The 69,997-nt window shown below is 41.7% G+C and overlaps 5 protein-coding genes across 11 annotated transcripts in view; 4 read left to right on the top strand and 1 right to left on the bottom strand.

Annotated features, from left to right (window-relative positions):
- Positions 1-4,324, top strand: part of SALL2 (spalt like transcription factor 2) — a 15,705-nt gene extending 11,381 nt beyond the window's left edge. For 2 of the 3 annotated variants that reach the window (XM_060619172.3, XM_060619173.3), the window contains exons 2-3: positions 1-2,540; positions 2,989-4,324. The exon at positions 1-2,540 is cut by the window's left edge and continues 288 nt beyond it. In XM_060619172.3, coding sequence (XP_060475155.3) covers positions 1-2,540; positions 2,989-3,396 — 2,948 coding nt within the window. In that variant the 3' untranslated portion in view covers positions 3,397-4,324. The remainder of the gene's footprint in view (positions 2,541-2,988) is intronic. The other variant, XM_060619174.3, reaches the window with a different exon arrangement.
- An 8,709-nt stretch (positions 4,325-13,033) lies between these two features.
- On the top strand, positions 13,034-27,457 carry METTL3 (methyltransferase 3, N6-adenosine-methyltransferase complex catalytic subunit). The gene is made up of 11 exons (XM_060619169.3): positions 13,034-13,303; positions 21,561-21,778; positions 21,873-22,277; positions 23,407-23,582; positions 24,576-24,792; positions 25,018-25,205; positions 25,579-25,617; positions 25,799-25,907; positions 26,031-26,096; positions 26,236-26,348; positions 27,227-27,457. The coding sequence occupies exons 1-11, from the start codon at positions 13,204-13,206 to the stop codon at positions 27,336-27,338; spliced, it is 1,743 nt and encodes a 580-aa protein (XP_060475152.1). The 5' UTR covers positions 13,034-13,203; the 3' UTR covers positions 27,339-27,457.
- A 340-nt stretch (positions 27,458-27,797) lies between these two features.
- On the bottom strand, positions 27,798-41,389 carry TOX4 (TOX high mobility group box family member 4). The gene is made up of 9 exons (XM_060619168.3): positions 41,281-41,389; positions 41,001-41,069; positions 35,013-35,255; positions 33,912-34,172; positions 33,328-33,558; positions 31,716-31,796; positions 30,577-31,320; positions 29,430-29,593; positions 27,798-28,690 (listed from the first exon to the last, which is right to left on the bottom strand). The coding sequence occupies exons 1-9, from the start codon at positions 41,284-41,286 to the stop codon at positions 28,630-28,632; spliced, it is 1,860 nt and encodes a 619-aa protein (XP_060475151.1). The 5' UTR covers positions 41,287-41,389; the 3' UTR covers positions 27,798-28,629.
- Positions 41,390-41,580: 191 nt separating this feature from the next.
- RAB2B (RAB2B, member RAS oncogene family) lies at positions 41,581-57,534 on the top strand. Of its 2 annotated transcripts, none has more exons than XM_078448412.2 (8): positions 41,581-41,736; positions 41,963-42,034; positions 44,817-44,884; positions 50,028-50,110; positions 50,321-50,413; positions 54,298-54,409; positions 54,971-55,039; positions 55,891-57,534. In XM_078448412.2, the coding sequence occupies exons 1-8, from the start codon at positions 41,691-41,693 to the stop codon at positions 55,996-55,998; spliced, it is 651 nt and encodes a 216-aa protein (XP_078304538.1). In that variant the 5' UTR covers positions 41,581-41,690; the 3' UTR covers positions 55,999-57,534. The 2 variants fall into 2 exon arrangements, with proteins under 2 accessions (XP_078304538.1, XP_078304539.1); XM_078448413.2 differs by lacking the exon at positions 41,581-41,736 and adding an exon at positions 42,388-42,467 and having other exon boundaries at positions 41,957-42,034.
- Positions 57,535-60,958: 3,424 nt separating this feature from the next.
- Positions 60,959-69,997, top strand: part of CHD8 (chromodomain helicase DNA binding protein 8) — a 61,518-nt gene continuing 52,479 nt past the window's right edge. For 2 of the 4 annotated variants that reach the window (XM_060619163.3, XM_060619160.3), the window contains exon 1: positions 60,960-61,081. The gene's annotated coding sequence lies outside the window, so the exon portion shown is untranslated. Of the gene's footprint in view, positions 61,082-69,997 lie in introns of all 4 variants that reach the window. The other 2 variants (XM_060619164.3, XM_060619165.3) reach the window with 2 other exon arrangements.

The raw sequence follows: 69,997 nt of genomic DNA, 5'->3' as shown, positions 1-69,997 counted from the left end.
CTGCCGGGCACTTCCTGGTCGCTGCCACAGGTACGGCAGCGGGGGGAGGCGGGGGCCTGATCTTGGCTAGTCCCAAGCTGGGAGCGACCCCATTACCTCCAGAGTCCACCCCCGCACCCCCCCCTCCTCCTCCTCCACCTCCACCCCCAGGTGCAGGCAGCGGCCACTTGAACATCCCTCTGATCTTGGAAGAGCTGCGGGTGCTGCAGCAGCGGCAGATCCATCAGATGCAGATGACTGAGCAAATCTGCCGCCAGGTGCTGCTGCTTGGCTCCTTAGGCCAGACAGTGGGCACCCCTGCCAGTCCCTCCGAGTTACCTGGGGCAGGGACTGCCTCCTCCACCAAGCCCCTGCTTCCCCTCTTCAGCCCCATCAAGCCTGTCCAGACCACCAAGACCCTGGCACCTTCCTCCTCCTCTTCCTCCTCCTCCTCCTCCTCGGGGGCAGAAACGCCCAAGCAGGCTTTCTTCCATCTTTACCATCCACTGGGGTCACAGCACCCTTTTTCTGCCGGAGGGGTTGGGCGCAGCCACAAACCCGCCCCTGCCCCCTCCCCAGCCCTGCCAGGCAGCACAGATCAGCTGATTGCCTCGCCTCACCTGGCGTTCCCAGGCACCACGGGACTCTTGGCAGCACAGTGTCTTGGGGCAGCTCGAGGCCTCGAGGCTGCTGCCTCCCCAGGGCTCCTGAAGCCAAAGAATGGAAGTGGTGAGCTGGGCTACGGGGAAGTGATGGGTCCCTTGGAGAAGCCTGGCGGACGGCACAAGTGCCGCTTCTGTGCCAAAGTATTTGGCAGTGACAGTGCCCTGCAGATCCACCTGCGCTCCCACACGGGTGAGAGGCCCTATAAGTGTAACGTCTGTGGCAACCGCTTCACCACCCGCGGCAACCTCAAAGTGCATTTTCACCGGCATCGGGAGAAGTACCCGCACGTGCAGATGAACCCTCACCCGGTGCCCGAGCACCTAGACTACGTCATCACCAGCAGCGGCCTGCCCTATGGTATGTCCGTGCCGCCGGAGAAGGCCGAGGAAGAGGTGGCGGTGCCAGGCGGGGGCGTGGAACGCAAGCCCCTGGTGGCCTCCACTACAGCACTTAGTGCCACCGAGAGCCTGACGCTGCTCTCCACCGGTGCGGGCACAGCCACGGCTCCCGCGCTCCCTGCTTTCAATAAGTTTGTGCTCATGAAGGCAGTAGAGCCAAAGAGTAAAGCCGATGAAAATACCCCTCCGGGGAGCGAGGGCTCAGCCATCGCCGGCGTGGCAGAAAGTGGCACGGCGACCCGAATGCAGCTGAGTAAGCTGGTGACTTCGCTACCCAGCTGGGCGCTGCTCACCAACCACTTTAAGTCCACAGGTAGCTTCCCCTTCCCCTATGTGCTAGAGCCCTTGGGGGCCTCCCCCTCTGAGACCTCAAAGCTGCAGCAACTGGTAGAAAAGATTGATCGGCAGGGAGCCGTGGCAGTGGCGTCTACTGCCTCGGGCGCCCCCACCACCTCCGCGCCCGCGACCTCAACCGCTACGTCATCTGGGCCTAACCAGTGTGTCATCTGCCTCCGGGTGCTGAGCTGTCCTCGGGCCCTGCGCCTGCATTACGGCCAACACGGAGGTGAGCGGCCCTTCAAATGCAAAGTGTGTGGCAGAGCTTTCTCCACGCGGGGCAATCTGCGTGCACATTTCGTGGGCCACAAGGCCAGTCCGGCAGCCCGGGCCCAGAACTCCTGCCCCATCTGCCAGAAGAAGTTCACTAACGCCGTGACTCTGCAGCAGCATGTTCGGATGCACCTGGGGGGCCAGATCCCCAACGGTGGCACCACACTCTCGGAAGGCGGGGGAGCTGCCCAGGAGAATGGCTCCGAGCAGTCCACAGTCTCCGGGGTGGGGACCTTCCCCCAGCAGCCGTCCCAGCAGCCATCCCCAGAAGAGGAGCTGTCTGAAGAGGAGGAAGAGGACGAGGAAGAGGAAGAAGACGTGACTGATGAAGATTCCCTGGCAGGGAGGGGCTCAGAGAGCGGAGGTGAGAAGGCGATATCAGTGCGAGGTGATTCGGAAGAGGCGTCTGGGGCAGAGGAGGAAGTGGGGACAGCGGCGGCAGCGGCCACGTCTGGGAAGGAGATGGATAGCAGTGAGAAGGTGATTCAGCAGCCTTCCCTGCCGCCCCCGCCACCACCACCCGACAGCCTGGATCAAACACGGCCCATGGAGCAGGGAGGCAGCGATGCCGCAGGAGGCATGGAAGAGGGGGGCAAACCAGAGAGGAGCTCGAGCCCACCGTCAGCACACACCCGGGAAGGGGAAGGCGGCGGCGGCACCTCGGCGGAGGAGCTGGGTACGCAGGAGGCGATGAGAAAGGAGCCGGGAGAGAGCAGCAGCAGAAAGGCCTGTGAGGTGTGTGGGCAGACCTTTCCCGCCCAGGCAGCCCTGGAGGAGCATCAGAAGACCCACCCCAAGGAGGGGCCGCTCTTCACTTGTGTGTTCTGCAGGCAGAGCTTTCTCGAGCGGGCTGTCCTCAAGAAGCATATGCTGCTGGCTCACCACCAGGTACAACCCTTTGCTCCCCACGGCCCTCAGAATATTGCTGCTCTTTCCTTGGTCCCAGGCTGCTCACCGTCCATCACATCCCCGGGGCTCTCCCCCTTTCCCCGAAAAGATGACCCCACCATCCCATGAGCCTGTTTTCCTGCTCATGACCCAGGAAGCAGAAACCGAGAGCTCTGTAGAAGCACCTCCACAGGATTTACGAGCCCTTATTTGTCTTTTTTCTCTGAGTCCTTCCCCCGTGGCTTCTCTCTAGTCCCTGAGCTTGGAAATGGCTGTGCTTGCCAGGGGGATGGCCCCCTGATGATTTTTTTCTTCCCTCTTCACTCACTGTACCTGAGGAAAATAGTTTCTCTGCAGCTTTCACATTCCCAAGGGGATCCCCCTCCAGCTTTCCTGGGGTGACCCCTCTCCCCCCTCTCCTTTCTTCCTCTCCCTTTCCCTTTGACAGGTGCACCTGAGCACCCACATTTGGAACTGCAGCCCAGCCCGAAGGGGCCGGCAGCTGTCCCTGGAGGGCCCAGTGCCACTCCTCTCTGGTGACCAGGTCAACCTGCAGGACTTCCTGTCCCAGGATGTTCCTGCCCAACTGGTGAGGGTAGGTCCCCTGTCTTTCTGGAACCAGTACACAGCTTTCCTGTCAAGGGACCTGCCCACCAAGCCCCGGAGTTCCGGCTCCACCTCCACTACCAGTTTAGGTCTGGCACCACCAGTGCTGTTTGGCCCAGGAACTATGGCTGGGAACGTGCCTCCAGCAATGGGATCCAGAGAGGCCAAGGAGAAGAGAGCCCCCCTCTTCCTATTTCGGTCTCCTGCATCCAAGGCAGTGCCTGAGAAGCCCATCAGAGAAGAAAAGTAGCAAACTGTACATTTCTTCTTTTCCCTGCTCTGGAAGGTGCCAGCAATGAAGATACAACAATATCTGTATCTGGCGGCTCAGCCCTAAGGGGTAGGGAGAAACGAAGAGCATATAGGACATTCTTCCCAGTAAACTCCCATTCAGGCAAAGGTGTTGGCTGGTCAGTTTGCCAAGACACCTCCAGCTTCTCCTTTTCCTTCATCATGGCCTGTCAAAGTTAGGAAACGAGCAGATGTCTTAGCAGCAGGTCTCTCGTGGGATCTTTTGGGAAATGTGAAGTTCATGTCTTTAACAAGCATTATTGGTGAGGGTCATTGAAGGAGGAATGATGGAGAGTTGAAGAGCGTTGCTAAAGCATAGGGCTTGCTGGGAACACGTGAGGTTAAGAAAGGGGCATGATGTGAGGGAGGGGACCTCGAATTCTTGATTGGATGGGTCTCACGAATGTTCTTTTGGACTGTTAGTGACTTAGTGTGCAGCAATGCACCTCAGGTCATAGGGGATTTCCTAGCACTAGTGTGCTTCTAGTTTTAGATAACTCCCTACTTTGTACCCTGGCCCCTTGTATTTTCCTTGTCTTCCTTTCTCAAGGCCTGTTTCCTCCCCATTTTGCCTGTCTATGGACCAGGGCTTATGTCTTTGCCACCGTCTGGTTCTTAGAGTCCCAGACCTTGGGAGATGAGCTCTAGGTGGTTTTCTCCCTGCCTCTCTGTCTTGTAATGAGATGTAGTATTTACTCTTAACATAGGATCATTTGGAACAGGAGTCCTGAGGGGGAGAGAGTGAGGGTTCTGCTATTGATTGACTTGAATGATGGTTTCTCCTCCAAAGGTATAGGCTCCAGAGCTTCCTAACATAGTAAAATGTGAAGAGCAGACAAGGGAGATATTAGTGTCTTTCCCTTTTCATTAAAAGTGTTTTAACCAAATATTTGTGTGTTTTTCCTTATTTCATAACTAAATAGCCAGCTGGGGTGTGATACGGGCATTCCCTAACATTGAGATTCCCTTCCCACCTACATCTCCTGCCAAAGCTGAACATATGGTGTTGAAATATTTAATTTATTCAGTCTTGTCCTAAAACAACCTCCAGTGAATGTAATTTCCCTGTGGAAATGGAGTTTATGTTCTCAAAAAGTAAAGGATTTGTCCGTTGTGTGCAGTCATTGTCTAGATTCTTTTCTTTGCCTAGAACTTTCCACCACCAGGCTTTGTGGGGTTTTTGTTTTGTTTTGTTTTGTTTTGTTTTGTTTTGTTTGGAGGTTGGAAGCTGTTTCTTTATTGGTCCTTCCTGAGCCCCAGGGTAGCCTAGCTGACATCATTTAATCTGCAGAACCAAGATGAATTAATCTTTATGATCCTTGAGATCTGATGTTATAAACAGAAATAAAAAATGATTCAACACTAATAATTTTTACCGACGGGATAATTTAAAGCAGGATTCTCAGCAAAGGAAGTACATGGGGGGTGGGAGTGTGAAATGAAACATATATACATTCTTTACCTTATCTCTCCACAATGTGGTAGGGTTTAGATTTGACCCTAAGACCTTGGGTTTTGAAAGAGAACAGTCTCCAGACTTTTTTTGTGTTTGTAAGATTATAATATCACTGTATCTTAGTGCTAAGGGGATGGGGCTGGTAAAATGATTTGTCCAAAGTCACTCAGCCAATTAATGGCAGTGTTAGTGCTACTACCAGTGATCAGGGATGGTGCCTGTTTCTTGCTACATCATTTTAGACTCCCGATGTGAGGCTGGCTGGAAGACAGAAAGGAGGAGGTGAGTAAAACTTTTCTTGGCTCGATTCAAGGTAAAGAACCAACATTTGATTCCTCTTGCCCCCACCAGGGCAGTAATGGTCCTCTTTAAAAGGTCCTGGAATCTTGTGAAGTCAACTGGGGAAGAAACAGCTTCTGCCTCTTTAATTCCTAGCAAAGCTTTGTTAAGTCTTTGTCTCCTTTCAGCCTATGGAAGGAGGTAGGTCACCAATCGTATTCCATGTACCTCCCCTACCCCCATCAGACATAAGATAATGCCATTTAACTAATTAAACTAGACTTGCCCTCTCTTCACATGCCAGTTCCCATTATGGTAGCACCTGTCAGTAAGGCTTCTACTCATGGATACTTCCTCAGGCAGGTCAGCCCTGCACCTGACTGCCCACACCCCTCCTTCATCGCTCTCCTTTATTTTCCCTTCTGTCTCCTTTTTATTCTTCTTTTTACTCTCCTCTCCTGCTTTTTCTTCATTGACCTCTCTTACCTGCCAGCTTTTCTTTTTCCTTTTCTTTTTTCACCTTTAATTCATTCTGTCTCTTCTTAGAGCCTTTAGTTTCTTCATTCTTGTAGCCGCCTCCAACCCCCACCCTCAGAGGCCTCACCATTTCTCACTCTCAGTTGCTTTTCATTTGATCATCTTTTTGGAAGGTGAATTAACTCTAACCTGCTGGATTGAGAATGTAAATAAATGCAGCTTGAGAAAACACTTTATATGAAATAAACAATAGTAAGTCCAGTTCCAACTGGATGGATGAAAAGCATCACTATGAGAAGACCTAAGATGCAGCTTTGCTCCTCCATTCAGTTAATTTCTGAGGATTTATTTTGTTTCAGAGATCAAGTGTCCTAAAGTAAATAAGACACTTCTGCCCCTGTGGGAGCTCAGTCTAGGATAAAGAAAAATATGAACATATTTTTATACGGTGGTGGTAAATAGATGCAAACAATGGCCTACAGGTTCCCAGACAGGGAAATAACTCATGATGCAAAGATGGAGAAGGGGGAGGGGGTGTATAATTCTTTTGAATTCAGCTTTCATAATAGCCACTCTCAAATATATAAACAACCCATACAACAACCTAAGGACAAATGCAGTTACGTTTAAGAACCTATATAAAATACCCCAAGTCCCCTTTGGCTGATCCAGAGATGTGCTGCTTCAGAGGGTCCCCTCCAGGAAAGAACTGGCTAGCTACCTAGCTGCAGGAAGCCTGACTCATTGACACTCTTCAACCTCCCACCAAAGACTGAGCAAGATGGTGAATGATACAGGAGCTTAGCCATTTCCATGGAACATGGGACTCCAATGAACATTTTCAGTCTGATACTCCCCATTGGGCTGGCAGAGACTGTCAGGTCTGCTCCATAGTCTGACAGTTCTTCCTCCCCAATCCTGCTCTCCTCCCAACCCTCCCCAGCTTTTCCTTTTACAGGTATTACTCATTAAAGCTTTTGGAATCCTAATTCTGCCTCCGCATCTGCTTCTCAGAGATTCAACCTGTATTATCCATGAAAAAGGCCTAGATGCTATTGGCACATTTTCATCTTCCACAAACTGCTACTCCTGAGACTCTGGTTACCATCCCTGGAACTTAGTAAACCATGGAACATCTGTCTCCTGACCCTTAAGACAGACTTCACTAATATTACTCTCAAGTTGGCCCAACTCTGACTTTCCTTTTACTTGTTTTTTTATAACTGTTTAATATCTTATTTTTTAAAAATTTTTAATGCTTATTTTTGAGAGAGAGAGAGAGAGAGAGAGCAGGGGAGGGACAGAGAGAGAGAGGGAGACACAGAATACTAAGTGGGCTCCAGGCTCTGAGGTGTCAGCACAGAGCCTGATGCAGGGCTCAAACCTACCAACCATGAGATCATGACCTGAGCCGAAGTCGGATGCTCAACCAACTGAGCCACCCAAGAGAGCCTCAAAACTTAGTGTCTTAAACAATAATTATATATTTGCCTGTAATTCCATGGATTGTCTGGGAAGACCTCAGATAGGTTGACTTGTCTATGTTCCATGTAGTGAGCGCTGAGCTCACTCAAGCAGCTTTGATTTGGGCTGGAGGGTCCAAGATGGCTTTATTCATTTCTGGCCCTTCAGCTGAGTGACGTGAGTGTTGGAACCTCTTTCCTTATTGTATTTTCATCCTCCAGGGTCCCTTTCCCTTTAGTCTTCTGATCTCTAGGATCTCTCTCTCTCTCTCTCTCTCAATAAATGGACTTTCATGATATGCCCAGGTCTTCAAGAGGGTAAAAGCAGAAACTGTGAGCTTCAAGGCCTTTTTAGGCTTAGACTCCTAGACTCAAAGCATATCACTTCTGCCACATTCTGTGGCCAAAACTAGTCAGAAGTCTTTCTCGGATTCAAGAGGAGGGGCAATAGGCTTTACCTCTTAAAAGGGAGAGTGGCCAAGTCACTCTGCATAAGGGCAAGAGATGCGAGGCATTATGACTACCTCTGGAAGCAGGCTACCACAGTGAATATGAAGAAAAGTTAAGAAAGGTAGTGCATGCGGCACTCACCTGCTCACAACGAGGCTTATACTCTGTCTTGACAAGAAGAGTTCTGGGTGAGGTTCCTTCCACTGTGCACTGCTCAGGATGGTAGGCAGACTGGCTACGAGTGGGCAGAAAACTGGTCATGAGGAGTCTAGAAAGAATCCCTCTATAAGCATATCATGCTGAGTGGCCCTCATATGTTCCTAAAATTTGCCTGATTTACTACTATAATAGTTTATCCAAAATGAATGTGAAAGCAAAGACTTCTGGAAGCCTCCCCTGATTTGGTTGACTTTCAGGAATACCTGTGCTACTTCTTTGGCTTCCTCTGTAAGAAGAGACAATCCAGGCCTTAGATATTGCGAATTCTACCAGGGATGGAATCTCTTCCACTAGAAAATCCTCCTTTTCTTAGACAAAAATGCTCATACTGTTTAGGGGTGAACCTGTGGAATCCCATCTTTGAGATGAATCAACTCCTTTTATCTTCTACAAGGCCATGTCCAGTACTCTCCCCCCACCAAGACTATTTAACTTCACAGCTATATAATTTCTGTATATTTTATTTCTGTGTGGTAAAGACCTTGAAAGAAAGTGATCTCATACCAAGTGAGGAATTAAGATTTGTGAACATGAAATCTTTTTTTTTTTAGTTTAATTTTTTTTTAATTTACATCCAAACTAGTTAGCATATTGCAACAATGATTTCAGGAGTAGATTCCTTAATGCCCCTTACCCATTTAGCCTATCCCCCCTCCCACGTCGCCTCCAGTAACCCTCTGTTTGTTCTCCATATTTATGAGTCTCTTATGTTTTGTCCCCCTCCCTGTTTTTATTTTTTTTATTTTTTTATGTTTATTTATTTTTGAGATAGAGAGAGACAGAGCATGAATGGGGGAGGGTCAAAGAGAGAGGGAGACACAAAATCCACAGCAGTCTCCAGGCTCTGAGCTGTCAGCACAGAGCCTCCCTGTTTTTACATTATTATTGCTTCCCTTCCCTTATGTTCATCCATTTTGTCTCTTAAAGTCCTCACATGAGTGAAGTCATATGATATTTGTCTTTCTCTGACTGACAAATTTCACTTAGCATAATACCCTCCAGTTCCATTCACGTAGTTGCAAATGGCAAGATTTCATTCTTTTTTATTGCCTAGTAATACTCCATTATGTATGTATACCACATCTTTATCCATTCATCCATCAATGGACATTTGGGCTCTTTCCATACTTTGGCTATTGTTGATAGTGCTGCTATAAACATGGGGGTGCACGTGTCCCTTTGAAACAGCACGCCTGTATCCCGTGGATAAATGCCTAGTAGTGCAATTGCTGGGTCATAGGGTAGTTCTATTTTAGCTTTTTGAGGAATCTCCATACTGTTTTCCAGAGTGGCTGCACCAGCTTGCAATCCCAGTGAGCAATTAACTCTTAACCAATTCTGTAATGTAGTGATAATGGTATTATCTTACTTTAGTAATGATACATGCATCTAAACATAGGGCCACACAGGATACATCCCAAATGCAAGTACAGAAGCATATCTTGTCAAATTTTTAAAAATATTTTTAATGTTTATTTATTTATTATTATTTTTAAAAATATTTATTTATTTTTGAAAGAGAGACAGATCATGAATGAGGGAGGAGCAGACAAAGAGAGAGGGAGACACAGAATCCGAAGCAGGCTCCAGGCTCTGAGCTGTCAGCACAGAGCCGGACGTGAGACTCGAACCCACCAGCCATGAGATCATGACCTGAGCTGAAAGTCGGACGCTTAACCCACTAAGCCACCCAGGCACCCCTAATGTTTATTTATTTATTTATTTATGAGAGAGAGAGAGAGAGAGAGAGAGAGAGAGAGAGAGAGAGATCGTGGGGAGGGGCAGAAAGAGAGGGTCACAAAGGATCCAAAGTGAGCTCTGTGCTGACAGCAGACAGCCTGATGTGGGGCTGGAGCTCATGAACTGTGAGATCATGACCTGAACCAACGTCAGACACTCAACCCTCTGAGCTACTTAGGCACCCCCCCCCCCCATCAACATTCTGGAGGGCAGTTGTTAGACCCAGGTCACTAAAGGAAGCAAAAACCCTTAGGTAGAGCAGTCAGTCCCCTTGAATAGTCTTTCATGATCTCACATTAGACAACTTTCTAAGAGTATTTCACCTAAGGAAGATTGCATTTTTGCTTTTAATTAACTGTAATCATGTGAATTAAATGTCCAGGCATGCTCATGTGAGCCCATATTCATTTCTGCGTCCTCTACTTCAAGGTTCACATACAAAGTTACTCAGCTCAAAAGATGGTGTACATTGCCTACCAAGTAAGTTAAATTGAGAAAATGAGATGGAAATGAATATTTTGATCATTACTAAATCACCACAGTACCTAGCACATAGTACTCAGTCAATAAATATTTGTTGAGTAAATGGATGAAAATGCCACATACCAATACACATACATCTTTCTTCTCAATAGCCCGCCTTCATATCCACCCCTTCCTTTCCATTACTATCCATAACCACCTTCTGAGTTAATTAAAGTCCCTACCATCAAACACTAGTTAAAACAGGCTACTAACTGTGGTGCCTGGCTGGCTCCATTGATTGAGCATGTGACTTTTTATCTAGGGTTTGTGAGTTCAAGCCCCATGTTGGGCATAGAGCCTACTTTATTTTTATTTTTATTTTTTTAACATTTTATTTATTTTTGACACAGAGAGAGACAGAGCATGAACGGGGGAGGGGCAGAGAGAGAGGGAGACACAGAATTGGAAGCAGGCTCCAGGCTCTGAGCCATCAGCCCAGAGCCCGATGTGAGGCTTGAACTCACGGACCGCGAGATCGTGACCTGAGCCGAAGTCGGATGCTTAACCGACTGAGCCACCCAGGTGCCCCGAGCCTACTTTAAAAAAAAAAAAAAAAAAAAAAAGACTACTATTTTCCCTGTCTCTAAACTTTTCCTCCTTCCCATCTCAATCCAACTAGAACACTAGATGAATCTTTAAAGAGCTGCCTATTCACAAACCGTAAAATGTTCCCTGCTGTATTCTGAATAAATTGTATCTTCTTTACTAAGGTAACGTGTACATTTAACCATCTGACCTCAAATTTGGAAACATAAATATCCTCCCAAGTTCTCTAACGTAATTATGTTCTAACAAATTAATCTGGAATATCAAGACATACATCATGCTTTCCTAACTCTAGACCTTTGCTTTTTATCATGCTCTCAGGCTGGAATTCTCTCCTATAGCTTCACCTGTTGAAGCACTAGCTAGCAGTTATTCAAGCCTGAGCCTTTTTTATTTTTAAATTTTTTTTTTAAATTTTAAGTTGGCTCCACACCCAACATGGGACTTCAACTCGTGACTCCAAGATCAAGAGTCACATGCTTTACTGACTGAGCCAGCCAGGTGCCCCTCAAGCCTAAGCCCTGACACCACCTTCTTTCCAATGCCTCTCCCAGGTCACCTGGGCTTGGTGTCCTCCTCTTCTCTGCAATCACATTTATTTTTAGAGTTTATGCTCATACTGCCTTATGCTGTAAAGATGGTTCAATATTAATAAGCTGGATCTTAGCTCCTTCACCAGACTAGGAACTCTTTGAAAACAGGAGCCATGCCTTTTCAAGCTATTCTTTCTGACACAGTGTTTGGCATCATGTATAGTTGATCCTTGAACAATGCAGGTGTTAGGGGAGACAACCTCTTCCCTGCCCTGTGCAATTGGTTGAAAATTTGTGTATAACTTTTGACTCCTCCAAAACTGAACTACTAATAGCATGCTGTTGACCAGAAGCCTTACTGATGAGAAATAGTTGGTTAACACGTATTTTGTATGTTACATGTATTATATACCAAATTCTTACAATAAAGTAAGCTAGAGAAAAGAAAATGTTATTAAAATCACGAGGAAGAGAAAACATAATTACAGTACTGTAGTATATATATATATAATTTATATATATATATATATAAAATTCCACATATAAGTGGGCCCATGCAGTTCATGGGTCAACTGTAGACACTTGACAAATCAGTGGTTCCCAAATGCTTCCATTCACAAGACCCCCATTAGAAACAAACAAACAACAGGGTGCCTGGGTGGCTCAGTAGGTTAAGGGTCAGACTTAGGCTTAGGTCATGATCTCACTTGCTCCTGAGTTAGATCCCCACTTTGAGCTTTGTACTGACAGTGTGGAGCCTGCTTCGGATCCTCCGTCCCTCTCTCTCTCTGCCCCTCCCCTGCTCCTGCTCTTTCTCTCTCTCAAAAATAAACAAACAAACAACAAGGGCACCGGGATGGCTCAGTAGGTGGAGGGTGAGACTCTTGATCTCGGGGCTGTAAGTTCAAGCTCCATTTTTGGTGTAGAGATTGCTTAAAAGTAAAATCTTAAAAAAAAAAAAATTGTATTTAAGTTTATTACACTTACAGTAAAGTGCACATACCAAAATGTTTGGCTCATTCAATTTTCATAGACATACTCATGCAACTAGCCCCCAAAAGCCCCTCTAGTGCCCTCTTTTTGAGAACTGTATTTTAACGTATTGCACACAATATTGTAGACTAGGTATAACAATAGTGAGAACATGTATTTGTGGACTCCTTATAATATCTCTGCACCATCAGTCCTCCATTTCTTTCAAAGACACCTCCAGACACACACTCATGGACTGGAAATCAATGTAATTAATAGCTCTATCTTTGTAAATGAATGCATGAAAACAGAAATCTGCAACACCTCCAGTATGTTAGTATCTAATCATCAAGAGGCTTTAGTTATTTTTCATTAAAATTTTTTTTAAATGTTTATTTATGAGGGGGGGGGGGCGCGCAGAGAGAGGGAGACACAGAATCCAGAGCAGGCTCCAGGCTCTGGGGTGTCAGCAGAAATTCACTAACTGGGAGATCATGATCTGAGCTTAAGTCTTAGCTTAACCGTCTGAGCCACCCAGGTGCCCCTAATTATTTCTCATTAACCTGGGGGCACCAGGCTGGCACAGTCAGTAGAGCATGTGACCCTTGATCTCCAGTCAGGAGTTCAAGCCCCACACTGGGTGCAGAAATTACTTAAAAGTAAAATCTTCAAAAAGATAAAAATAAAAATCTGTACTACGCTTGCTGTTCTATTTGCGCTTTTTTACATTATCGCCGTCTTAACTGGAAGGGTCAACGCACAGGATTCATCCCTTTATATTCAACATGGCCGCATGCGCATCTATAAGCAACATGGCCGTTCTGCCAGACACTAATATGGCAGCCACAGCCTCACGGCACCCGGAAGAACGAGAGAGCTCCGATAGAAAATATTTCCGCCATCCTGCCAACACCTAAGGTGGCTCTTATTTCAGCTTCAAAACGAGCGGGAAACGGGCAATAACTTCCCGTCCAGCGTATTCCCCAGATCTCTTTCCGGTTAGCCTGGGGGTGTCCGCGTGAGAAGAGGAGATATCCTGCTGCCGGGGCTGGGAGGTGCTAGTCCGCCGCGCCTGATTCGAGACGTGTCTGGGCTGAGAAACTAGAATGTCGGACACGTGGAGCTCTATCCAAGCCCACAAAAAGCAGCTGGACTCGCTGCGAGAGAGGCTGCAGCGGAGGCGGAAGCAGGACTCGGGGCATTTGGGTGAGGCGCGGGGCTGTCCGGGCGGATACTTAGCCAGGGAGGGTGGGAGGGAACCCTGGCGAAAAAGAGCTCCCGAGTCGGTGCCCTTCCCCAGGAGGCCATTTATTTAATAATGCCTGGTACATCAGTACTCTCCTCGCCCTGAGCAGCACAGACACTTCGTCCTCCTGGACATGGTCGCGGTTCCGTTCGCGGGCCTTGTTTCTTCCAGTTCACTTTCTTGGGATGGAAGCCTGGTCCCCACCCCCGTCCGCTTGGCCGACTCCTCTGAAGTCTGCGAGAACATTGGCTTTGCTAGGCCTTCAGCCCCCTATCCCATGAAGCAGTAAGTCCCCCTTTTTTGTTGCTCCTATGGCGCTTTGTTCTTCCCTGCGTTACAGCGACTGCTTTGTCGTGGTCATTTCTTTGCCACTGTGGGCTCCGTGAGAGCAAGGTCCGAACCTTTGTACCCACAGTGCTTACCTCAGTGACCCTCACAGAGTTGCTAAATGAGTAGAGGAACTGGTATGGTCTTAGCCATTTACATCCCAAGCAGATATCTGGAAACATTTATTTTCGGGTTTTACACTTTTTCTCTCTTCCTGTTGCCCGCTGTGTCACAGTCCTAAAACTTGAAGGAACCTCCGATGATTGTCCGGTATCTACCCCCACCCCAGCACAAGCCCTGGCTTATTTAAGGCAACTCAGTTATCGAGATCTACAAGGATAGTCCATGTCATCCTTGTGGTACTTTGTTCCAGTGTTTATTTGTATACTGGAGTCGATCTCTAAATCTTGTCTTGGTACATATTAGGTCCCTGTACTCGTGTTCTGGCCCTTGGAACTAGAAGATGTCCTGTCAGGACACTCACACCATAATAAACAAACATCTATGGAGTATTTACAGTGTGCATAAGTCTAGTTAGACAAATATAAGTAACACATTGTTCCTGCCCTCAAGGGGTTGAAAATGTAGTTGGGGTTAAAGGATCGATACATCTAAAAAGTCAGAACTTAAATGTGATATATGTAAAATGCTGAATGAATGAGTCCACAATAAGTACAGGGAAGGGAAGAGTAAGGAGTCGGGTTTAGTCAGTAAAGACATGAAAGGAATTAGCACTTGAGATTTGATCTTGATGGTTATATAAGACTTAGATAATTAAAGAGAAATTAAGAGGGCCGGGCAAGTAGAGGAAGAAGTACAAGTCATATGATCAGGGATTAATTAGTAGTCAATTTTATTATTTATTTATTTATAAATGTTTATTTCTTTATTTATGAGAGAGACAGTGGGAATGAGCAGGGGAGGGGCAGAGGCAGAAAGGGAGAGAGAGATTCTGCACTGACATCATGGAGCCCCATGCAAGGCTCAAACTCACTAACTGAGATCATGACCTGAACTGAAACCAAGAGTCAGCAGCTTAACTGACTGAGCCACCCAGGCGCCCCTAATCGTCAATTTTAAATTCAACTTCACTTTTCCATAGTAATAACCATACTTTGGTATTAACCAAACTTTGTGCCATATGCAAACCTAACTACTAGAATGTCGATATTTCATACAGGTTCTTGCTAAACATGTTTAATAATTTTGACAAGAGTGTATTCTCTCTTGAATGTAAGTATTCTTTTTTTGGATGTAAATATCTCATACACCCACTTAATAATATATGATTAAGATTCCTAGTACATCTGCCTGATAATATGGTTAAGACTGCTATAAAAATATTTTTAAGTTTGTGCTTAAACATATATTGTCTTCTGGCCCAGAGCTCTGTTTGGCCCATTTGATATATTCCCATCTATTGTGGGAATAAATAGACATAAAACACAAAATATAGCAGCCTATCACTGTTCCTTCTTTGAATTATTTTGGTTATTCCAAAGAATTGATTTGAGCATTAAGATTCTTAGGAAAACATCATGAGACACACTCTATTTGTTTACTAATCAATTTTTCATGTAAGATATAACCAAAGTCTTGCTAAAAATTCAGATCATTCTGTTCTTTTCTCACAGGAAATAAAAATTTTCTTAACTACCTCTTGATTTTTATAGCATTGCTGAAATCTGGTACCTAATTGTTTACTACTAAGCTCAATGAGAAAAGGCAAGGATAACAATGACCTGAAATGTATCCATATCATTAACAAATACAAAATACCATGGACAAAGAATTACTGGGAGACCTTCCTGAGTTTGGCAGTTTTTTATGTTTATTTATTTTTTTGAGAGAGAGCAGGAGATAGAGATGGGCAGAGAAAGAGGGAGAGAGAATCCCCAGCCGACTCTGTGCTGTCCTCACCGAGCCTGATTCTGGGCTCACTCCCATGACTGTGAGATCATGACTTGAGCTGAAATCGAGTCAGATGCTTAACCGACTGAGCTACTCAGGTGTCCTAGTTTGGCATTTTTATTTTTATTTTAAAATTTTAAAAATGCTTATTTATTTTTGAGAGAGAGAGAGACAGGGTGCAAGTGGGGCGGGGGTAGAATGAAAGGGAGACACAGAATCTGAAGCAGGCTCCAGGCTCTGAGCTGTCAGCACAGAGCCCAATGTGGGGCTCCAACTCAGGAACCATGAGATCATGACATCATTGGAAGTCGATGCTTAACTAACTGAGCCACCCAGATGCCTCTAGTTTGGCATTTTTTAAGTACTTTTTTTTTTTTTTTTCCAATTGTGGCATAAAACTTAAAATTTACTGTCTTGGGGTGCCTGGGTGGATCAGTTAAGCGGCCAACTTCGGCTCAGGTCATGATCTCATGGTCCGTGAGTTTGAGCCCCGCGTTGGGCTCTGTGCTGACAGCTCAGAGCCTGGAGCCTGTTTCAGATTCTGTGTCTCCCTCTCTCTGACCCACCCCTGTTCATGCTCTCTCTCTGTCTCAAAAATAAATAAACGTTAAAAAAAAAAAATTAAAAAAAATAAAATTTACAGTCTTAACCGTTTTTAAGTGTACACTCAGTGGCTTGACATTTATTCACATTATGGTGCAACCAATCTCCAGAACTTTTTCATCTTGCAAAACTGAAATTCTGTACCCATTAAACAATCACTTTCTAGTTCTCCTTCTGCCCAGTCCCTGGCAACCATCATTCTACTTTTTGTTTCTGTGAGTTTGACTGCTCTAGACACCTCATGTAAACAGAATCATGAAATATGTGTCTTTCTGTGACTGGCTTGTTTCACTTAGCATAATATCCATAAGGTTCATCCTATTGTAGCATGTGTCATAATTTCTTTTTAAAGCCAAAGAAAAGTCCATTGTATGTCTGTACAGTGTTTATTCATTTATCTGGTGGTGGATACTTGGGTTGTTGCTTCTAACTTTTGGCTATTGTGAATAATGCTGTTGTGAGTATTGGTGTACAAATATCCCTTCAAGATCCAGCTTCAGATTTTTTGGGTATATCAAAAAAGTGGAGTTGCTGGATCATATGGTAATTATATTTTCAGTTTTTTGAGGAACCACCACATTGTTTTCCGTAGAAATAATGTACAGCTTTTGGAAATGAAGATTATTACCGTGAATACGTTCTTATTATATTTTAATTGAAACAAAATGGACTTGGCCAGGCTTAGAACATGGTAAATATATGAACTGCTCAATATATTTCATCAGTGGGATTGAAGATGTGCATATAGATGTTAACATAGTTGAGCAAATTAGTAGACTGGCTATGTATAATTAATGACAGTATAATTTACATACAATGTTATATTACTAGACTGGCCATATTTTTAGGTCTTTGAGCTAATAGTATTTCGTTTACTGTCAGTGGAGCTTTTAACCCAAGAGTAAGCTCAAGTATTATGTATTACTTTGTTGAACACAGCACGAAGAAATTTTCATTGGATTGGAGGCAGAGTATTAACATACTTGCCAGCATAGTGGAAGCACTCAGTAAATGTACTGAAATAATAACTGAACAAATACTTTCTGAAGGAGTTGTAATCCAGGGGTTCTTAGTCATTTTCTGCCAGTAAACCATTTTAAGAATGAAAAAACATTGGAGTCTCTTCCCCAAATGAGTATATACATGCAAGAATTTGCATGTGACTTCAGGAAATTCAATATTAAACATGAGCCTCTCCTCCCAATAACCTTAAAAGGTATTTTCAGCTCTAATGTCTTGAATGCCATGAAAAGAATACTGCCAGGAGGTGTTACTAACACAAGGATTCATAATCAGAATCATGTCACCAGCTTACTTTTTAGAGGAGCAAGTATTAGGGGCGCCTGGGTGGCTCAGTTGGTTAAGGGTCTGACTTTGGCTCAGGTCATGATCTTACAGTTGATGGGTTTGAGCCCTACTCACATGCTGTGAGTGCGCAGAGCGTGATTCAAGGCTTCATCTCACAAGCTGTGAGATCATCACCTGAGCTGAAATCAAGAGTTGGATGCTTAACCAACTGAGCCACCCAGGCTCCTCTTTAAACATTTTTTTAAAATGTTTATTTGTTTTGAGAGAGAGAGAGAGAGAGAGAGACCATGAGCAGGGGAGGGGCAGAGTGAGGGAAAGAGAGAATCTCAAGCAGGCTCCACGCCCAGCACAGAGCCTGACTAGGGGCTTGATGTGAGATCAAGACCTGAGTTGAAATCAACAAGAGTTGGACCCTTAACCAACGGAGCCACCCAGGAGCCCCTATTTTTTAATATCTTTCTTAAGGTGGTTTAAAAAAAGGTGTAATAGGGATTATCTATAAGGAGCTTAGGCTTTTTAAATATTTCATTTATTTATTATTATTTTGTTACATCTTTTTTATTTTTTATGTTTATTTATTTGTTTTAATATTTATTTTTGAGGGGCACCTGGGTGGCTCAGTTGGTTGAGCATCCGACTTTGGCTCAGGTCATGATCTCGCAATCTGTGAGTTCAAGCCCCGCGTCCGGCTCTGTGCTGACAGCTCGGAGCCTGGAGCCTGCTTCAGATTCTGTGTCTCCCTCTCTCCCCCTTCCCCCACTCATGCTCTGTCTCTGAATCTGTCTGTGTCTCTCTGTTAAAAATAAATAAACATTAAAAAAAATTTAATATTTATTTTTTAGAGAGAGAGAGACAAAGTGTGAGCAGGGGAGGGGCAGAGAGAGGGAGACACAGAATCTGAAGCAGGCTTCAGGCTCTGAGCTGTCAGCACAAAGCCTGATGCAGGGCTTGAACCCATGGACCACGAGATTATGACCTGAGCTGAAGTTGGACACTTAACCAACTGAGCCACCCAGATGCCCTGTTAGGGCTTTTTTTAAAAAACAAATCTCTTACTAATGAAGCACCATATGTAAGGTACCTGGCACAAAGTTTGAATATGAATTAAGGGGGAGAGGTAAGGGATAATTTATGGCTTACCTAAAATATTCAACATTTCAGAGTTACATAACAAAGGACCTATATACTGAGTATTGTTTTAAAACTTAACTACATCTGGAGACTCACTGTCCTCTCGTTTCCTTTCTGAATCTCCTGGACACTCTATCTGCTCTCTCTCTGTGTCTTCAATAAACTCTGTTCTCACTTTCAGAAAAAACAAAAAAACCCAAAAAACTTACCTATATCTTCCTTTAGCCCCATGTTCTATAATCAGAGTTTTTGGTTTAGTAACTTATGTGATTTGCTCCCTTTGGCATACTCTGTGAGTTAAAAATGTATAATGGGTTATATTTGTATACAGTGTATAAAACAAAAATATGAGTTATATCAGTATATAATATATAAAACAATGTGTGGATGTAATGCCTGAAATCCTAATTTTAAAATACCTTGTGTGTCCTCTGCCTTAATATTTATCATTGATTGTGCTTAGTTAGGTTGCTTAATGAAAGAAATTTTTGGTTACTTCAAAAACTTTTAAAGCTTAACTGATTTTTTTGAAAAAAGTCTCAGTCTGTTAAGCATCTGACTTCAGTTCAGGCCATGATCTCACAGTTTGGGTCCTATGTTTTGTTCATGAATTAGAGCCCCATGTCGGGATCTCTGCTGTCCGTTGAGGAGCCTGCTTCAGGTTCTCTGTCCCCCTCTCTCTGCCCCTTCCCTGCTCATGCTCTCTCTTTCTTTGTCAAAAATAAACATTAAAAAAGAAAAAGCTCAGCGTTTTATCCTAGTGTAAATTGTAATTGGGGTATTTTATTTCAAATTTACTGGATTCCTTGAATCGCTGAATCCCAAGGACTTCACTGGTTTAAAATCCTGTTCAGTGCAGAAATTTTGCCCTTAGGCTTCCAAGTAAGCTAATAATAATTGTCGCTTTTATTTCTTCTTTCTTTCATTTATTTTTTTTTGAATGTTTGTTTTTGTTTTTGAGAGAGGGGCTCGAATTCACAAACTATGAGATCATGACCTGAGCTGAAGTCAGACACTTCAATTGACAGCCACCGAGGTGCCCCTTTCTGAAGTATTTTTAGCTTAAGTTCCTTGCTCTTGAATTCTTTCTCATCTAGACCTTCAAAGTGCTTCAATGGTCCTTCCATGTATACATATCTCTTTGCCAAACAAAACAAAAGACTTGTATCAGTTTATCTGGCAAAAGTTCTACTCTCCAAGATTCAGCAGAACATAAAGGAATCATAAGCAAAGTAAGGAAAGTTCTGTGAGTTATTTAACATTTCCGGGTAGTATGGAATTGTGAAGTCTGTTTTCTAAATAGATTATAACTTATTTTTACATAAAATGTATCCTAGCAAGGTGTTTGGTATAGTTCAGCTCCATTTACCTTGGAATTAAAAAAAAATTTTTTTTTTTTTAATGTTTATTTTTGAGAGAGAGAGAGACAGAGCACATGTGGGGGAGGGGCAGAGAGAGATGAAAACAAAATCTGAAGCAGGCTCCAGGCTCCGTGCTATCAACACAGAGCCTAAAGTGGGGTTTGAACCCACAAACTGTGAGATCATGACCTGAGCCAAAGTCGCTTAACCGACTGTGCCACCCAGGCACCCCCCACCCTTGGAATTTCTGAGTCAAATTTTACTAAAAATTCCATTAGAGTAAAAATGTTTAAGTAACTTAAATATTTCTAAATGTAAAATAATGACCCACTTATATCTTATATTTAATTTAACAGAGTTCTGATACAGGTCCTGAGTTTGGTATTTCATCTGTTTGTTTTTTTTTTTTTTTCCTAAAGATTTTATTTTTAAATAATCTCTTCAGGGCGCCTGGGTGATCCAGTGGGTTGAGGTTCTGACGCTTGATTTCAGCCCAGATCGTGATCTCATGGTTCGTGGGTTGAAACCCTGCGTTGGGCTTTGTGCTGACAGTGTGGAGCCTGCTTGGGATCCTCTGTCTTCCTCTGGCTGTGCCCCTCTCCCACTTGCATGTGCACGTGCGCACACTCTTTCTCAAAAATAAATTAATAAACTTAAAAGGGAAGTAATTTCTGCACCCAGCGTGGGGCTTGAACTCACAACTCTCAGATCAAGAATTGCATGCTCTACTGGCTGAGCCAACCAGATGCTCCCATCTGTATTTTAACTAAATAATCACAGATTTTAAGCTTTCCTAAAGGTAATATTTTTGTCCTGATTTGAGTTCTTAAGTCTTACTAAGGTTATGATGGCTACCCAGCTTGTGAAGTAGTAAGGTAAGTGATAGAAATACGGTCAGGAAGTATCATTTGGTGACCAGGGTGTCACAAAATTTTATAAGATTTTTGTATTTGAGTGTTATAGGTCACATTCTAGGGGCGCCTGGCTGGCTTAGTCAGTAGAGCATGCAATTCTTGATCTCAAGGTTGTAGGTTTGAGCCCCATATTGCGTGTAGAAGTTAATTAAATCTTTAAAAAAAAAAGTCACTTTCTTATCCTCAACACTGTCATTTTATATACCCTCTGATGACCAGTGGCCTTGATTCATCAAAATTCAAACTCCATTCCTCAAAAGATTGGATCACAGTTTTTAGGTTGTTGAAAATATTTCTGGCTTTTAAATTTGGGTTGATTATATCAGTTGTCATTTAGAGTGACTAAAGGGAGGTGGTATGGACAAAGAAATCTACCATGCTGCTAATTTTTTTTGAAACACATCAGGGACAGGAATTAGGAAAACACCTCTCATTAGAGGAAAGGTAAGAGGTTCCCAGAAAATTCAGGATTATCTTGACAAAGCAGTGAACACTTGAGTATGATTGAGGAAAGGTTATCTAGTGCTAAATTTGGTCAGAGGATTTTCTACATGAAGTGAAATAACTGTGTGCTGTGACTATTGGAGCATTGGACTCCTGAGGAATGTATAGGCCTACCGTGGTTGCCCTTTTTCATGTTCTTCACTTTTCTTCATTCCCAGATCTACGAAATCCAGAGGCAGCACTGTCTCCCACCTTCCGCAGTGACAGTCCAGTGCCTGCTGCACCCACTTCTGGTGGCCCGAAGCCCAGCACAGCTTCAGCAGTTCCTGAACTAGCTACAGACCCTGAATTAGAGAAGAAATTGCTGCACCACCTCTCTGATCTGACCTTAACATTGCCCACTGATGCTGTGTCCATCCGTCTTGCCATCTCCACGGTAATGACCTGATAAGACAGGGTTGGGATGTACCACTTCTTTTCTTCAGTTCATGGTCAGTGTTTTATTGCCTGCCTTTCCCCTCCTTCCCTAGCCAGATGCCCCTGCCACTCAAGATGGGGTGGAAAGCCTGCTACAGAAGTTTGCAGCTCAGGAGTTGATTGAGGTAAAACGAGGTCTCTTACAAGATGATGCACATCCCACTCTTGTGACCTATGCTGATCATTCCAAGCTCTCTGCCATGATGGGCGCTGTGGCAGAAAAGAAGGGCCCTGGGGAAATAGCAGGAACTATCACAGGGCAGAAGCGGCGTGCAGAGCAGGACTCAACCACGGTAGCTGCTTTTGCCAGCTCTTTGGCCTCTGGTCTGGCCTCTTCAGCATCAGAAGCAACCAAGGAGCCAGCCAAGAAATCAAGGAAACACGCTGCCTCAGATGTTGATCTGGAGATAGAGAGCCTTCTGAACCAACAGTCTACTAAGGAACAACAGAGCAAGAAGGTAGGGGTGGATGGAAATGCTTTCACACATACATGTTTTTGTTTTTTAAGATTTTATTTTTAAGTAATCTTCACACCCATTATGGGGCTTGAACTTAAAACTGCAAGATCAAGAGTTTTATGCTCTACCGACTGAGCCAGCTAGACACCACTCACACATACACTTTGAATTATAGTTTTCATTGGGAGGGTTTTACCCCTAGGGCAAGCAAGGTGCAGTTCTTACAGTTGAGGGTTTAGAATAGTGCTTCTCAACTGGGGATAATTTGCCCCCCAGCCTGCTCCCCCCAGAGAACATTTGACAATGTCTGGAGACATTTTGGTTGTCACAACACAGAGGAGTGCTACAGGCATTCTAGTGGGTAGAGACAAACAATGTTGCTAAGCATCCTACAATCATAGTAGGATAATCCCCACACAACAAAGAATTACTTAGCCCCAAATGTCAGTAATGCCAGTGTTGAGAAACTGATTTAGAGGATGTTTGTCATTGGATCTGTTTGGAAGAATCATCAGATCAAGAGAAGAGGAATCCAAATTTAGAAATAGAGGGAGATGAATGGAGATGAATACTGGAAGGTAGTTACATGGACTATTAATAAATATGGAAACAGATGGTTAAAGAGTGTGACCACAGTTACTGTGGTTCTGATATAAATATCAGACCCAGATGAGTTCTTATCCATTTACTACTTCTAGCTGTATGAATCTGAACAAGTTAACTTTTCTTGAGCCTTAGTCTTCATCTATAACGTAAGGATAACCAGAGTACCTCCCTTCTAGAATTGTTGCAAAGACTGAGCTAAACAGTAAAGTGCTTAGCACTGTGTGTTGATTATATAAATATAAGTGGTTTTGGTGGGAAGGATTGCTTTCCTGGAGAAGGGAGGTTAGCTTAATGCTTAGCAGTAGGAACCAGGCTTCTTATATTTTAATTTCATCCCAAATGTGGATTTGTGAGAAAGAACTGAACCCATGACAAATCTCTTCTCCTAGGATTCTAGTTTTCCCATTTTAGGTTAGCTCATTCACCCCTACAACAGGACAATTGTCAGGTAGAATTTGGAGAGGTGGTTTAGGGATCATTTTATCTGCAAACGCTTTTAAGTCCAAGGCTTCTTCTGTCACAGGTCAGTCAGGAGATCCTAGAGTTATTAAATACAACAACAGCGAAGGAACAATCCATTGTTGAAAAGTTTCGCTCACGAGGTCGGGCCCAAGTACAAGAGTTTTGTGACTATGGAACAAAGGAGGAGTGCATGAAAGCCAGTGATGCTGATCGACCCTGTCGCAAGCTGCACTTCAGGTCTCTTGGGAGGGGGAGAGGTGGGGTGGGTCTCCTGGAAGCAGTCATCCATTTTCAGGACGTTCCTTCCTGTTACTGGGATTCTGTCTTTAATCCTATTATTCAATGTTTTTTTTTTTTTTTTTTTTTAATGTTTGTTTATATTGAGAGACAGTGGGGGAGGGGGACAGAGAGAGAGAGAGGGGGGTGGGGAGAGAATCCCAAGCAGGCTCCACACTGTCAGCATAGAGCTGCAATATCACCACCTGAGCTGAAATCAAGAGTCCGACACCTCACCAACTGAGCCATCCAGGTGCTCCTGTTATTAAATGGTTTTAATGATTTGTCTTAGACCCCCAGATTCTGAAGGTATGCTTTCAGAAGTAGTGTTCTGTGGGAGGGAACACAGACTGCACTCCCAAATACATGTGAGATTTTTTAAAAATGCCCCTTTCTTGCAATAGGAAGGCAACTCTTGAGCCCCATTGAAAGTTCTCTGGGAGGAGGATGATCTTAGGAGAAATAGGAACCTGGGCTCTTAGGTCGGCATTTTATTCAGCTCTAATCAGCAAGCCCTTCCTATTGTAAGATAAGAAAGTTGTCTTTGCCCAGAGAGGAATTAAAACTCTTTAGTGTGAATTATGGATTTCCGTATCACCTGCCTTTTTTCTCTGAAAACTTAGAGGAAGCTCTAAAAATAAAATTAGGAGAGGGTAATAAAAGACAAGAGTTTGAAACAATTTGGAACTTGATCTATGGGATCTAATTCTGGCACACCATCTTTTTTTTAATGTTTATTTTTGAGAGAGAGAGTATGAGCAGGAGAGGGGCAGAGAGAGGGAGACAGAGGATCTGAAGCGGGCTCTCCGCTGATAGCACAGAGCGTGATGCGGGGGCTTGAGCTCATGAACTGTGACATCGTGACCTGAGCTGAAGTCGGACACTTAATCAACAACCGTCCAAGTGCCCCTGGAACACCGTCTTGATTCTCATTCTCCCTTTCTGTTTTCCCAGACGAATCATCAATAAACACACTGATGAATCATTAGGTGACTGCTCTTTCCTTAACACGTGTTTCCACATGGATACCTGCAAATACGTTCACTATGAAATTGATGCTTGCATGGATTCTGAGGCTCCTGGGAGCAAAGACCATACACCTAGCCAGGAGCTTGCTCTTACACAGAGTGTCGGAGGTGACTCGAATGCAGATCGACTCTTCCCTCCTCAGGTACCTGTCTGCTCAGAAAACTATTTTCAACTTACGAACTTGTATGAGTAGGGCAGCCATCCATGTAGGAAAAGCAGGTATAATCAGCAGTCTATCTTGCTGATTGGGAATGGTGTGGGATATACATATTTATAAGGGAATAGGAAAATCAAATGGAAAAGAGGGACTGGGGCCATGAATCTCAGAGTGAAGGAAGGAAAGATGACCAAATACCACCTCATGCAGTGGATCTGTTGTGATATCCGCTACCTGGACGTCAGTATCTTGGGCAAGTTTGCAGTTGTGATGGCTGACCCACCCTGGGATATTCACATGGAGCTGCCCTATGGGACCCTGACAGATGATGAGATGCGCAGGCTCAACATACCAGTACTTCAGGATGATGGCTTTCTCTTCCTCTGGGTCACAGGCAGGTAATGCAGTTCAAAGATATGTAGGTATGGGCAGATGTAGTACAGAGTGAGTTCTGGGTGGGGATAAAATCCTGGGTTTTCCTAGCCTGGCTATTAAATGTATGACTAAGTTGGCCTCTTTTTCCTGAGACCCTAATTCCTGTTTAACACAAATGATACCTCGAATTCTGTTTAATTTTACATTTGTTCCTTGTGAAAGGTAAGGCCTTTGAGAGTAGATACTGTTTCATCTTTTCACTCTTCGATCCATCCTGTTGCCCTAATGGTGTCTTGCATGTAAATGTTCACTGAATATCTACTGAAAACACTTAAGATACCTTGAAGGGATGAATATATATGGGCATGGAAGTAGCTGTTTAACCTTTCTTTTTAGGGCCATGGAGTTGGGCAGAGAATGTCTGAACCTCTGGGGGTAAGTAGTGATCATTGTTGTGTTGCTTTCTTTTAAAGGAAATAAAAATGTAATTGCTGTAGTTGAGATGTGTTCCCTTCTCCAAGTGTTCCCTGTGAGTCTTTGCCTTTGTAGAGTAGATGGTACTACCCTAAACTGTGAAAGCCTGATTAAAGCCCTGGTTCTCTTTCGTATATTCCAGTTATGAACGGGTAGATGAAATTATCTGGGTGAAGACAAATCAACTGCAACGCATCATCCGGACAGGCCGTACGGGTCACTGGTTGAACCATGGGAAAGAACACTGCTTGGTGAGCGACAAGGGGGCCCAAGTACAAGAGGTGGAACAAAAAGGGAAATTGGTTGGACTTCTTATTGAGGAAAAGTTCAAATGCTGTGGTATCATAAGGTAATATGTTTTTTGTGGTGAGCAGGTTGGTGTCAAAGGAAATCCCCAAGGCTTCAACCAGGGTCTGGATTGTGATGTGATCGTAGCTGAGGTATGTGCTTCTCCAGGCATCCAGACCTTCCATGTTATTCAAGTCAGGGGTGTTCCAGGTTTTCTCATTTGATCATAAACGAAAAGGGCTAGAATTGGAATCTCTGGTAACCTAAAAGTAACTTGGGCCTTGTTCCTAGGTTCGTTCTACCAGTCATAAACCAGATGAAATCTATGGCATGATTGAGAGACTATCCCCTGGCACTCGCAAGATTGAGTTGTTTGGACGACCACACAACGTGCAGCCCAATTGGTAAGGCGACCAGAGACCTGCTAGCCCTCAAGGGCCAAAGTGTTTATGGTCAAGGACACATATTAGTAGAACTTCACCTCATATGCCACTTGTCTAAATATAGACTTCAGAGGATTCATAAGCCACCTAAGCTTGTATTTAAACTGTTTGGGTTTTTTATTAAAAAAAATTTTTTTTTAATGTTTATTTTTGAGAGAGAGAGACAGAGCATGAGTGGGTAAGGGGCAGAGAAAGAGATACAGAATCTGAAGTAGGCTCCAGGTTCTGAGCTGTCAGCACAGAACCCAACGTGGAGCTCAAACTCATGAAACAGGAGATCATGACCTGAACGCAGTCGGGCGCTTAACTAAGCGAGCCACCCAGGTGCTCCTGTATTTAAACTGTTTTATGGGGCTTCTGCAACATTCACTGGAAACCCATCAGGTTTTAGGACTCAAACCACTGCTCTCCAGGGTGCCCACTAAAGATCTTCCTCAATTATTCTACGAGATATATTGAACCTGCCCCCTGGTGGTTAAGAATCCATTTAATCTGTCAACAGTTTTAATATCTTTCATCTCGTTAGTAGAGCCTTGAAAGATATGCTGCTAGTGTTTTACTTATCCGAAGAATACTTACTGGCAGCAACTCTGTGAATTAGCTGTTCTCACTATTAACTCTTAAGTAATACAGATCCAGCCTGTTTTGACACCAGAATCTGTGCCCAATTCCTAACCAGTCATACTACCATATACTATTCTAGTATTAAAGTCTTAAAAGAATTGGCATGAGTATTTGATGAAATTATAGGCAGCCTTAATAAAAGGTATGCATCTTTTAACAATATTAAGCCTTTTAATTCCAGGATGTTTTGGTTTGCCCCTTTATCCTTGCTTCAGGATCACCCTTGGAAACCAACTGGATGGGATCCACCTACTAGATCCAGATGTGGTTGCCAGGTTCAAGCAAAGGTATCCAGATGGTATCATCTCTAAACCTAAAAATCTATAGACGCACTTCTTACAGAGCTGAGCATCTACAGCCATGGCTCTGCAGGCTGTACCTGAAGAGTAATATTTGTACAATAGCTTTTTTCCTTATTTAAATAAAAGTTTGTATTGTAGTTGGGATTTCAAGGTCAAAATCTGGCTGTTCAACTTAACAGTGTGTGATCTTGTGTAACTTACCTCAGTATTTCTTATAAGTAAGCTGGGAATACTACCTACCTCACTGGGTTGTTGTAAGGGTTCAAACTAAATCAATGTATGGATAGAAAACATTAAAATGTTGATTATACTGCATAGGATCAAAGTGATTAGCAGTTAGTACTACGTGAACATCGTAATCAAGAAGGGGGTTCTCTGGGACAGCATTTCTCAAGGTAAGATTTGATTTTACTTAAGGTTATCATTATTAGGCCCTTCATGCTCTAAACATTTGTTTATTCTGTTATGACTATGGCTGTGCTCGTCCTTTTTTTTTTTTTTTTTTAGCTTATTTCCAAGGAAAATGAGACAAGCACATCTTAGATTAAACTGAAAACCTAGGGTGTACAGATAATTAGCCTATGTATTATGTAAGTGAAAACATCTCTAACTTATCTTTTAAAAGATATTTTATCAAACACAAGTGAACACAACTTTAGACTTTAGTAAAACCTCTTATATTAAGGATATAGAGTTCTGCCTTTTACACTCAAACTGTGAGGAGGATCATGGACTACAGAAATAATATTTGTAAAGAGAAATAAATAAGAAACTCCTACACGATGGTATTTTCCCCACAGCCCAATGTGCCTGTTCTGTTGAGAACTTTTCTCAAAGTAATATATATAATAGATGTGACAGCAATATTCCTGTTTAAGAGGTAACTTCTAATGCAGTTTTTTATCCCCTTTAAAATGGATTCTCCTAGGCTCAAAGCTGAGTGTGCTCCCATCATTTTAATAATTGTTTAGGCAAGTCCTATGACAATTACACCAAGTTTCCTCAAACAATCCTCCCTCCACCCCCCCCCACCAGCCCTCCCTATGTTCTGCTTGTTCATATACCCTTCACCCTTTGCTGTTATCACTGCTATGTGTGCTTGTACTTGAAAGTAAAAAGCAATTCCAGATTACAGCAAACTCAATGGCCTTGCTCCATAGTATGGCCCCGGCTGAAGAGACAGGAAAGGGGAGAAGCACGAATGACATCATGGGTTGAGATCAGGCACTACCAGAAGCCCAGCTTGTGTTTTAAAAAGAGGCTCTTAAACATGTTCCCAGCAGGTAAGTCTTCACTGGCTTGGAGAACAGGGAGGACTATTTGACAAATACCACTGTGTTTGAATTTCTAGAGGCTACCCAGGCCAAGAAGACATCCCTAAGAGAGAAAAAGAGACACATAAACTCAGAATTACAGCCTAGAGATATAGATATATATATGTATATTTAAAGATACAGTCATTTTGAACTCTGTCATAAATAACTTCCTGGATAATTTCCTATAGCATTAAGAAGAGATGGTATCACCCAATAGGAATATAAGGGCAGTGGGCCTAAAAGATAGGTTCAGGCAATCCTAATTTACTGAACAGGATTTGACTCAGGAAATACCAATGCTTTGTTTCATGGGTATAGGTAAATCCCAGGAAAACTAGGGAGACGGGCAAAATCTTCAGAACCTCTCCCCTGCTCCCACTCCTGCCACACTTAGCACTTTATTGTGCTACTTACCACTTATCATTCCTCCTCAAATTCTAATTCCCTGAGAGGTCGGATTTGATCTAAGGAGATACTAAGCTAATATTCACAGTCACTAACAGCTTATTGTGGCGTCATTTTTAAAAGGGCATATGTAACTAAATGTTAAAGAACATCTGTAACAATGTGATATAAGCAAAAAGCGAAAACTGTTAATTATATCATCTTTGTCTACATGGCAAATGTAAGTAAGCTCCTTAAGCAGGGGAACTTTTCCAGTAGCCTCTACAATCAGACATCGGTATAGCAGTCTAGTCTACTTAAGATCAGGTGATCCTGATCCCATGCTCGGGGTTACCGTGTCTAACACAGTTAACTTAGTCATATCCGAATTCTACAAAGGGGAACTATAAGCTCACCTGCAATGCTTCACCACACATTCATTGCTGCAGTACTCATTGTCCCAGTCCTTACTCACAACAGGAGGATTCTCACAACCGGACCTCACACAGCGAGGCTGGGGTGAGAGTGTCACAGGAGACCCACTCACCAATTCAACATCCATTTGAGACGGAGACTCCACCTGTGAGAGGAAGAGAGCACCAAAAATGAATTAGATTACTACTTACCTAACCAGCTAGTCAAATGCATTCTGGAACCCAGTGGAGCAGTAGGTATTACAGTCCTTCACATATGGAGGCAGAATTCTAATAGAGGAGTTCCTGGTCTCCCTTTCTTTATGCAGCTTTAGAACTTTGTCAAGCAGACTGACATGAAGATTCTTCCCATTAATGGAATGCTGGCCACATGCTAGTACTCTTTAATTTCATCTGTCACTGACTTTGTTCCACACTTGAATAATATTCCTTTGAAAATGTCAAAAGTACAATGTGCATAGTGTCTGGGTTACCTCAACTAAGATTGGGAGGACTAAGAGAAGACAAAATGTGGTGCCATTAGAAAAAGGGAGATTCACAGTTTCTGCTGATGGGGAGGGGGGGCGGATTTTTCTTTAAAATGATTGCTTCATTAATTGTGGAGCTAGAGTCTCAAAACAGACTCACATTTTATTTAAAGTGACTACTGGTGATGTACAAGTTAAAACTAGGGTAAGTGGCACCTGTCTGTGTCTCTTTGGAAAGACTCCATGATATGAACCAATTTTTTTCTAGCTATATCCCCTGTCCATCCTCCCACTTAAAACATCAAGCTAAGCAGGCGAAAGGCAAGAGATATGGAAGAACTTTTATCTCCAAAGTTTAGGATCCTTGGATAGACACCTGCTAACTCTATGCTTAGCCTGTGTTCCCTCTAGTAGAATGGCAGTATGACTTCAACTTAGTTAAGGAGTGGTCTGGGACAGCAGACCCTCCTAAATATTTCTCACAAGAACACTACAGATTGTTGTGGGTAGGACGAGTCACAGTCGCAGGGAACTGCTACAGGATGTCTGTACTCCTGGTTGCCAGGCATTAAATGCTAGCAGCAACCTCCACCTTTATTGGATCAACCGAAAAATTAAACTTTTATACTGGTCTAGAGAAAGACTTAAAAACAGAGGCTTACCTCGGGAACTACATCTGTGATCATCTCACAGATTGTCTCAGGGGAGGTTTCCTCCACTGTATGGGCCTCAGGGCTGTTGTTCATAGGCCGCTCAGGACTACTTTCCACAGCTGGTGGGACTAAGGTAGTCTGCATTTTCAAAGTGGGTGGAGGCACAATCTTGATCTGCAGAGGAGGTGGCTGCTGCTGTAAATTGATTCGAACTTTCTGAGGTGGAGGCTGTTGCATGGCCTGAAGTGGGGGAGGCTGTTGCAGAATGGTCACTTGCTGCTGAGTGGGGGGCTGAGGCATCTGTTGCAATGGAGGGGGTTGTAGTCGGGGTGGAGGCAGTTGCATAGAAGCTGCAGCTGCTGCCGCTGCCTGCAACACTGACCGAGTGACAATCTGGGCTTGTTGACTGGGCTGGATAGTGGCTGTACTGGTCTGGCCTAGTTGGATCCCCCGGGAGGTCACCACTGTGGCTGGGATAACAGTAACCATCCCTCCTTGAGACATAGTAATAGAAGAGGGCAACATCTGTTTGGTAATAATCAACTTGGTGATATTGGGCTGACCCCCAGCCCCAGAAGATGCCTGATTTGCTACATAGGAGGAAAGAGTGGAGTTAACAACAATGGAAGGGGATAGGGCAGGGGGCTCTGTTGAGGCTGGTGCTGGAGATGCTGGGTCAACAGTAGCCATAGGAGGTGGAGAAGGAGTCTGTGATGGTGGTACTGGATCCAATTCTACTGTCTCCACAGTGGCCTAAAAGACCCCCCCCAGAAAAGAAAAAAAAAGTCATTTGGAGATTTACTTTGTTCCCTAGAACATATTCACTCTAATCATCTCCCACGAAAAGACACATCACAGAGTGATAAGAAAGAAAGAGAAAGAAAAAGAAAGAAGAGAAAAAAAAAAAGAAGAAAGAAAGAAAAAGAAAAAAGAGCAACTGTGGGGAGTAATAGTAAATAAGGGGGAGAAACTCAGAAAGATTTTGGCAAGGTTTATAATGGAAACAACAGGGAACCTGTTCTATACTTTTGAGCTTTTAATACTGCATAGTAGTAACAAGTCACACAGGTTTTTGGTGGTATTTACTTCTTATAACTGCTAATAAATAGCTCCAAAAATCGTTTTATTGGTTTAAATAACCCTCTTACCTGACACTCTTGATTGTCTTTATATGCAGCCAGAGCCTTCAGATACTCTTTCTTGGCAGCTTCAGTTTTCCTTTTATATACCTACAGGAAAGAGAGGCTGTTTAAAGACTCCCCATACTCCTAGAAAAGACCTATAATTCTATATTATTTATCAATGAGTGACAACTCATTTAAATATTTACAACTCTTTTTAGTGAATACACTTCTGGAAGCTAGTAATCAAAACAACCTCCACGGCAAACTTTCTAGTGACCATGCACCTGAAGGTCAGCCAATCAGCAAATCTTTCCAGAGCAACTATACTTCTAAAGCAACACCAAACCATGCCCAGTTTTATAATAAAATCCTGATCCAAAAATTATGTAAGATCAGGAGTATGCTTAGCCTAACAAGTACATTCTCCCTTAAGGAAAGTGGCAAATTATTTGCAATCATGGCCACAAGAATTCCTCCCATCTTGCATACTTCTTCCATCAAGGGCTGAAACCTACTTTCCCCTCCTTTGAATCTGGGATAGCCCTATGAATTGCTTTGACCATGAGAATGTGGCCTAAGTGAGAGAGACAGACTTTGCTCCTAAGTCAGCCATACTATAAACAAGCCAGCCTAGCCTTTTGAAGGATGAGAAGCTATGTGAATCAGGTTGTCTAAGCTAACAGGTAGCACCAAATTATCAGATACAGGAGCAAGGTCGCCTTGGCCAGCCACACTAGCTGTCATTTGGCTACAATCACAAGAATGAGCCCAGGCAAGAACATCAGGAAAACCATCTAACCAATTTACAGAATCACAACAAATAATAAACTGCCACTATTTAAAGCTATTAAATTTGTGGTTTGTTGCGCAGCAATAGATAACTGTTATAAGTTATAATACATTTTAGCTTTTTGTTTCAATTAAGTAGCAGACTCACTTTGACATAAGACCTGGGGAATGTAGGGTAATGATAATTATAGCCATCTTCAATTTTAATTGTGTCTTATGTAGTATAATTTTCATTTATTTTTAAAATCCATATCAAATTTAGAGAGATTAACTATAGTTTTCAAGTTTATACTAAACCAATGTGAAAAATGTAAACTAAACCCTAAATTCAAACTTAGGGTAGTAGATTTTAGAGCTGCAGGTTACCGAGGAATGGCCTAATTTGACAGAAAAAAAAAAAAAATGGGCTTTAGTAAAATTAGATTTGGTGTTTTTACAAAAATTATTAATTTTTAGATGGGTATTTTGGATTAAGCGGATGGCTGCAACTTCTAAGACAAAGTATGATCTATGAATGCTATAAACAAAGAGCTGATATGAAATAAGAGCATTTAAAAAAGTTTAGAAAGGGGAACCTGGGTGGCTCAGTTGGTTAAGTGTCTGACTTCAGCTCTCAGCTCGAGTCATGATCTCACAGTTAGTGAGTTCGAGCCCCATGTCAGGCTTTGTGCTGACAGCTCAGAGCCTGGACCCTGCTTCAGATTCTGTATCTTCCTCTCTCTGCTCCTCCTCTGTTCATGCTGTCCCTCTCTCAAAAATAAACACACATTAAAAAATTTTAAAGATAAAAAGTTTAGAAGAAACTTCTAAAGCATTCACTATCCACTATCCTCCATGTTTTGCTCACCTGTTTTTGTTCCTCTCCCAGACTGTCCCACATGGAGGCCACAATTTTTGAAACCTCCCCAAAAGTGGCATTGGGATTCTGTCCCTTGATGGCAGCCTGTGTGTCACGAAAGAATAAAGCATATGCTGAAACTGGTTTCTGGGGTTCATTAGGATCTTTCTTTTTTCTCTTCTTTGGGGCCTTCTGCTTTTTCCCTGCTTCCACCACAACTGTCTTCTGGCTGGGAATTTGCTGTAGGGAAAAAAAAAGAGAGAATTACAAGGGGGAAGAAGGAAGAATCATGTCTGGAGAACTGTAAGAAAAGGACTTTTATACGGGGGAACTAACTAGACACATGGATGTAATTTTCAGAAATGCTAAAAAGAGGCAATAGGATTAAGACATTAGTAAAGTATGTGAGGACCAATTAGAATGGGGATTGGGAAAAGCATTATAAACTGTAGATTGAGAGGCAGGACCCCATACCCAGAAAAGAGCAGAGGAGATGGCAGGGCAGGAGCAAATAATACTGAGTAGGCTCTGTATGCCAAGAGTTTTATCCCAGAATATCATGGCAGATTTGATTTTGGCAGGGAATGCCTCACCCTCCGGAAATCCTCAACACCATCCTCATGAAGTGAACTAGTAGGTGAAGGGGTGGTTGAAAGACGATCCTCAGGTGACTGGGCAGGTGGCAGGATGGTGCCACCCCCTAAGCTCAAACCAAGTTGAGAACTCAGTTCTGACTGATCAATGGTGGTCAACTGGCTATGCCCCATCAAGCCAGATGTCATGTCTGTCATTGGTACATCAATTGTAACAGGTGGGTTGGCACTATACTGAGTTCCTATAGAATGGTCCAAGTCCTGAGAGAAGCAGAAGGACTAATTAAACACTAAATATAAAAAAACACCACTCTTTCCCCCCACTGAATTCAGGACAGTTTATACTCTTGCTTACCCAAACTGTATCATCGTTTAAACACTAAACAAATAATTTGTCTACATATAATAAAGTACAGAAATTATTAAAGTCACTTCTTTGTATTCAAAAGCCTGTTCCAAAATAAAAACTAATCAGAGAAGTCTTAATTTTGGATAATTTAAAGAACAAATAAGTTATTCAGTAATCTGGAGGTGGTGATGACACATAGGGTAAAGAAAAACTTCCTCCCTGTACTCTCCTACAATAGTGGCTTTTAAAGTTGCAATACACAGGCAATCAAGAGTAAATAAGGCCAATGTTAGAGATGTATGGCATCAAATATAGTGTGAAGATGTGCTACTGATGAAATGTGCTGGAAGCCCAATACACTGATTTTTAACACATACTAATCCACAATTAATACATTTGGTTCAGACTGTTTTGGAATAAATCTCTCAACATGCTAGCTACCACACTCACATTTTAATCCTGGGCTATGAAGGCAACAATAGAAGGAAAAAAACCTTTTCCCCCCAAAGCCACAATCCTTTTCATATTAGGGTGAACACAGGACCTTTTATAATTTAAAACTAGTTTTCAAGTAAAATTGATTCAAATGATAAATTCCGTTCAAGGGAAATTAAGTCTTTGTTGGTGAGCCTTTAACCACAGAATGAGAACCAAGTAATACCCAAGTGTAGTAGGGAAGAGAGAGTCACTTTTAACTCCCTCAACATCATGCCCATGAGCCTGGGTAAGCTTGATAATGTCTTGCCCCTTACCATGGTCAAGCCCCCACTCAGGAGCCCCCCGCCCTGCTCCATCAAGCCATGGGTCATGCCCACAGGCATGTCCAATGTCTGGACCCCATATTGGGCTGAAAAGCTGCCATCCTGAGAGGAGGAAGGGTCTGCCAGGTCATCAAAGTGGCCAACCACATCTGAGACAGCCAGTGAGGGATCAGAATCCAAGGAGATAGGTGGGATTTCAAATTCCTCATCTCCCAAGCTTGGTGTATGGAATGTCTGTAGGGGGAAAAAGGGAAAAAAAAATTAGTGGGAAGAGGAGGAACTGCATACTGCTAAGTGAAGAACATGGCTGGGTACTGGAGTTTCTCAGTGTACCTCTTTTCAGCCTGGATCCTATTTTTTATCAGTTTCTTTGGACCTATTTAATTTTGCAAATAAACCTCTCTTCCTCATACCTTTGGTCATATGACATATACAAGGCTGCCAGTATAAATCACAGTTTTCAGTTTTTTAATCTGTTTTTATCAATTGTCCTATCATGCTTACGGTTCTAATGAGTGACTCTCTTGGCACCACTAGTCCAAGGACCCAGTCTTTATAAATTGTTTTGCCTATGACGCCTAAAAACTCTCAAAAGATTCTAATAGACAGCAGTTGTTTTGCAATTATACACCTGAACTATTAGACCACAGAAATTCATTGTCAACCAGTTATACTTTTGACTGTTGTTTTAGGTTCCTTTGAAGCAAACCCTAAAAGGTACTGTCATGGGAATGATATCCTCTTCTAAAATATCTACACTTAAGAGTTCCATCTTAGAGATCATGATGTTAACAACCAGTTAAGATTCCCATTTGTACAGCATTTTTAGAAAACCCAACAATGCCAAGGTAAAGCTAATACTCAGGAGAAAAACCTTCACAAGAGCTACAGCCAAAAGGCAAATTGGTTCTCTAATAGATTCTTAATCTGGCTCTGACAGCCTTTCTGTAAGAGAGGAAGAAAAACAGTACTCCAGCTGGCTATAAAACCCAATCCCTTCATCTGAATTCAACTATAGTAATATACTCTTTTTATACTGAATGGATCCACCATTCAGGGAGCCGACAGGCTAATGTCTGAATGAAAATATATTAAATGCCATGGTTCCTTTTAGACATTAAAAAACTAAATTAGTGACATTTGCAGCAAGAGCATTATAATTGCAAGAGACTTTGGTGTCAGAGAAGGTCTAGGTTCAAGTTCCAGCTTTGCCACTTACTATATGATTTTGAAGGGGTTTTCCTCATCTATAAAATCAGAGTTGTAATGGTAATCTCCTTATATTGTTATTATGAGAATTAATGGGATTTAGTAACAAAACTTTTGTCACATTGCCTTATAATTGCTTAATAACTATTAACCATTGCTATTAACAATATTAATACCCTAATTATGATTAACTTGAGACCTACTAATCAGTTATCATAGATAAATGGAATTTTAGAAACTTTAAATTCTATCAGCCCACACATGGCATAGTAAATATCAACTGATTCTGATCAAATTCAATAGGTACCCACATTTTTTTCATGATTAAACAATGCATTCTTTAAGAGTTCCTCAAGGTTTTTATGGACCCACAAAGGGTCCCAGTAATATCACTATTTATTTTTTTAAGGTTTATTTAAGTAATCTCTACACCCATGTGGGGCTTGAGCTCCCAACCCTGAGATCAAGAGTTGCTTGCTCCTCTGACTGAGCCAGCCAGGTGCTACACCATTTTGATTTCAATGAAGACGTTGTTAGAAAAAATATTTCCAGCTAGTAGAAACTAGGGGGAAAAAAAGTATGTCTGTGAAATGCCTAATCTTTCTGAATCTTACTGGTAAACTGAAAACAGTTTCCTAAAAGACAAAAATATGTATATAGCTACATTTCTACATTTTCATTCTCTAAGATCCTTACTATTTTACTTAACATGGTAAAAATTTGGTAGTTGTCTAGGATATAACATGAGAGTGGCACAAGGAACATAGGAGCCGGCAGTTCTTAAGGAAAAACTTAAAATCGACCCCCCAAAACTAAACATTTTTCAGTACACAGCTTACAATTCTTCTTACTGCGTGAAAGTTCTTAACTTAATCTTTCTGAAATTTTAGTTTACGTAGGTTCATGTGACATGTTTCAGGAAGAGAGTACAAAGATTTCTACCAAATTTTCATGTGAACAAAGTTATGGGGATCGGAAAAAGGATCCAAAGAAACATATACTAGATTAATAGTTGTATAATGGTAGTTTTCAGTTTTTTATAAGATACAGATTGCTTTAGCAAAGCAAAAGATGCCTATCTTTTTCTGCTTACCAGAACAAATAAAAAGGCAACTCTGCCAAGATGTGAAAATGATACTATTTGTTAAAAAGAACTAAAAAGAATAAAAATTCATATCCCAAACAAGAGACCAGTGTTCTGCAAAGGACTACCCTTCATAAACCATCTGGACTGCTCTCATGGATAACACTAAAAAACCAGACATGCAGAGATTCCACTGTATTAAATTAACAGGGCATTCTTTCTATGCACCACCCCCTGGAATGTGGAAACAGCTTTTCTATTCAGTATCCATAGCTTTAATGGGTTTTTTTTTTTGGGGGGGGGGGAGGGGGGCTTTGTTTTGCTTATGTTTGTTTCTTCCCTAAATAAGAAAAGTAAAATAATAGCAATGATCAAGAATACAGAGGGGTAAACCACATGCTAGAATAAACACAAGAGATTCACTTTAAATCTCTTTTACTACCACAAATGACCTTTAACATTATGGGGAAAAAACCAATAATGAATATCTAGTTGTGGGTCTACTACATAACTCACATATAAAACAAAGATACAACTGTAGCAAATATTAAAATAAAAACAAATAATTTCGACACAAAAGGAGAAAACAGGAACATGATGTAGCTACCCTCCCATTCAGCTTTCTCCCTCTGTGTTAAATTTGTGGGTCTTTTTGAGGTAAGAATCAGTTTGGGAATTATAGTTTATAAACAAGGATCCTCAACTATTTAGAGAACCAAAAAATAAAAAAAAAATGATCTCTCTCTCTTTTCATATTTCCCCATGCCAAGACACACAACCCACTATTTCTTTAAGTAGTTTGTGTAGATTATTCATTTTAAAGAAACTTATTTTAATCCAACACCTATTTACTCTTAGATACACTGGCACTATGTATCATTAAAATAATTAATTGTTCTAAAAAGTGCTATAGTAGCGAAAATCTTAACTATTCAGCCTGAAATAATTAAGTGATTCTAATATTATAAGTACTTTTCCTAATTAAAAATAGGTATCTTTATATTATTTTTCTCTAAGTGCCCAAAGCCTAGTATCATTATGTAAGAGCCAACCTGAATGAGGGAAACAGACAGATTAAACTCTCTTCAGATAGTATAACTTTCCTGTCTCAAGCAATGCTGTAACAAATGCTAAGCCTTCCTCTCTGGATACTTACTCTTTAGAAATTTTTACTACTATTTCTTATTTTATTGAGGTATAATTTGCATTAAATACACAAATTTAAAGTATATAGCTCAAAGAATTTTTACACATGTAGACATCCAATTAACTACCACCCAGATAAAAATACAGAACATTTCTACCTAAAAGATTTTTTTATGCTCCTTCTGAGTCAATATTCTCTCCTTTCCACAACAGGTACCGTTATTCTGATTTCTATAAACATAGCATGACACTGTCTATTCTTTATTCATTAAAAAACAAACTTATGTAGTGTCTACTCTTTTATGTCAGGCTTTTTACTCAACAATATATTTTTCATATCACCCAAGGTTCATTTATTCGTAGTTGATGACCTTTTCTATTGCTGTGTAGTATTCCTTTTTACAAATGTATCCATTTATAGACATTTGGGTTGTTTCTGGTGCTTAGCTATTATGACTAAAGTTGCTGTAAACATACAAGTTTTTGGTTAATATATCACTCATTTCTCTCATGTATACCTCAAGGAGTAGAACTAAACTGGGTCACAGGGTAGGTATATGTTTATCTTTAATAGATACTGCTAGTTTTCCAAAGTGATTGAACCAATTTATACTTACATCAGTAATGATTAAGAGTTATCTACATACTTGCAAAGTCTTGTAATTGTCAGTCTTCTTAATTTTAACCATTCTAGTGGGTGTACAGTCATACTCATAATTTTAACTGGCATTTCCCTGGTGAGTGATGACGATGACACTCCTTCATATGCCTAATGGCAATTTGGATACCCTCTTTTGTGAAGTGTGTGTTCAGTCTTTTACCCATTTTTAGGTTGGATTCTTCCTTTTACTCTACATAAGCATTTGATATATTCTGAAAATGATGTGTATTAAAATATGTGTATTAAAATATCTTCTCCCATTCTGTGGTGTGTCTAGTTCATGTCTGAATGATGTCTTGATGAAAAGAAGTTCCTAGTTTCAATGAGGTCCAATTTTCCAGGTTTTTTTATGGTTAGTATTTTTGTGGGCATCTATCTTTTTCTGGCAAGCAAACCATAAATATCACTTTTTCCAAAAAACGATTTGTTTAAGTATCACCTAAGTTATATTTGGGGTAGTTCAAAAAAAATTTAAAAGGGGAAGGGAAGGTGAATAAGTAATGAGAACAACTGTTAACAATGACAGAGACCTAAGCTAAAGGAAGATACTGAAATTTAATTATGAGCTTCTTGGCAAAATAGTTTTGTTTTCTTAGTTCTTAAAGTCATAGAAACAAAGGATACACTCAAACCTGGGAAGTTTCTGGAGGCCAGTGTGAAATTTACCACACTCTAAATTTAAATCTGATTCAGAAGAAATTGGCAATGATGCACTTTCATGAGGATGAGGCCAATGTGAGGTTTACAACACTCCAAATAATGAAATTAAACCACGGGGGTATCATTCAGAAGAAACTGGCAATGAGACTGGAAAGCACCAAGGAGATTTCAGTTTTTTAATTTTTTCTAAATTTGTCGCTCATTTGATTCACTTTCCCCTCCTTAAGAGAATAATAAGCAATAATAGCAATAAAGAAATTAAACTAGCAACTATGCCTTGTCAATCTAGTTCTCGTCCATGAAAATATTAAAGTTTACTACAGGATAAGCATATTCAACAGCAATCGAAAAAACTGATGGAAGTGATTGACTTCACTTTTGGGAAAAAAATATTAAAATCCTCAAAAAACATTCTGGAAAGCTCAAGACTGCCGTTTTTCAAAGACTGGAAAATTTATTTTTGTCTGTTCCAAATCTTTCTCTTTCACCCTGCCTAAACAAGTGATAGGAACTTATGACAGTATTTTAAGCAAAACTTTTTCACAAATACTAAAAAGCACTTCACCATAACCATTATTTCTACATCACAACATCATAAACTATTACTACAGCCATTCGGCAGCTAGGAAATTTGTGACAAAGGAGTAGTAACCTGCCCGAACTCTGAGTCACTGGCAAACAAACACATGTTGTACTCAACCCCCTTCATGCTTTCTGGCAATTATTTCCTTTCATCTTGTCACTAGCAAAACAAACTTGTAGGTAAACATAACTACTTAAAAAAAAAAAAATCCCTGAGCAGGAAATTTAAGCGAAATAAACACCCTACAATAGATAGTTTCAAGAATGAATACATGTGCACCAGTTAAGTAAACTCCCTCACCCCGATTTATCTTATATATTTTCCTCCCGCTGCGATCCCCCCAAATTCTTATTTCTCCCCAATGAAAGGAAACAATTCTACCCTGTCTTCCAATCCAAAATCACTCTGAGATGGGTTAACTCTTTCCAAAGTCCTGCTTTTCTGATGACAGCAGCTTCCCGGGCCTTCCCCTTAGTCTTCATAGGCTCTAGAAGCAGCTGCCACTGTTCTCTGAACACCAATCGCGGTCCCTGGTTCCCAGCCCCCGAGGCACCCGCGTCCACGCACTCCTCCCCGCCGCCCTACCCCACCGCTGCCTCAGGCCCTCCCCCCACAGCGTCGGCAGCTCGTGCTCACCTCGGCCCCTGACAGGAAGGGGTGCGAGGGCCCTGTGATCGTCAGGTAATTGTCATTTCCTCCGGGAAACTGGAAACCAAAAGAAAGCCGCGGGGATAAGTTAGGGGGAGTAAGGAGTTAGCTTGGAGCGACGGATTCTGTCCCCGACATTCTGACAACACTCCCCAAACCCCGCTCTCTTCTCCCCTCCCGCCGGCCGCCTCTCCACCCGGCTTCCCGCCTCTGCTTCAACCCCGTCGGCCGCGCTCTCTCGCCAGCCTTCTTAATGCTAGGTTCCTACCTCCATCTTCACACAACGGCTACCACCGTCTCAGTCCCCTCATCGCTCCCACCGCCCCCACCGGACTCGGACTGCCGTCACTTCCGCAAGGACGTGCGTCGCTCTCCGTTGATTGGAAGGAGCGCCGTGGGGCTATTGCGAGTCGCGCCGGGAAGGCGGAGCGGACGGAAAGGATAGCTACCGCCCCCTGGACCTTGGTGGGATAATGGCAAGTAGAAGTTTTAGAGGCGTCCCTGGAGGTGCTGTATGGTTATTACAGTCGCACGGACCGAGAGAGGATTTCAGGGGAGGGCAATAGAGACGTGATCTGGGCTAGAGGGGCCAGAAATCGGTAGATTGAGCGGCTAGAGAGGCCGGAGGTAAGTGGCTGTAGAAGTCGGGCGGACCCGGAATCCAGAGGAAACGGGACCATGACTTATGCTTATCTCTTCAAGTACATCATCATCGGGGACACAGGTGAGCTGCGGGCGACTGCCCTCACGGCTGGGGCGGGGATCCGAAGCTCACAAACCGGGGCGTGGGGCGGGGCTCATTTAGTGGGCTGGGCGATTAAGTGAAGTGCGGGCGGGGGCGGGGCGGCCGGGGGCGGGGCTCGGAGCTCCCCTTCCCCAGCCCCGGACGGCCTGACTCGAGATTGTTCTTGGGACGCGTGAGTCTTAGAACGTGCGTCTTCCTCTTTTAGGTGTGGGAAAGTCATGTCTCCTCCTGCAGTTTACGGACAAGCGGTTCCAGCCTGTCCACGACCTCACAATAGGTAAGTCCATCTACTTGTCCCAGAAGAGAGAACTGAAACCTGACTAGCTGAAATGGAAAGTTAGCAGCCTTCAGTGTTCGAAGTAAAAAGTTACGTCTTCCTATTTTTAAGCTAGTCCAGAGTTACGTTAAATTAAGAATGACTAACCAAATGCTGATAAATGGGGAGTAGTGTAATGGGGAGTAAATAATTGAAAGGTAACTTAAGAGATGGGCATGAGGTATGGATTCATTGCTGTAGGATTCCCCCCACAAATATGTTTATGAAGAATTCCACGGAAACTTAACTACTTATTAAAAAACCGACCTTGTTTTGTGATAAACTAGTGCTAACCTCACGTATGTTTTTCAAAGTAATCACCAACATACAGATTTTTGTGTGTTGGAGAGGAAGAAGTAAATTTGAAGAACCATCCCAGACTTAGAGTTAAAAGGTAGGTGAAAACTAAAAACTTTTAAACAAAAGAGTGTGCTAGAGTTCCAGAATCACAGTGGTGATCATGGGAAGCATAAATGTTCGCTGCACATTTGTGTTAAGATAGGGCCCGCTGGAGCCTTCACAGCCCCTTTGGCATAATCTACATTAACCCTACCCCAGATGAGGAATATATATAAAACTAACCTTCTTGCCATGCAAATATAGTTTCTGAGTAAAATCCTTAACTCCCGTTTTTATCATATTGCTACTTTTCAAATCCCACCTTATTGACATCTGAAGCTACTTCTGCTCCCAAATGCCCTGTTCAGAGCCAAATAACTCATGGAGTCAGAAAAGGATTTAGAGGATAACATCAATAGGAAAATATCTTTGTAAGTTAATACGAAGTGAACAGCCACACTGTAATAGGTGCTAATGATACAGTGCTTAACCAGGCAAACATTGTGCCTGCCCGTAAGTAGTTTATAGTCTTCTGATGTAGGAGGTGGGGCTGGGGACAGATACTGATAAGTAAATTCCTATGGCAAATGGGGAGGAGAATCTGCACTTTGTTCTGGAAAGGCTGAAAATGGAATGAACAGAGTTAGCCAGGCAAAGGGCTTGTCAAGATGGAAAAGTGGTCAGAGCAAGAGGGAATATTATTTGCAAATGCTCAGGAATGACAGAGATCAGTCTATCTTTGGAAAACTGAAAGGAATTTAATATGGCTGCAGCATGAAGTTTAAAGTGGACACTGGCAAAAAATAAAGCTAGAGAATATATTAAAGACCATGTTTTGAAACAGCTGAAGGTAATGACATTTTTAAATGGAGGAATGACGTGATCAGGTTTTTGCTAGAGTCATACATAGGCTCTGTTTCTTTCCGAATTCAGTCTTGTATACCAAGGTAAGGCAGTTGGATAGAAAATATGTGCAAAATACAAGGATCTCTGAGTGCATAACTGGGGGAAGTTGCATAAAAGTCAAGTTTTATTTTTTAATTCTTCACCATTGAAATTCCATTCTATTGTACAGAAAGAAAAAAAATCTAGTGACTTTTTTCAGTAACTATCACTGTGCATGATGAGACAGTCTAGAGTAGTAGGAAACATTTTTTACATCTTTTTTGTTTTAATGTTTATTTTTGGGAGATAGAGTGGGGGAGGGGCAGAGAGAGAGAGAGAGACACAGAATCTGAAGCAGGCTCCAGGCTCTGAGCTGACAGCACAGAGCCGGATACATGGCTTGAACCCATGAAACGTGGGATCATGACCTGGGCTGAAGTCAACCGACTGAGTCATGCAGGCGACCCTATATCTTTCTTTTGATTGCAGCATCTTAGAGTTGAGAGAGATACTCCAGATAGTACTGTGCATGGGGCCAGTGAATAGACACCTATCAGCCTTTTAGCAGATCCTAAATTAGTGCTCTTTCTTACTTGGAAATCAGAATTCTCTAGTAAAGTACTATATAAAAATAGAAAATAGGACAAATTGTCTGACTTACAATCAAGTATTTTCAGTGTGAGCGACCTTCGATTTTAAGTTTTGTTCTGACATTACTTGAAAGAAGATGAATGCTGGGACACCTGGCTCAGTCAGTTAAGTGTCTGACTTCAGCTCAAGTCATGGTTTCACGGTTCTTGAGTTCGAGCCCTGTGTTGGGCTCTGTGCTGACAGCTCAGAGCCTAAAGCCTGCTTTGGATTCTGTGTGTTCCTCTCTCTGCCCCTCCCCCACTTACACTCTCTCAAAAATAAACATGGGGGGAGAAAAAAAAGGTGAATACCAGGTAAGCCAAAACCTTTATCCAGACTGTCGGTTTCCGTACTATGAGGAAAGCTATTTTCTGGTGAACTTTGGGAATCATTGGAGATCTGAAATGTATCACTCTTGAGAACCTGTTTCTTAGGTGGGCTCTTTTCTCAAATAAAAAATTACAGAATTGCAAAAATACTAGAAATACTGGACTAGAGAGTGAGAAAATGTTAGGAAATATATATTTTTTTAATCTTAACATATTTGTTTAAAAAAGTCGGAAAATTAAACACTACTAATCAAATTTAAGTGTTCATATTACTAAAAATTTATTCACTGTTTCTACTTGATTTCTTAATTAGTGGTATCTCCACATCTGCTTTTTGGTTACATTCCTGAGGTCATTATCATCTGGAACACGGTTTTTAATTCTGAAAGGAAAATGGAAACTCAAGGAACACAAAATTAACTGTAGCAAATAGCGGTAATGGGTTTAGTGGTACTGAGGGCAGACAGAGGATGAGTCACCACACTGGGGAAGAACATGAACCTCTCAATGTGGGTGATGTTCATGAAAATCACATTCCTTCTTTTGCTCTTCACTGACAGGTGTGGAGTTTGGGGCCCGTATGGTCAACATTGATGGAAAACAAATCAAGCTGCAAATCTGGGATACGGTGAGAGAGAACAGGATAACTCAGTCCCTGACTAAGATCCAAACAACAGTAAAGGCTGATGCCCCGGGGCAGAGGACTAGAAAGGGGCTGATGGTGGAGTTGAGAGTAGGAAAAGAGTTTTCACTTTCATTTGTTACAGTTATGAATTCTGAATGCCTGTCTTTGTGTTTTTGTTTTAAATAGCCCAAGTAATGTATTTGTCCTAGTAAAATTAAAAGCTGTAGAGTAAAATGTGAATGTCCCCTTTACACACACAAACCTCTTCTTCCTTCCAATCCTGGTTTCTGCCTAACCAGAATAAACCAGTATGAATGCTTCAGTGCTTGTACTTTCAGACTTGTTCTGTGTGTTCAGATACATAAACATACACAAATCTGTGGTGGTGGTTTTGTTTTTGTTGTACATGCATAAAATCACGGCAAAGTAGACCTAGCTGTGGGAATTAGGTGTTTTTTTTTTTTTATTTTTTGGAGGGGGGGGTAGGGGCAGAGGGAGGGTGGCTCAGAGGGGCAGAGGGCGCCTGGGTGGCTTAGTTGGTTAAGTGTCCGACTTCAGCTCAGGTCATGATCTCACAGTTGGTGGATTCGAGCCCCTCATTGGGCTCTGACAGCTCAGAGCCTGGAGCCTGCTTCAGATTCTGTGTCTCCCTCTCTCTCTGCCCCTCACCTACTCTATACTCTGTCTCCGTCTCAGAAATAAGTAAACATTGGAGCGCCTGGGTAGCCCAGTCGGTTGAGCATCTGACTTCTGCTCAGGTCGTGATCTCACAGCTCGTGAGTTTGAGCTCCATGTCGGGCTCTGTGCTGACAGCTTGGAGCCTGGAGCCTGCTTCAGATTCTGTGTCTCCCTCTCTCTCTGCCCCTAACCCACTCATATTCTGTCTCTGTCTCTCAAAAATAAATAAACATCAAAAAAAAATTTTTAAAAACCCAAACATTAAGAAAAAAATTAATACATATAACATACAAAGTATATGTTGATCAACACGTTATATATTGGGTGAGACTTCTGATCAACAGTAGGTTATTAGCAGTTAAGGTTTGGAGGAGTCAAAGTTGGAGGAATTTTAATTGCATGGGGGTTAGGCTTCCTAACTCTTGCATTGTTCCAGGGTCAACTGTCAGTTAACTTGCTGCTCTAGGCTCTTTATGCAGAGTCTTTTTCTGGTAGTCTCCAAGGTTGTTACCACTTTTGGATGCACTGATTTATTAGGTATTTTCAACTAGGATGATGTTCTCTCATACATTATTTGGTTGTATTTGCAAGTATTTTAATAACCTTTTGCCTTTCTGAACAGACTTACATCTCCCCTTAGTGGCTTGCCCTAATTATAGGAACATGAATAACTTTACATCTCTATTAGTGGAAGAACTATCCACATAACTCTAAATCTTCCAAACTTGTTTTTTGGCTAGTTTGTCTCTAGTCTTTTCCTCCCAATTAAGCTTAAGAGATATTATTCTATGTTTTTTATTAAGGTTAAGTTCATATATTTCTTAAGCAGCTGTCACTTGTTCTCTGCTTTCTTTTATTATTGTGACCCAGGGGTTTGTTGTCACTATTAACTGAAATGGGTATGTTGCAACTCTCCTTTTATTATCTCCTGGTTTTTATATTTCCCACAAAGATTTGACCTCCTAAAGAGGCCACAGGACAAATTCTGAGGACGTCACAAAGAATGAAACCTATAGATGTCAAGACTGGTAGTCCTTTTAACTTAAACCTTTACCATTTCAAGAAATGGATGTTTTCGTGCCAGGAGACCCAATAGCTGACAGCGGTATGATCACGGTTAAGAGAATGTCAAAGTGTTGGCTTGCTGGCTTTTGCTTTTTTTGCTTTTTTTTTTTCCCTTACCTGGTATAACATGAGACGTATTGGATCATAAAATAAGAAAGTTGAGAGCCACTGCTCTGTTGACAGGCTCCTCAAGGACCATATGTCCTGATGATGCAACTGGCCTTTTTTCTGTTCCCTTTTAATAATTGTTTTGAGATTGAACTAATCTTTGTTGAATCATAAAAAGATACCAGGTTTCAGCATACTGGGGTTTTCTGTTTGAAATTTCTAAGAGATTCTTGCCTATAATGTGATGTGTTTCTTGTCTGCTACTCTGGGTAAGTCTGATCATTTCTCCCTTGTCAGCCCTGATCTTCTCATTGCTTACCCACCTTGGTTTCCCACTTTGTTGACCTCATTCTCTCACTCCCAAAGCCATCCTACATGAAAATATTCAGGGATTACCATGAAGGGTGTTTTTTAAAGAGATCAGGTTATCCAGAGTTTTTTGTTGTCACTGTTCTGGTAATTGGTAAGGATTTAGAGAGCCATAGGACTTTTTTTTTTTTTTTTTTTTTTTTTTGGTAGGCTCTACGCTCAACTTGGAGCTTGAACTCATGACCCTGAGATCAAGAGTTATATGTTACACCAAATAAATCAGCCAGATGCACCTAGAAAACCATATTACTTTTTATCTTCTTTCATTCTGTACATAGAGTTGCCCAAATAACTCATGCTAACTGAAGAGAGACATTGTACTGTAGTTAGTATAAAATACTCGTCAATCCTGAATTCACTTGTATTTTACTTTAGAATGTATTTTGATTTTTAGGAAATGGGCCTATCTGACTTTGTAGGAATTGATACTTCAAACTACAGTTGACCCTTAAACAACATGGGGGTTAGGGGTATTGACCCCCATATAGTCGAAAATCTGTGTATAACTTTTGACCCCCCCCCAAAAAAAAAACCACTTAAGTACTAAAAACATTTGACCAGAGGCTTACCCATAACGTAGTCAATTAAACCATACTTCGTGTGTTAGATGTATTATATACTGTTCCTTTTAATAAAGTAAACTAGAGAAAAGAAAATGTTATTAAGAAAATTATAAGGGAGAAAAATGCATTTACAGTGCTGTGCTGGTAAAAACAAAAATTTAATTCTTTGCTGTTCTTTGCTCCATCTTAATTCTTTGCTCCTTTAGATGTTTTTAATGGGGTTGGACAAAGAGAACCTCAAACCAATGCAGACCAGCCCAAATTGAGCCACTCACTCTTTCTAGCTTATTGTCTCAACAAAGGTTCATAAACTGGACTGAGATGAAAAAGTAAAGGGATATGGTTTTAAACAGCATTTTCTGATGAGCCCCTGGAAGTATTTTTAGCTGCTAAAGTTAAACGCTGCCATGTGCTTCAATTATCACATAGGCCTGCCTCAAGCTTTCCCTTTTAGTTCCTAGAAGGCCACAGGGACGAAGGGGCCTTTCAACAATAGCAGAAGAGGAGAAAAAGTAAGGTAAAATCAAAATGGGAATCAGTTTAAGACCTAAAACTATTAGGGACTAAATAAAACGTTAAGTGAGCTCTTGCAGAGAAAAAGTATGTTTTACATCTTAAAAGTATTGTTAATATTACCAACAAAACTCTTTAGAATTATTTTTGATTTGGGTGTTCTAACAGGCATACAACTCACTAAAACATTTGTATGATTCTTGTGAAAAGAGAGTTTCTTATTGTGGGAAACATAACCTTAGAATTAACATACTGGAACTCTCTTCTCATGTTCAAACCCATGTGTTTAGATTGTATGATATAATGGCTAGGAGAGCAAAGTTTTATGCTAGGATGCACTAACATCCTAAGTTTAAATATGGATTCAGTATTTATAGATTTTATAACTTTTGACCAGTTACCGTTCTGAGCCTGAATTTCCCCATTTATATTATTAGCATTCCTTGTTATTGTTAGTATACTATGAGAAAGCCATTTTTTCCTCATCTCACATTTTAGTTTTCCCATCTTTAAAATATGAATAGTAGTCTTTCTTCCTAACCTTTATGTAGGGATATGAGGATAAATGATTTCAAGAATGTGAAAATTTTCTTTTTTAAGGATTTATTTATTTCAGTAATCTTTACACCCAGCATGAGGATTGAACTCACCACCCCAAGATCAAGAGTTGGATGCTCTACCGACTGAGCCAGCCCAAGAATGTGAAGACTTTTGTAATAGGACAGGTTAAATACCAGGATATTATTAATAATAAAATAGTTATTTAATAGATGCTTTTGCTTTCTATGAGGGGAAAAAAATAAAACTATTCCATCAAGAAAGCAAAAGTACCCAGTATATGGGGGCATTAATAAATAGGTCAGTTATAAATATCTTGGCCCCTATTGGAAATGAAATTAGAGTGTGAATGTTGGGTTTTTTAAGGAAAACTGTCCTGGGCCCTAGGTTTCTTTCCCTGTTTCTGATTCTTATTTGCCCTGACAAGATCCCAGCAGGGGATGTCTTGGTAGTCCTGCCTTTAGTAGTGGAACAGTAAATGTCAATTAGGATATGCCAAATTTAAGTGCTTTGTATCTGACCACTTTTCTACACTGACCCATTGGAATGAAACTTTCATTAGACAGGGTGTTGGCGTTCTAAGATAAGTTTCTTTTTTACAGATAAAAGAATGCAAACAGAAAAGTTAATGTGGTGTGTTCAATGTCATGTTGCGATTGAAAATGCTCTTTGAGTTTCTAGTCCTGTTTCCAGTTGTTCTGTCCTATGGGACATTGGAAAATGTATGGGAATGTCTTTTGACGGTCATACTGACCATGGGGTGTTAACTGGCATTGAGTGACTGGGAGCCAGGGAAGCTAAACATTCTTTTTTGATGGACAGTGTCACAGGAATAATTGACCCACCCCTAATGTCAACTGTGTTTTCATTGAAAAATGTTAATTTCCCACCTGGACATCCCCCTGGGAAGTCAGGTTTCCTTTCTCTACTTCTCTTAAGAGAAGTTGTTTTAAAAAAAAAAAAAAATTTTAATGTTTATTTGTTTTTGAGAGAGAGAGAGCACAAGTGGGGGAGGGGCAGAGAAAGAGAGAGAGGGAGACACAGAATCCAAAGCAGGCTCCAGGCTCTGAGCTGTCAGCACAGAGCCCGGTGCAGGGCTCGAACTCACAAACCATTAGATCATGACCTGCGATCATGACACTTAACCAACCGACTGAGCCACCCAGGCGCCCTAAGAGAAGTTCTTTCTTAAAATTTAGTCCTTTGTGATTGACTGGCATGGGATCAAGTAATTTCTCTGGAAATAACCTGATTTTGTTGGGATTTTTTTTGTTGCTGTGTTGGTGGGAAAGGCCGGGCAAGAATCCTTCCGTTCCATCACCCGTTCCTACTACAGGGGCGCAGCTGGAGCCCTGCTAGTGTATGATATCACACGGTGAGTCAGGTCAAGTGGGCGGGAGGGACTTTCCCTGATGGCCTCGAAATCTTTTTCTTTTCTATAGACTGATTCTGTTAAGAATGCTAAAGAGGAATGGCTTTTCTAGTATTTTTCTTTACACATGTATTTCCCTCTTTTGCCAAGCGTTTCGGAATTACTTTGGCATTTTGAAATGGGCCTGTGACTTTCTAAACTTTTCTGCTGTAGGCGTGAAACCTTCAACCACCTGACCTCCTGGTTAGAGGATGCCCGGCAACACTCCAGCTCCAACATGGTTATCATGCTGATTGGGAATAAAAGGTGAAATTTTATTTGTAGAAATAATGAGCAGAAGTCATATAAGTGCTCTGTGGATATTAAATCACTTGGTCCCTAAACTTCTTTGGTTTGTAGCACTCTTAGTAAAAAAAAAAAAAAATTATTGTAAAATGTACATAATGTAGAATTTACTATTTTAACCATTTTTAAGTATACAGTTTTGTGGCGTTAAGCATATTCACATTGTTTTGTAGCCATCACCACCATTTGAGTCCAGAACCTTTCATCTTCCCATCTGAAACCCTGTACGCATTAAATGCTAACTGCATTCTCCATCTCACCAGGCCCTGGCAATCACCATTCTGCTTTCTGTCTCCATGAATTCGACTACTCTAGGCATCTCATTTCTGTGGAATCATAATATTTGTCCTTTTGTGACTGGCATATTTCATTTACCATGATGACCTCAAGGTTCATTCATAATGTAGCATGTGTCAGAATTTCCTTCCTTTTTTTTTCTCTTTTAATTTTATTTATCTTGAGAGAGGGAGAGAGTGGGGGAGAGGCAGAGAGAGAGGGAGAGAGAGAGAGAATCCCAGGCAGCTGTCTGCAACTGTCAGTGCAGGGCCCAACGTGGGGGGAACTCGTGAACTGTGAGATCATGACCTGAGCCAAAATTGGACGCTTAACCAACTGAGCCACCCAGGTGCCCCCCTCCTTCTTAAGGATGAGTGGTACTCTTTTGTGTGTTACTCGCCCCATTTTGTTATTTAGGTGTTGATAGACACTGGGGTTGCTTCTGTCTTGGCTATTGTGAATAATGCTGCCATCACCATCAGTATACACATACCTGTTTGGGTCCCTGCTTTCATTTCTTTGAATTACAGAAGTGGAATTGCTGGATCTTATCAAAATTATAGGTTTACTTTTTTGAGGCACTGCCATACTGTTTTTCCTACTTGCTGTACAATTTTATATTCCTACCAGCCACACCCTAGGGTTCCAATTTCTCCACAGCCTCAGCAACACTTTTTATTCGGAGTAAGTTTTCTGTGGCACCCATAGGCCAAAAGAAATGCCCAACAGTTTTGTTATTAAACACATCTAAACAACATAAGTCTTTTTGTCATTATGATGTGGTGACTTTGAAAATGGAAAACATGAAAGAAAAAATTTTAATTTCATCCTTAAATGTCCATAATTACTTACCAATGACTTGGGTGTGCCTGTCAGGACTGTACAACTTCTCAAAGTTGGAATCAAGATTGGTCATTGCCACTCTCATTTTCTGTTCCAAATTGATTTTGTACTTTTTATCAAGCAGCTGCCAAAAAACTGAGGTTATACAAACACAGGCAAATGTTGAACGGGATCTATTGTGATGTGACAGCGACATCGCAAACTGTCTTAGGCTTGTAATTCATGTGGTGTTCTGACGGCAAGTGTTAACTGTTTCCCAAGAAAATTTATTTGCTTCTTTAAGTTGTTTATTTTTGAGAAAGAGAGAGAGCATGAGCAGGGGAGGGGCGGCGGGGGGAGAAGATCCAAAGCAGGCTCTGCGCTGACAGCAGAGCGCCTGATGTGGGGCTCCAACTCACAAAACTTGAGATCAGGACCTGAGCCGAAGTCAGATGCTTACCAACCCAGGTGCCCCACCCTTGAAAATTCAAAGTATCCTGTGGCACCCTTATGAGTTCATAGTAATGCCTAGAGTGCAGCATTTGAGAACTGTGGCCACAGACTAATTGTGCTAATTTATTGGAACTATGTTTTAGATGTCTATTCGCCAGACCCTGAGTTTATAAGGTGAGAAAAAAGAGAGTCATGCCAGTGGTCTTTTGGAGCTTATAGTCTAGTGGAGACATAAATATTAAATATAGAAGGATTTGTATCTAATTACAAATTGTGAGAAATGCAGTGAAGGTAGAAAAAGGTGCTATAGAAGAGAATGACAGGGTACCTATTTTTAATTAAGGGTGACAAGCCAGAATCTGAAGAACAGGTAAGAGTTCAGTGGGCAAAGTTTAAAAAAAGAAAAAGGTATCAGGGAGAACAAACTTAAAGCCTTGAACTGGGAAGAACCTTAGCAAGGTTATGGTATTGAAAGAAATTAGGTATTGAAAGAAGTTAAGCGTCCAACTTCGGCTCAGGTCATGATCTCATAGTTCGTGGTTTTGGGCCCCACATCGGGCTCTGTGCTGACAGCTCGGAGCCTGGAGCCTGTTTCAGACTCTGTGTCTCCCTCTTTCTCTGCCCCTCCCCACTCCCTTCTGTCTGTCTCTCTCTCAAAAATAAACATTAAAAATTAAAAAAAAGTATGGTTGGGATGAATCAGGGGGAATGTTGCAAGGTGGGATTGGGAAGGTAGGCAGGAGCCAGGTCTTGTAGCTCTTTCAGGCCTTAGGAAGAAGTGTGGATTTTATTCTAAACACAGTAGGAAGCTTTTAAGAGTTGTCAGGAGAGATGTGGCCTGATTAGATCTTAAGAGCTCCCTCGAGGGGTTGAAGTGGGAGGTCAGTTTCAGTAGTCCAAATGAGAATGGTGGCGGGAACTCACGTGGTGACACCAGGATGGCGTTAAGGTGCAGTTTGGAAGTTCCTCACTTTGGGAAGGATTGGGTATTTGGAGTGAAGAAGGAAAAGCTGTTAAAATAATGTCTTGTGGGGTGCCCAGGTAGCTCGGTCAGCTAAGTCTCTGACTCTTGATTTCGGCTCAGGTCATGATCTCATGGTTGGTGGGATCGAGCCCCTCATTCAGGCTCCTTGCTGACGGCGGGGAGCCTGCTTGGGATTCTCTCTCTCTCTCCCTGTCTCTCCATTTCTCTCTACCCCTCCCCTGCTCTTGTGGGCGTGTGCTCTATCTCAAAATAAATAAGCATTAAAAAATAATAACAACATCTTGGTTTTAGCTTGTGCCCTGTATGGAGATGTGGAAGCCTGGGGCGGAAGCAGTTTGGGCAAAAAGAGGGAAAAGATCAAGTTCTATTTTGATTTATGTTTGAGGTGCCTTTTATACATCAGACTGGAAACGAAGAACTGACAAGTGGATAACAGGTCTGGAGTTTAGAGGGGTGTCTGGGCTAGAGGTGGACGTTTAGATGGATAGTTCTTCCCTGGTCTTCACACAGCTGGTGAGTGATAAATACGCAGTTGGTAGATTTGTTGTTCTTCACTGGACTTACTCCTTGATTTCTTTTCATGGTTGGAAAACTGGAAACCTCCAAAATGCAAATTTCCAGTTAGAAAAATGACAGTCACACAATCCATCCTTACCTTTGTCTGCAGCCTTTGTCCTGTCTTGTCAGAAGGTCTTTCCATGCCACTTAATTGCTTTTCTCAGTCCATGGCTCCACCTTCTTACCCCTCATATCACCTAATTTTATATATCTCATTTTTCTCTGAATCTTTTATTTTTGTGGTGGTAAACTGCTATTACATATGTTAACAGTGAGACTAGTGAGAAGGCAACTGTGTTCTTACTCCTGACACACTTTATTCTTGTGGGTTGATTCTAGTAAAAGAAAAAGACACTGCTATGGGATGGACATCTGTAACTTTACTTTCTAACAACTGCAAGTCCCTTTTCATCTTCCCTTGGCTCTCACTGGATCTCATTCCGAAAAGAAGCATAGGGCACAAGAAGCCTTGAGGAACTATGGGGCTTGCCCTATCCATTTATAAACCTTTTTCTCTATAATAGAGTAAGGTATTAGTCTCAACATTACAGTAGCTGTCATGAATTTGAAGAACCATTTTCCAGGAGGCTACCGAAATCATTAACCCTGTACAAGAGAATGTCCTATAGGATATGCGTTCGTGATGTATTAACTGGTGGTTGAAGGATTCTAACTAGGATTCTTTTAAAATAAGAGTTTCTTCTTTCACTTGGATCTTTTTTGAGTTTTCTCCTCAACTACTCTCTTGCAGTGACTTAGAGTCCCGTAGGGATGTGAAGAGAGAAGAAGGAGAGGCCTTTGCCCGGGAGCATGGACTTATCTTCATGGAAACTTCAGCCAAAACAGCCTGCAATGTTGAAGAGGTACTACTTGGGGAAAGTAGGGAAAACTTTTCAGAGATGACACTGTATCTTTATCCTTTTATTCAGAATTCTCTTTTAGAAGACATAAGTAAAGGAAGGATGTCTTGTGGTCACAGTGATCATATATCTCCCTTTAAGGGAATTGTTGCATTTTTTGGGCCTTGATTCCTACGGTTTAACTTTTGCCTTGGGTAACATTAATAAGTGGATTAGATTCCACATTGCTTGTAAATATTTTAGTTGGAGGGTCTAATGGGTTCTATTGTAGTTATTCTGAAGCCTGCTACTGACTATCTTTAGTAACTAATTGAGAACAGAGCATGTTTTATTTGGAGAAGGTGCCAATCTAGGAACATCTTGGGTTAGTATCAAAATACCATGTATTCAGTCCCTTTTTTCATTTTGAAACAGAGACTTTGGGGGACCTTCTGTATTTTTACTCTGGTCTCTTAATGGTTCCTAATTCACCTTAGAAATCCAAATAGGAATAATACTTGCATTTGTTTTTCTTAATTTTCTACCTAAACTTGACCCTAATAATACGATTTATGTTTCCTTTAGGCCTTCATTAACACAGCCAAAGAAATATATAGGAAGATCCAGCAGGGTTTATTTGATGTTCACAATGAGGTGAGAATGGGTGGGGAACCGACAGTTAACTTTGCTTTCTGTTGAAGAGGACAAGAAACCCCCCTAGAATGTAAGCATTTCCTTTCTAGCATCATGCTGTTTGAAGCTATGCCAGTTCATACTTTATCTTTTTTATATATGTACACAAAAACCTGTCATCATTTTCTCTTTTTTAAAGAGGTTATTAGTTGGCAATCTAAAAGGTTATACTATAGTACAGGAGGTTTTCTTTGCAACTTCAGTTTTTAGCATCTTAGAGTTTAGGGGTGGTGTAATTCCTAACTGCTCAACAGGGCCATTTCTATAAAGCAAATTCTGGGGCAAAACAAAAAGAATTCTATGCTAACATCACTCTTTGCCTCCTCCTACTCTTACCTGATCTCATCCTGATTCTGCACATGGCTGTGAAACCCAAGTAGAACAGTCTCCTTAAAAATGGGCACAAGGGTCACTTGTTACCTGAGCTGGTCATCACATCTTTATTGTTGACAGTTATTGTTCCACAACAGTCTGCCTAGGGCATATGGTTAAGAGCCAAAGCCATATCTGCTTCTAGAAAATGTCATTAATGACTTTTCTTTTTGTGCCTCTTCTTTCTCCCATTTACTTTATTATTATTTTTTTTGTTTCAAGTTTTTATTTAAATTTGAATTAACATACAGTGTAACATTGGTTTCAAGAGTAGAATTTAGTGATTCATCACTTACATACAACACCCAGTGCTCATCAAAACAAGGTGCCCTCCTTAATGCCCATCACCCATTTAGCTCAACCCCCCCCCCCCCCCCCCACCTTTCTCTCCAATGTACTTTAGCACTGAGGTGGGAACTCTTGCCTCTTTTCTTTTCCAGGCAAATGGCATCAAGATTGGTCCTCAGCAGTGTATTTCAACGTCAGTGGGACCCAGCGCCTCCCAGCGGAGCTCTAGTGAAATAGGGTCCAACTCTGGCTGCTGCTGAATATCTGGCCTGGACTCTTTTTTTCCTTCCTGGAACAGCTTCAGATCAATAGGCTTAAAGAAAGAGGTCTTAACTTGCTTTGGCTGAGAAAAGCCTCTTTTCAAGGTGTGATGTTTTGCCTTTCCACTTAAAGACCAGGGAAGAATTTGGGCCCTTACTGACCTGTCCTTCTTCAGGGACGTGAGCATTCCCTATAGATTAGGGCTCTTCTCATCCTCCTATTTTAATTTCTAAAATCTTAGGATCAGAGTCGATTGTCATGGTAGCTGAAAAATAAATTCTTTTGTAAGCATATACAATTTGCTCCCCACCAAGAATTAGTAACAAGGGTTGAAGACATTCTGCTTGAGCACTTGATTTTCCTGGGATCTGACTGGCTGACCTTTGGATGGTGGGTCCTCTAGGAATTTTATTGATTGTTTGTACTTGCCACTTTGTCTAAGAGTTCTTGTAGAGGGCACTTCCTTCTGCTTGAACTGCTCAAGGATGCTGAATACTTCACCATCCCATTGCTAGTTTCTCTGTCTCGGAGTTAACTACAAAACTTTGGGGAGAGCAGTGGAGTTGCTCCTGGACCTGTGGCTACTTATTATTATTACCTAAAGAAAACCTCTTTCCCCATTTGTTTTGTTTTAGGGACCAGACCTAACACTACAGTGTCTTTCACCAAATTAAACCCTTACTGTTTCATCACACTTCTTAATGAGACCTATTTAGACTTTCTACTCTAATCAAGCTAATCTGCTTACTGGACATGACATATATACTTCCACTTATATGCCTTTGCACATGCCCTACTCTCTGCTAACATACTCAGTCCAAAAATTTTTCCTTCAGAAAGCCTTCTTTGACCTAGGGACTTCTAAATAATTATTGACGCAGTACCCTATGAGCTTTCGTATGTTGTTTACTCATTTGTATATTTATTTATATTTATGTTACTTTGTAAATTTGTTTTGTAGTTGTTTTCTGTGTGGAATCTGTCTCCTATGTAGGTTGTAAGCTCCTTGAGAGCAGGAACCATGTTATCCCTTTACTTTTGTAAACCACACCCTCCACTATTCCTTCACAATGCCTAGTGCTATTCATTATGTGATCATTGGATTTGACTGACATACTTAAAGACTTGGAACAGGTTTATTGTAGACTGCAGAGGAAACAAAAGGTCTTACAGTATCTTTTTGTAACTATCTCAGTCTCTTCTGGTCTGCCCACCCTGGATTCCATATTGCTCTTCCCGCTTGTCTCTTTCTCCCTTTGCCTCCATTCTATGCAGCATATAGTAAGGCTGTCTGCTTCCACGCAGTCAAATAAGTGGGTACTTCTCTAGCCATTTTTCTTTTCAAGGACATATAATACTAAGCTAATCTGCCTTTGCTTCACTCATCAAGCAGCCTTCTGGGTCAGTTTTTGTATCTTTTGCCTTGATGTCCCATTCTCTTCCACAGCACTAGGGTCTCATGACTTTTTCTAATTTTTTTTGTTGTTGACGAATTGTTTCATTATTAAATATATGCATGTATCCAACTGCTCATATTTCATGTGTTCTTTCTGATTTTATCCCAGACATACATAGATACTCTCCTTCTAGGAAATTGTGTCAAAAGTATTGGAAGAAGCCTCCGTGAGATATACTTTTTATTTCTTTTTTTTTTTAGTTTAAGTTCCAGTTAATATTCAGTGTAAATTAGTTTCAGTGTGCAGTATAATGATTGAACACTTCCATATATGACCTGGTGCTCCTCACAACTTGCAGATACATTCATTTTATACTGTATTTTGCCCCCAGTGGTAGTAATAATAGTTAACACTACACCTCAGGAAGTTTGAAGACTTTTGACATTTGGGGTAATCTTTTTTTTTTTTTTAAGTTTACTTATTTATTTTGAGAGAAAGTGCCAGTGTGGGAGGGGTGGAGAGGGAGAGGGAGAATCCCAAGCAAGCTCCCGTGCTGTCAGCGTGAAGCCTGAAAGAGGGGCTCAATCCCACCAACCGTGGGATCATGACCTGACCTGACACCAAGAGTCTGAGGCTTACCAACTGAGACACCCAAGTGCCCCTAGGGTAGTGCTTTGCTTATGCTTTTGTTTTGTTTTGTTTTTAATCCTACCTTGTTCCAAAGGGATTTGAGGCTGTTGAGTTTGGGGCTAGCCTGTCCCCTCACAGTTGAGACAAAACTAAAACTGTGTAGTTTCTGTATAGGAGTTTTTCTTTCGCAGCCAAAAAAAAATCTTCAGTGACTGGGAGGCATCAGAGCATTGGTCAAAGAGCATTCTGTCTAGATCTGTTGCTTTCAGAGTCATCAAAGTATACCATTTTGATAGTTTGGAGGTGTTTTTTTTTTGTTTTTTTTTTTTTTTTGTTTTTTTTGAGAGCACGAGCTGGAGAGAGGGTCAGAAGAAGAGAGAAATTTTTTTTTTTAATGTATGTTTATTTTTTAATGTTTATTCATTTTTGAGAGACAGTGTGAATGGGGCAGGGGCAGAGAGAGAGGGAGACACAGAATCCAAAGCAGGCTCCAGGATCTGAGGTGTCAGCACAGAGCCTGACGCGGGGCTTGAACCCACGAACTGTGAGATCATGACCTGAGCCAAAGTTGGAAGCTCAATAGACTGAGCCACCCAGGTGTTCCAGAGACAGAGAGAGAGAGAGAGAGAGAGAGAGAATCTTAAGCAGGCTAAATACTCCGCACAGAGCCTGACACAGGGCTTGATCCCATGACTCTGGGATCTTGACCCGAGTCTATATCAAGAGTCACGTGCTCAACTGACTGAGCTGCCCAGGCTCCCCTGGAGCATATCTTTTTAGTTTGAAATCCCACATCCTATTCTGTTATTAAAACCACATGGGTGGGCGGGGTGGAGGGGAGGTGTGCCTGGCTGGTTCAGTGGGAAGAGCATGGGACTCTTGATCTTGGGGTTGTGAGTTCAAGTCCCATGTTGAGTAAAGAGATTACTAAAAAAAAATGAACTTAAGGGGCACCTGGGTGGCTCAGTCGGTTAAGCGTCCGACTTCAGCTCAGGTCGTGATCTCACGGTTCGTGGGTTTGAGCCCCGCATCGGGCTCTGTGCTGACAGCTCAGAGCCTGGAGCCTGCCTCTGATTCTGTGTCTCCCTCTCTCTCTGCCCTTCCCCTGCTCACGCTGTCTCTCTCTATCTCTCAAAAATAAATAAATGTAAAAAAATAAAAAAATAAAAAAAAAATGAACTTAAACCCACTCATAATCTTCTATACTTAGATATTTCACCAATGTAAGGAAAGCATGAGAAAACTACTTGGGCAACGTATTGATCATTGCTGATGTTCAGAGTGAAATGGTCTTGAAGAATTAAAGGAAGTAGATTCCCCAGTCCACCCCACCCCCAATGCAAAGAATAGTAGTTAAGAGATAATAAGGGTGTTGTTTGGTTCCTAAAGGCCAGCACCAGAGACACCTTTCTGACTCAGTCAGTAGAGGAAGGGACTCGACCTAGGGGTTCTGAGTTCAAATCCCCACCTTGAGGATAGAGCCTACTTAAAAAAAAGGGCAGGACCATGGTTAATGTTATTGCAAGCAGTAAATCAAACCACTAGATCATTGCAGATAGTAGAAATTAGTAGAGCAGGCACACCCGTTCCTTTCCATGCCTGTAACTAGTTTGATAGGTTTATTTTGTACCAAATAAGCAGAAGGAACCTATTGGTTTTTATTCCAGAAACATAAAAATTAAGATCATTGCTGTATATGCATTTACAGACACACACCAATGGCACGGCTGGTATATTGTTTTGGTAAATTCTAATACCTCAAATCGATAATGATAATGGCAGTAAGTAGCCAAGGGGAAATTTGGCCAACGGATTTTGCTCAATATACAGGGAAATGTTTTGGGCCAAGTCTTACCACTCCTGTGGCAAAAAGTATTGCTTTGATTCCTTACTGACCCTGAGTGCCTACTATGTTTGACTATGCAAATATATTATTCCCTGAGAAATTCCTTTTTATGATCTGGAAGGATTCACTTCACTCAATTTCAAAAAGCAAAACCTTCCTGTAGCAAGTTGTAATAGAGATTTAGACTAGGAAACACGGAAGTGTAAGGCTGTCCTCACTAATGGCCTTCCTCACACATAATCTCTTCTGGAAGACCTCTATCATGTGTTCTACTCATATTCACACATTGTTGGAGTCTAGTGATGAATTTGGGGCCCTTAAAAAAAAATTCCTAAATCCTGTTCATTTATAAGAAACTCCCAGTCCCGGATACTGTCAAACTCAAACTGGAAAACTTGTAAGTGAAGCATTAGGATTGGAAGCACCTAGAATAGATACATAGCTTATGTTGGTCTTACGCTGATATTATGAGGAGTGAGGGGTCTATAAAGGATTTTCCTAGGACTGGGAAAATCCACTCTCATTCCAAAAAATTGACTTTTGTTGCTGCTGTCATTTTGGTAAGGTCTCTTCACTCCTATGAGAGGGGGGTGGTGGTTGCCTCCAACTACACTGAGCCCTCTTCCAGCCCATGGTGACTGGGGACATTCTGGTTATATGAAGTATGTGAGGGCTGGACCTAAGTAGTTCGACGGAACTCCGGAAAGGGCTTCAAATTCCTTAAGCACTCCTTCCTCTTCCCCGTCCCCAAGGCACCGGCCCGATTCAAGATGGCTTCCCTGAGACAGGTAACTAAATGTTTTAGTTTAGAGCGCCCCCACCGGCGGGGGTCAAAAAAAAAAAAAAAAAAAAAAAAAAGATACCGAGAGGCCTGAACGCCTGTGAACTGAGCAGTCAGAGGCAAGCTGCCGCCAGATTTTATTTTCAATCAGGCATATCTGTGGTTGCCTACGTACCCTTCTCAGCCTTTTAGGACCTCCCACCCTCCAGAGACTTCCTGGATGGCGCTCACACTACCTTGCTGGAAGAGGCCGGGCGTCAGCCCTACCATTGGTGGGTGGGAGCGGAGGTGGGAGGAGCCGAGGGAGAATGGACTACCAGCAAGCTAGATTGAGGCGAGGGCTGGCCATGCTCCGCCGGAAGGCGCCTTGTTCTCCGAAAGGGTGAGTTGAAACGCTGGCTGGAAAGGAAGCACCAGGACTTGTTCAGGTAGGCTTCCCGCTCATGCCTGCTCACCAGTGCTGGTCCAAGAGTCTTTGCAAAACTAAAGCTCTTAGAATTGGTTTCCATAACTCATTCTCCTCCTCGCTCCCCCGCTCCTTGCCCGTCCCCCAGTTGTGAGGGATCAGGTGCTGGGTGATGCTCTGGACTGAACCATTCTCCTTTGTGAAAGGCCGGGGGAGAGGGCGGCTGCTGGGCCGCGGGGCCCCAGCCGGGCCAAGCCGCGAAGGGGGCTGCCCCGCCGCTGTGGGGTTTTTAGGGCTTGTCATTGCATTACAGGGCGTGGTGTCGATTTGGGGCAGCTCCTTGTCCTGCTTGCCCCTTTAGCGGAGAGAAAACTCCCCGGCTCCGTTTGGTTATTCCATACTTTGGACTCAGAAGTGGGAGGTTAGGGTTTTTTGTGTGTTTTTTTTCTTTTTTGTCTGCTTTTTTGTATTTTAGTAACAAAAGTGGGTAGGAAAGCTTAGGGCGAGCGTGTGCATATTGTTATACATTATTAGGTGTAATTTCGTGGGTCTCTGGGAGGGCAGATCGGGTTTTTGGAGAGTATTTAGAGATGGTGGGAAGAGAGGAGCTCAAGCCTTGGCGTCTCCATTGACAGGTCTGCAGAGCTTACTGGTCTTCTGTTGCATTATGTAAACTCTTCACTAGCAGAAGACCCCTCCCCCTGCCTCGGAGCGAATGCAATTTCTTTATTTACCTGTCTCTAGTGTCGCAGGAAATTTTCCAGCCATTGCAGCAACTGTGCAAGTGCAGCGGCTCTTGCCCTTAAGGGACAGTCGTGAAGTGATTAAGGTCTTCAGAGAGGTGTATAGTGGGGGTGTCTAGATGGACCAATCTCTTTTCAATGACTGAGCATAGTGAGCTAGGGGTCGAAGACTTAGAACTCGATGTCTTTTCCTAGTGGAACGCCCCACGTTGAAGCCACAGGAGCTGCATTATTGGTAACTACTGCATCCTACTCTCACACTAGCATCCACAGATTACTTACTCTTCACGTTGTTCCGAGCCTTTGAGTTCAGTCAGGGATTCTCTAACAGGGTTATCCTTAGAATCGGCTGAGGCCCTATCTGGTGTGGGACACGGTGGATGGTAGAGGGGGAGTTTTGGATTTGAGTAAGTTCCTCTGTTAGTTAATTAGATCATGCCTCTGCTTAGGAATTTCTTTTGTAGTGGTCACCAAATAGCTTTCAGAACAAATTGTGGTGTTTTGGACTTACCCCACCTCTTAAAAGAGAGTTATGATAAAACATTTTCTACTTAAGAAGACCTGGGTTACAAGAGTGGCACACAAGTGGGTCTGCAAGGCATGATGAAGGACATTGGCCCAAAGAGAGGGTGGGCGAGTGTGACGGGACAGGCCTGGGGGAAGGGTTAAAACTGAAGTGGTGAAGGAGTAATGGATGGAATCAGGGATTTGATGGAGCAGTGTAGGGGTACTTGCACAGTTCACACACCTTCCCCATGTTTGATCTATCCTGTGCATCTGGCCTTTTGATTTTGTCAGTTTGGAAACTGACATGGATAGAAAATGATAGAAAGGGAGAGAAATCTACCGAGCTGATTGTGAATCACCAGGAAACAGGTCTTGTATTTTCTGGGACAGTCTTCTCTACAGCACCACCAGGTGATGAGGTGGAAGAATCTTGGCATTGTGGTCACCACCACTGCAGAGTTTAGTTATAACAGGAAAAAACTTGACATTTTATTTGAAGAATCTGATAGTGATAGGTAAGATAGAGTTCTGATAGGTTAGGTAGGATGGTGAGGGGGAATCAGTCTTTCAGAGAAACTAATGTAGCCATCTCCTTTGAAAAGGGTGAGATGTTTTTAACCTAAACTACCACTTAAGATTAATTTGTGGTGCCAAGAACTAACTGTATTTGCTTACTGAAAGAATGAGATTTGATATTCTCATCTGTGGAAGGACTGTAACATTTTAACGTAGCATGGAGATAAATGTTTATGCTTTGAAGATACTGTTTGTCCACTGCCTTGCAAGAGTTAAATTGTCTTCTAAGCCTGCATTGAGCCTGATACCTGGGGAATAAACAAGACAAATATTTTCTGGCTCCTCCGCCCTTACCCCTAGGAGTCACTCTACTTCTGGACTTGCATTTGGGCAAGTCCCTGATCTGTGGTCTTCACGTGACCTACCTTGCCCTGCTGTGACTCACCTGTATTTACTGTTTTACCTTAGCAGTCGATTCATTGATAACAGTATCATTTCATATTTTACTTGGTTGAACTTTTCATTATCTCTTCTTCAGTTGATTTTTTTAGTCTTTTCCTCACAAAGTTGGTAATCTTCTTTTCATCCTTCTATTATGATTTTGTTCACTTTGCTTTTTGTTTTAATTCACTGATATTGTGCCTTTTTTGCTTATGTCTTGTTGAGACCTTTATTAAAAAAATATTTATTTTTGAGAGAGAGTGAGCGAACAGGGGGGCGTGGGGAGGTGCAGAAATAGAGCGGGACAGAAGATCCGAAGCAGGCTCTGCGCTGACAGCAGCGAGCCTGATGCAGGGCTCAAACTCATGAACCATGAGGTCATGATCTGAGCTGAAGTCAGACATTCAACTGACTGAGTCACCCAGGTGCCCCATTGTTGAAGCCTTTTAAGATATGTAAAGAGACCCTAGTTCTTAAGATGTGTTCTTTCGGTACCTTGTACTCAGTTGTATATTTATAAAACAAAGCTGTTGTATCAACCGTTTATTTTGGCCTAAAGGTTTATTTAATCCTTTATTACATTCTGAATTTTATCCTGGATAACCTTTCCTCACCTTAACCTCTGTTTTGTTTTATTTGTGCAAGTGTATCAAGTTGTAATGTAGCTTTTTTTGTGTGTTCTTTCACTCTATTTCATATTGCCTTTAAGATTTTCATTGTATTTATGTTGCAAAGTAAGTCTATGTCTTTGTAGTTACTGGATGTTTTAAATTTGAACTACAAAGTGTGTTAGTCTCTAGATTTCTCATTAAGCTCTTCTGTAGGTAACGTTTCTTTTGCCCTTTTATGATCCATTACTTTCTATCCTTCACATAGGCTCTTGGTTGTTTAATGTCACATGTAGCATAAGTGGTCAACTTTAAAGTATCTTTTTTTTTAGACTGATATTCTATGCCTTTTATTCAGTTGTTTTTTTAGACTAACTTTAAAATAGTCTTAATCTTAATTGTTGCCTTAAGAGTGCAGCAGGAGATTTAAAAAAAAAAAAAAAGCAAGTAATTTTTACCCACCCATGTATGATATAATATAATAAAAAAAAAATCCAGCAGGCACAAACAGAAAGTAGACTGGCATAGATAATTGTTTTACATTTGTGTTCAGCAGCAATGGATATATTGGAATATATTCCAAGCAGTAGAGCAGCACAGGGAATCTAGACAATGTTCTAGCGCCTTCAAATTCTGACTATCCAAGTATATTCTCACTTGTTTGTTTGATAAGAATTTCCAGAGCATCACACTCACTCATAATCAAGTTAATGTACAAAAAGATTTCAAAGACAATTTTAAAAATTAGGGAGCCTGGGTGGCTCAGTCGGTTGAGTATATGACTTCGGCCGAGGTCATGATCCCGTACTTCATGGGTTTGAGCCCCGTGTTGGGCTCTGTGCTGACAGCTCAGAGCTTGGAGCCTGCTTCAGATTCTGTGTCTCCCTCTCTCTCTCTCTGCTCCTCCCCTGCTTGCACTCTTTCTGTCTCCCCAAAATAAATCAACATTAAAAAAAAAAAAAAGAATTTTAAAAATTACTTATTCTTATGCATAGTTTTTAGGAAAAGATTGGCTTTATCATTGAAAGAATGGAAACATCCCTGAATTATCTCCTCTGTACATTTCCATAGAAATTTATTGTGTATGGCTTCATTTCATTTGGTCTTTTCAAAGTTTATTTCATTTTAAAAAGGTAATTAAATGACATACTACTGAAATTACTACAAAATAATAAGACTGCTTTTTTTTCTCCTCTGTATGTCAGCTACTTAATCCTTTTGTCAGTAGTTCTAATCCTTTTGGTAATGTCCCAATATTCTAGTAATTTGTAATTCCATAAAAACACCTTTTTGTTTTGAGAGTCTACATTTCTTCTAAAACTCTGTATCTTTCTGAGAAAGGATATATTAACTGAATTCTTAATTTCATCATTCAGGAGCTGTAAAGTGTTTCAGGTTTCTCAAGTTGTCTCTCATGGTCGTTATAGAAACCTTTGGAATATCCTGCTTTTCGTTTTTGTTTTTTTTTTTTTTCTTCCCACGACATACTTTAGGGATACACTACATCTTGGGGATTTATTCCTTTGGGACATGGGTATTCAGAGGTACATTGTCTATTAGTGACATGGGAATTTCATTTTGGTTGTTCTAGAAGAAATCAGTGGTTTCAGTAGTTTAGCTGTCTATTTAGAGCCCAAATCATAACAGAATTTCCTAATGGAATGTAATTTTCACTTTCTGTTACAGATATCAGATACACATAAGTAAAACATCTACCTAAGTAAACTGATAGGAAGATTTTTCTGGATTTTTATTTATTTATTTTTAAATGTCTTTATTTTTTTTTTAATTTTTTTTAAGTGTTTTTATTTATTTTTGAGACAGAGAGAGACAGAGCATGAGCAGGGGAGGGGCAGAGAGAGAGGGAGACACAGAATCTAAAGCAGGCTCCAGGCTCTGAGCTGTCATCACAGAGCCCAACACGGGGCTCAAACTCAGGGACTGTGAGATCATGACCTGAGCCGAAGTCAGACGCTTAGCTGACTGAGCCCCCCAGGCGCCCCTATTTATTTATTTTTGAAAGAGACAGAGTGTGAGCAGGGAAGGGGCAGACAGAGAGAAAAAGAGAATTCCAAGCAGGCTCTGGGTTCCTAGCTGTCAGCACAGAGCCTGACGTGGGGCTTGAACTCTCAAACTGCGAGATCATGACCTGAGCTAAAGTTGGAATCTTAACTGACTGAGCCACCCGGATGCCCTGATTTTTCTGGATTTTTAAATAGGGGCTACCAAGTTGCATGAGCATGGACCTTTCATCCGTGTTACATTCTTCATTGCTTCTACTCAGTAAAGTTCTTTTTTCCTCTTGTCTGGGGAGTGGAGCATATGAGTCAGCTCTTTATTTATACATCAGTTCTCCTATAAAATGTGCCTGTTTTTCAGGTGTGCCTCCTACTGGGGGGCACCTTCTTCATGAGGCCTTAAGAGTGTGTGTGTGTGTGTGTGTGTGTGTGTGTGTGTGTGCGCGCGCGCGCGCGTGCGCGCGCGCACATATATATAATGGTTGTTTCCATTCACTGCTCTTCTGAAAGTCATGGGAGTCAAAAGTTGAGGCAGTTAAATGGAAGCATGTGAACTACCAAGGGGCAGCCTAGTCAATTGGAGGCTTCTATGTTCCCACCACAGGCATTGTGAAGTAAATGGAGTACTGTGAGAAAGACACTGGCATCATTCCTACAAACACAAAAAATGATTAATTGAATTACCTGAATGTTGCCCTAGACACCAGTGCTGGTTGAAGTCTGTTCCGTGGTTTTAAGGTTAAAGGGCTATACTGCTTTCTCAGAGTCTTTTCATCTTGCCCAGCAGTCCTGCTATTCTAATTGTGAAACTTTTACATCTATTTCAGTATCCTACCATTCTGCTTAGTAGACCAGCACAGCCAAGTCTCTAAGGAGTGATTTTGCTTTGAGAGAAACCTTTAATGGTACTCTTTCAAATTATTGCATAGGGAATAATAAACTCCTTTTCATTTGCCTACTATGTGCCAAACAGTGGACCTTATCTTTTAGTCTTCAGAGGAACCCTGAAATGTATGTGACGTTAGTAGCTTCATTTTACAGAAGAGGAAAAATGAGACTTAGCGAGGTTAGGTAACTTAGCCAGGAGTGGGACTCTGGTCTGTCCGACTTCAAAACCCCATTCATTAGCCAGCCTCCCCCCCCACTGAAAAGTTCAGTGCTGACCCCTGTGAGAGAATTGTCTTTGACCATGACATTAGACAGGTAAGCATTCTGTAGCCTGTTAAAGCTGTACCTTAAGCAGTTGAAGAACCTTTCTTCAAAAATTGATTTTTGTCTTTGTATCTCTGTTAAAAGGGGAAAAAAAAGAATAATAGTTTGTTTCTTTTATTTAACTTATTTTAAAGATAAGATATATGAAATACTAAGCTCTACAGAGGAAATTCATTTGGTCAGTCTTCCAAATAACTCCATTTTTTAGCCAATGCAAGTCAAACTAGCTCACTAAATTTTCATCAGTCCCATGTCCCATGAGGTCATTTTTGTGCCTGGAAGCCCAAGTGTGATAATAACAGTGGTTTATAATGTTTCTCCTCCCTTCGCCACATACACTTTTTTTAAACATAAATGTTGCAGTGAAAATAATATCTCATAAATAATTAAGTAAAAGTTTATATTTTTCTGTTAGGCTGAGCAAATGTATGTACACTTGGCTCAGTTAAAAAAGTGCCTGAAAGAGTGCTATGTGTGTGGGGATGGGGGGAGCATACGGAGGCCTAGGACTTTATTACCTAAATTGTATATATTGTTACTTATACCGGATGCCCAAAAGTGGCATCATACAAGGTGGATATGTTGATCCAGTTAGATATTCTTCAGCTGGAACCCAGAATGTTATTTTCACCTTGGTGACCATGTGCCAGCAAAGAAGTACTTTTCCAGATCAGTCTAACTCGACCTATGGGCCATGATCCTTAAAGATTAGGCTCTTATTTTCTATCTTCAGACATAGGGAAAACTCTAGAGTTTTACTGGAAAAGAAAAATCTACATTGAGGCTGACTTGAAAATGAATCCATGCCCTAGTTGGGTCATATGGGTATAGTGTCATCTATTTACTTCTTGCCGCAGTTTTAAATTGGCTGCCACTGAGGCTTTATGGTCCCAAGCCTAAAGGAGGTAACTAAAATTTCATTATTTTCAATACTGATTATCACACTATAGAAAATAGTCTTTTATGTATATTGTATGTAACCCCTTTGACTCTATGTAAAAGCTGTGTCAACTCCACGTTCTCAAAAGTGAAGATTCTATAATGCGTCTTCTGAATGAATGTTTCTGGTAGGAAACATGCCTCTGCCCATTTATTATCTGCAGTCTGAGGGAAGCCCTTGCTCTTGCTCAGAAACCTCCCCATTACCTCTCCACAGCCCCACTCCCACACACCTTTGCTAGAAGTTGAAAATGCACTCCCGGGGCGCTCCCTGGCTCAGTTGGTGGAGCATGCGACTCTTGATATCTTGATGTCTGGGTTGTAAGTTCAGGTCCCACATTGGGTGTAGAGATTACTTAAAAATAAAATCTTAAAAAAAAAAAAAAAGGGAAAGAAAATGCAGTTCCTCAAGAAAAGTGCATTAAATGCCTATTACCACCTGAGAAGCAAAGGGAATAGTATAATAAGTCATACACAGTTTTTGCCTTTGTGGAACTTACATTCTAATGGCGGAGGCAGTAACATCAAACAACTGATTCTATAATCAGTTATTTAATCTCACTACAAAAATAAAGTTATGGATATTACAGGAGAATTTATCATGGGGGCATCTAACCTAAAGCATACTATAGTAAGGTGATTAAGAATGTGACTTCTGAAGCCACACTGCCTAAATTTGAATGTGGTACTATTTTTCACTAGCTGTGGGATGTTGGCAAATCTCTTGGTGCCTGTTTCCTTGTCTGTTAAAAAAAAGAGAGAGATTCCAGACTTAATAAAATTGAATATGTTAATGAATTTTAATTGTTTAGAAGAATGCTTGGCACATAATATACACTCAGTAAATTTGGCTGTTTTTGTTTGTGACATCAGGAAAAGCTTTTCTTTGAAATGATGATGTTGAAATGAGCTTTGAAGGGTAAGTTAGAGTTAAATAGGCAGAATGAAGGAAAAGCAGTTAGAAGGCACTTGCAATAATAGTTCAGGGAAGTGGGGATGGTAAGTTGATCTAGAATGGCAGTGGCGACAAGTGGATGCATTTGAGGGATATTTAGGAGGTAAAGGTAGGATTTTAAAATAATGGATATGATGGTAAGGAAGAGATTTTCTGGTCTCTGCAGCCGTGACTGTTGGAAGATGATTACCCTCTTTGTGTGTGTGCATGTGTGGTGGTGGAGATGAAGGAGACTAGGCAGACTACCAAGGAATCAGCCTCCTTGAGGTAATAAGCCTTTATAGGGAGAATTGAACAAGTGAGTAAGCCAAGGAGATTGGAGACACTACCAAGAAAAGCCATTGAGTAAGCAAGTAGATGTATGGGGTCCAGAGCCCAGGGTTGACCTCTTGCCCAGAGATATAAATGAGAAATATAAGCATATAGATCATTTGTTGAAGGAAATAATAATAGTTGAGGCCATGTATGTAAATTAGACATTCTTGAAAAGAAAGTACAGAAAGAATTAAAGAGGGCTTAGGACCAAACCTTGGTGAGCTTCAACAATGAAAGGCTGGTAGAGAAGAGTAGGAAAGCAGAAGTGGCCAGAGAGGTAGAAAGAAAACCAGAAAAGTCATCCTGATGTCCTGGAAGCTGTCTGAAAAAAGTGTGTGAGAGTGGGAATGGTTTTTCTAAAATTTATGTGATCCTTCTTGGATCCCTGAGATTCTTAATTTAGGTCTCTCACCACTTAAGTTTGGATACTAGTGACTTAGAACATCTATCTAGAGCAGGTTTAGGCTGACTAAAGCCAGTTAGTTGAACATAATCTTCAGACTCTAGAATCTAAACTGTAGTTGTTCCTTTTTGCCTTAAATTAGATATAATATAGAGGAAGAGAGCCTGAGTGTACATTCAAGTAATATAGATATTACCTGGCTGAAATTAACAAAGTATTTTGGAGGCCATTAATCTGGGTGGTGATCCCCTCTAAGACTGACTAGCATCTCCTAGGTAGGT

This window comes from Panthera onca, chromosome B3, assembly GCF_046562875.1.
Source record: "Panthera onca isolate mPanOnc1 chromosome B3, mPanOnc1 haplotype 2, whole genome shotgun sequence".
NCBI lineage: Eukaryota > Metazoa > Chordata > Mammalia > Carnivora > Felidae > Panthera > Panthera onca.
The sequence above is the reverse complement of the archived record's forward strand: the minus strand, read 5'-3'. Positions and strand labels throughout refer to the sequence as shown.

Coding starts and splice junctions, on each gene's coding strand:
- METTL3 (XM_060619169.3), top strand. CDS start 13,204: ATGTCGGACACGTGGAGCTCTATCCAAGCCCACAAAAAGCAGCTGGAC. Junction 13,304..21,560: donor GCAGGACTCGGGGCATTTGG/GTGAGGCGCGGG, acceptor CTTCATTCCCAG/ATCTACGAAATCCAGAGGCA. Junction 21,779..21,872: donor TCCGTCTTGCCATCTCCACG/GTAATGACCTGA, acceptor CTCCTTCCCTAG/CCAGATGCCCCTGCCACTCA.
- TOX4 (XM_060619168.3), bottom strand. Junction 31,797..33,327: donor TGGGAGAGGAACAAAAACAG/GTGAGCAAAACA, acceptor TCTTTCCTGTAG/GTATATAAAAGGAAAACTGA. Junction 29,594..30,576: donor TCACAGATGTAGTTCCCGAG/GTAAGCCTCTGT, acceptor TTCCTCTCACAG/GTGGAGTCTCCGTCTCAAAT.
- RAB2B (XM_078448412.2), top strand. CDS start 41,691: ATGACTTATGCTTATCTCTTCAAGTACATCATCATCGGGGACACAG. Junction 42,035..44,816: donor TGTCCACGACCTCACAATAG/GTAAGTCCATCT, acceptor CTTCACTGACAG/GTGTGGAGTTTGGGGCCCGT. Junction 55,040..55,890: donor TATTTGATGTTCACAATGAG/GTGAGAATGGGT, acceptor TTTCTTTTCCAG/GCAAATGGCATCAAGATTGG.